The sequence below is a fragment of the Theobroma cacao genome, chromosome 6 (genome assembly GCF_053813885.1).
Source record: "Theobroma cacao isolate CCN51 chromosome 6, ASM5381388v1, whole genome shotgun sequence".
In the NCBI taxonomy this organism is placed as follows: domain Eukaryota; kingdom Viridiplantae; phylum Streptophyta; class Magnoliopsida; order Malvales; family Malvaceae; genus Theobroma; species Theobroma cacao.
In genome coordinates this window covers 27,509,992-27,572,629 of record NC_142644.1, presented here as the reverse complement: position 1 = coordinate 27,572,629, position 62,638 = coordinate 27,509,992, and the positions used below count along the sequence as shown (strand labels likewise).

At 32.8% G+C, this 62,638-nt stretch overlaps 6 protein-coding genes and 1 pseudogene across 10 annotated transcripts; 3 read left to right on the top strand and 4 right to left on the bottom strand.

The window, feature by feature from the left end:
* The first annotated feature begins 15,688 nt into the window (after nt 1–15,688).
* Nucleotides 15,689–17,786, top strand: LOC18596501 (gibberellin 2-beta-dioxygenase-like). 2 transcript variants are annotated; one of them, XM_007025017.3, is made up of 3 exons: nt 15,689–16,283; nt 16,462–16,813; nt 17,216–17,786. In XM_007025017.3, exons 1-3 carry the CDS (start codon nt 15,883–15,885, stop codon nt 17,465–17,467), a joined length of 1,005 nt encoding a protein of 334 aa, XP_007025079.2. In that variant the 5' UTR covers nt 15,689–15,882; the 3' UTR covers nt 17,468–17,786. The 2 variants fall into 2 exon arrangements, with proteins under 2 accessions (XP_007025079.2, XP_007025078.1); XM_007025016.3 differs by having other exon boundaries at nt 15,693–16,283; nt 16,465–16,813.
* An 8,433-nt stretch (nt 17,787–26,219) lies between these two features.
* CCP1 (P-loop containing nucleoside triphosphate hydrolases superfamily protein) lies at nt 26,220–31,167 on the top strand. 2 transcript variants are annotated; one of them, XM_018123610.2, is made up of 11 exons: nt 26,220–26,501; nt 26,894–27,070; nt 27,178–27,233; nt 27,462–27,527; nt 27,672–27,779; nt 28,561–28,627; nt 28,902–28,986; nt 29,217–29,380; nt 29,899–30,000; nt 30,362–30,584; nt 30,758–31,167. In XM_018123610.2, exons 1-11 carry the CDS (start codon nt 26,463–26,465, stop codon nt 30,889–30,891), a joined length of 1,221 nt encoding a protein of 406 aa, XP_017979099.1. In that variant the 5' UTR covers nt 26,220–26,462; the 3' UTR covers nt 30,892–31,167. The 2 variants fall into 2 exon arrangements, with proteins under 2 accessions (XP_017979099.1, XP_007025077.1); XM_007025015.3 differs by having other exon boundaries at nt 26,221–26,501; nt 26,921–27,070.
* A 429-nt stretch (nt 31,168–31,596) lies between these two features.
* LOC18596499 (uncharacterized) lies at nt 31,597–33,496 on the bottom strand. 2 transcript variants are annotated; one of them, XM_007025011.3, is made up of 5 exons: nt 33,187–33,496; nt 32,664–32,816; nt 32,131–32,370; nt 31,982–32,041; nt 31,597–31,875 (listed from the first exon to the last, which is right to left on the bottom strand). In XM_007025011.3, the coding sequence occupies exons 1-5, from the start codon at nt 33,295–33,297 to the stop codon at nt 31,771–31,773; spliced, it is 669 nt and encodes a 222-aa protein (XP_007025073.1). In that variant the 5' UTR covers nt 33,298–33,496; the 3' UTR covers nt 31,597–31,770. The 2 variants fall into 2 exon arrangements, with proteins under 2 accessions (XP_007025073.1, XP_007025072.1); XM_007025010.3 differs by having other exon boundaries at nt 32,664–32,822; nt 33,187–33,492.
* Nucleotides 33,497–35,649: 2,153 nt separating this feature from the next.
* Nucleotides 35,650–41,176, top strand: LOC18596498 (beta-amyrin synthase-like; annotated as a pseudogene). The gene is made up of 18 exons (XR_016027145.1): nt 35,650–35,884; nt 36,013–36,198; nt 36,312–36,401; nt 36,509–36,721; nt 37,314–37,397; nt 37,484–37,650; nt 37,802–37,990; nt 38,203–38,316; nt 38,426–38,548; nt 38,650–38,772; nt 38,881–38,979; nt 39,105–39,161; nt 39,314–39,360; nt 39,450–39,593; nt 39,709–39,886; nt 40,124–40,207; nt 40,510–40,593; nt 40,965–41,176. The product of XR_016027145.1 is annotated as a beta-amyrin synthase-like (transcript).
* Nucleotides 41,177–41,439: 263 nt separating this feature from the next.
* LOC18596497 (cytomegalovirus UL139 protein) lies at nt 41,440–42,641 on the bottom strand. The gene is made up of 4 exons (XM_007025008.3): nt 42,560–42,641; nt 42,283–42,470; nt 42,022–42,184; nt 41,440–41,815 (listed from the first exon to the last, which is right to left on the bottom strand). Exons 1-4 carry the CDS (start codon nt 42,635–42,637, stop codon nt 41,582–41,584), a joined length of 663 nt encoding a protein of 220 aa, XP_007025070.3. The 5' UTR covers nt 42,638–42,641; the 3' UTR covers nt 41,440–41,581.
* A 4,847-nt stretch (nt 42,642–47,488) lies between these two features.
* Nucleotides 47,489–49,356, bottom strand: LOC18596496 (Glycosyl hydrolase superfamily protein). The gene is made up of 3 exons (XM_007025007.3): nt 49,048–49,356; nt 47,845–48,896; nt 47,489–47,580 (listed from the first exon to the last, which is right to left on the bottom strand). Exons 1-3 carry the CDS (start codon nt 49,115–49,117, stop codon nt 47,494–47,496), a joined length of 1,209 nt encoding a protein of 402 aa, XP_007025069.3. The 5' UTR covers nt 49,118–49,356; the 3' UTR covers nt 47,489–47,493.
* Nucleotides 49,357–57,469: 8,113 nt separating this feature from the next.
* LOC18596493 (VQ motif-containing protein 1-like) lies at nt 57,470–58,035 on the bottom strand. Its single transcript, XM_007025004.3, has one exon. The coding sequence runs from the start codon at nt 57,929–57,931 to the stop codon at nt 57,593–57,595; it is 339 nt and encodes a 112-aa protein (XP_007025066.3). The 5' UTR covers nt 57,932–58,035; the 3' UTR covers nt 57,470–57,592.
* Between the last annotated feature and the right edge of the window lie 4,603 nt (nt 58,036–62,638).

The window sequence follows — 62,638 nt, the reverse complement described above, 5'->3', positions numbered from 1 at the left end:
ACAAACCCCCCCACCCAAATAATATAACTATATAGATGTATATATGTATATAGTTTTCAATGACCTTGTCTTCGTGACTTTAGGTTGATTAATTTTCTCATTACATTTATACGCTCCATCTCCCATGGCGTAGTTTCCAATCTTGAATGCTGAAGATCCTCTCTTCCCACTACGTAACATTTTGCTGAATCATTGCAAACTTTTATCTATAGATTAATTATGCTCAATTTCATCCATTTCACTCTTCAAAACTATTGCCATTTTTGCTAAATATGTAGTAAAATCCCAAAATTATTGGTGTTTCCGAGTTTCTTTCTTTGAATCGAGCACAAGTAGTACTATTGGAGGAATCCAACCCATGATTATGATTGAGAATTGATTCATTTTTGAAGCAGCGATTTGATAGCGTTTTTATTCTGAGAACGACAGTCAATAATGTTGCAGCAGTACAATTTTTCTGTTAACATCGAAAGGTGGAGGTCATGGTCCACGCACAGTTCCCACTGGCACTCTCCTAGCGGATAAAAAGTCGCTGAAACTTTGTAAAGAGACGTCTACTTCATAGCCCGTCAGTCTTGCTCTTTGCACAGTTTGTATTGACCACTCAATTATGCGTAATTTCAACTCTCTCTCTCTCCAACCCTCTCTTAGGAACAAAAAACACAATATTAAAGAAATAAAATAGTCGTAGCTGCAGGAGTTGTGCATTGAATTTCCATCTGCATTGAATTTTGCAATGAGAGCGACAATGACAAAGGCACAACCGGGCTTGCAAATTCATTCGTGGGGTGCTTTATTCGTCAATTCATTGAAAAGGATTGAATTGTGATGGAGAGCAATTTTAATTCCTATACATCAGCGCTCGTGACATTGTATTTTCCAAAGTCAAGAAAATAGTATTATTCCTGTTTGAGAAAATATTCCTTTTGCTAGAGTGATTGAGAAGGAAATTGTGTATAAAAATCATTGGTCATGATGCAGAGAGTTAGCGTGAAAATCACCTAACTAAGCTTCTAAGGTTAATAATAAGTATCAAATATTAAAACTTATACTCAAGTTTAAGAGAAAAACTCAATAACGTTATTCGATGATCTTAAAAATTAAGTTTAAAGATCTTATTTATAGTATTATAGACTCAAATTTTAATAAAACTCTACTTCTAGTTATCTAGTACAACTAAAATAGTTAACAAAAAATTTAAATAAAATAAATATTCTATTCTAATTAGAACATCATTATCCTAAAGTCTTAGTACAAGTAAATTAAATAAAAAAATTTTATTATATCTATAATTCCTATGTAGACTTCTAACTAACAAGGAAAATATTAAATTATGAACATACCCATTTATGACTTTTAGGCTTTTCCTTTTGACTTTTAACACTTAGCTTCCTCCAAAAAATTATCTGCTAGATGTTCTACGTCAGTCCCTTCCACTTGAGAAAAACTCAACCACGAGTTAACTTGTATATCTGTATACAAGGGTTCATCATATGAATGAAATGGGTAAATATCTGTCGTATTAAATATTTTGGAAATCCCATTGTGTTTGGCAAATCCACAACATATGCATTATCATTGATCCTCTTCAAAATTTAGTACGGTCCGTACTTCTTAAGTTGTAACTTACTATAAATCCCTACTATAAACCTTTCTTTTCATAGAAACACTATCACATGATCTCCTACATCAAAAATCTGCTTTCGGCGGTGTAGATCTGCATCTTTCTTGTACCTGGCCCTTTGCGTTCTAGGCAATCCAAGCACAAAATCTATAGATAAACCCTTCCAAATATTTTTTGGAAAAGTAAAGGCATGTACAAACCAGTATTTTGGGATTGTCCCTTTGCGGTTTGACATATGTAACAGCGTTGCACAAATCTTACAGCCCTTCTTAAATGTGGCCAATAATATCTTTCTCCAACAGTAGCAATCGTTTTATCATGGCCTAAATGACTAGCAAGACTTTTGCTATGCAAGTCTCTAATCAACTTTTCTCTCAATGAAGATCTAGGAATGCAAAGCTAGTTGCCTCGCATTAAAAAACCATCATGAACGTAAAAATCCTTAATAGGATGATTGGTGGTACACTTCTCCCATGTATCATGAAAATCCTCATCTGTATGATACAATTCCTTGATTGTATCAAAACCCACGACTTCTTGGCTCATTGTCACCAACAAATCTACACATTTACTCAATGCATCTGCTACTTTATTTCGTACTTCAACCTTGTGCTTTAGCTTAAAACGAAATTTCTGCAGAAACTGAGACCACATAGCATGTATGTCTTTACTGATCCATTTCTAACTATTCAAGTACCTCAATGCCTTATGATCTGAGTACAAAACAAATTCTCGTCCAACCAAGTAATGTTCCAAATTTTTCAAAGCACGCATAATAGAATAAAATTCTTTATTATACGTGATTAATTTGCACCTTGCATCATTGAGCTTCTCACTGAAATTAGCTATTGGTTTCTTCTTTTGTGAAATAACAGCTCCTATTCCTACACCATTAGCGTCACATTCAACTTCAAATAATGTATCAAAATCTGATAATGCTAAACCAAGAGTGGTACATAACTTTTCCTTTAGTAAAGCAAAATTGGTTGCAACTTCTTCTCTCCACTATAACTTTCCCTTTTTTCGGCACTTTGCAATAATTGCTGCAATATTATTGAAATTTTTGATAAAACGCCTATAAAAAGTTGCCAACCCATGAAAACTTTTGACTTCTATTCTTGTTTTTAGGATAGGCCATTCTCTAATAGCTCGAATCTTCTCTTCATCCACCTGAATTCTATCTGCACTAACTGCATAGCCTAAGGAATAACAACTTATTTGTGATAAACTTACACTTCTTCAAGTTCACATACAACTTATTTTTCTGTAAGACTGTTAATACTTCACGCAAGTGCAAAAGGTGTTCATCTTCTAATCGACTATAAATCAGGATATCATCAAAATAAATCACCACGAGTTTTGCAATAAAAGGTTTCAGTACTTGATTCATCAATCATATAAAGGTACTAGGTGCGTTGGTCAACTCGAATGGCATTACGAGCCACTCATACAACCCTTCTTTTGTCTTAAAAGTTGTTTTCCACTCATCCTAAGGTCTAATTCAAATTTGGTAATATCCACTACGAAGACAATTTTTGTGAACACCTTATCCCCATGTAACCTATCAAGCATGTCATCTAGCTTAGGACTTGGAAACTTGTATCCAATAGTAATTCTGTTGATGGCCCGGCTATCCACACACATTCTCTAACTCTCATCTTTCTTTGGGGTTAATAAGGCAGGAACTGCACATGGACTCATACTCTCTTAGATATGTCATTTGCGTAATAATTCCTCCACTTTTTCCTTGATAATCTTGCTCTCCTTTGGGGTCATCCTGTAATGAGGCAAGTTTGGAAAACTAGCATCAGGAATCAGGTCAATATGGTGCTAAATATCTCTTATGGGTGGTAAACCATTAGGAAAATCTTTTGGAATCACTTCACTAAATTCTGCTAGTAACGATTTGACTGCTTCTTGATGCTCTACTATTTTCTAATCCTCCTCAATTGACAACACCAGTTTTACAATCAAAGTAGGCACTTCCTTTAACTCCTTGAAAGCAGTCTCTATCTTATTCCCTGAATAAGTAAGAGTAAAGAAAGTCTGCCACTCCGTTTGAGAAGCTTTGGTTTTGACACTTCCTTTCATTGGTAATAAAGTAAACTTTATGCCAACTTTTTCTAATTTATAAGTATTTTCTCCTCCGTCATGTTGTGCTACAACACCAAATTGTCAAGGCCTACCAAATAACAGGTGACAAGCATTCATATCCACAATATCAAAATATACCCCATCCTTATATTTACAACTGAAAAAAGGTACCTTACACCGTTCTATTACATGAATCTGCTCTGTTGCTTTAATCTAGGCAATAGTGTAAGGATTAGGGTGTTTCTCTACTTTAAATCCCAAACTTTTCACAATATCTTTACTAATAATATTCTTGCAACTACCACTATCAATAATCATGTTAAATAAATGGTTAGTGATGGTGCACCTGGTTCGAAATAATTGATGTCGCTAAGTATTATCCTCTTATTTTAGAGACAACATCATTTTTCTCATCACATAGTTCTAACCATCGTCATCATCTTCATACTCGTCATTATCCCCATCTAGACCACAACTAATCAAATCATCATCTTCTTCTCAGTCCACCTCATGGACTACTTTTCTGAGAAGACAATCACTAGATCTATGACCAGGTTGATTGCATTTTAAACACTTCCCTAAATTTGGTTTAGCATAGGGATTTGTAGCTTTGTGTCCATCCTTCATATCTGTCACTTTCTGCTTTCCAGTTGCCTTCTCTTCCTTGTACTAGTCATTGCATGTAGAACTATCATGAACTGATTTATTCTTATCGTTAAATGCTCTATAATTATCCCCGCTGCAACTCTTGCGAGAATAATCAAGTTTATTCTTTTCCCGCAACATCAGTTCAACCTTTAAAGCAATATTTCGTGCTTCAGATAAATTTCGTAATACTTATATCCCTATCTTGTCTCTAATAACTGGCTTCAACCTTTCTAGATACCTAGTAACCCGTTGCCCTTCAATCTCCCTTAGGTCATTTTGCACTGCTAGTTTCATAAATTCTGCAGTATATTCATGTACAGTTTTTTGACCTTGATGACATCTCTGATATTACTGGAATAAAATCTACTCATAATCAGGAGGAAAAAAATCTTTTTGTACCAACTGTTTCATCCTATACCAAGTTTTAACGAGTGCTTTTCCCTCACGATTCCTTATAGATTGCAACTTTTCCAATTATGCAGAAGCCCCACCTTTCAATCTACAAGCAACAAGTCTTACTTTTTTTCCTTATAAAATTTTCATATATTCGAAAAATCTATCTATTTCTGAAATTCAATCCTGAAAATCTTCAATATTCAGACTCCCATTAAAGCAAGGAATATCTACCTTTAATATGAAATCGTGAGTATCTCTGTTACCATAATCATTCCTTCCATATCCAGCATATATTTCTGCAACATAATCATCTTCCTTTTTTGAATCTTCCATGTAGACCTATTGTCTACGTCCGTTTGCATGAACAAGTCTATTAACAAGTTGTCTGCGAGCTACATCATCTCTGGTACGTGGCCTCTCGACATTCCGATTTCTGTTGGCATCTATACCTAGAGCATCAAGTTGATCTGTAATTTTTTCAAAGTGTCATTCTAAACGTTGAAATTTGAGATCCATTCGTTACTCTAAAGCCTTCAACGTCACCCCTCGATCTTGCATTGTAAATCGCAAAGTCTCAGTTCTCCAATTTTCACCATGAGAACGTTTGCCTACCATAACTGGGTCACTTGCCATTAGATTGGGTGAGTTTTTCCTGCTCTGATACCAACTGACGCAATGAGTTAGCGTGAAAATAAAGGCTAACACTTGACTAAGCTTTTAAGGTTAATTACCAAGTTTCAAGTATTAAAACTTAAATTCAAGTTTGAGAGAAAAACTCAATAATGTTATTCAATGATCTTAAAAACTAAGTTTAAGGGTCTTATTTATAGCATTATAGGTCCAAATCTTAATAAAACTCTACTTTTGATTATCTAGTTCAACTAGAGTAGTTAACAAGAGATTTAAATAAAATAAATGTTTTATTTCTAATTAGAGCATCACTATCCTAATGTCCTAGTACAAGTGAATTAAATAAAAAAATTCTATTATATCTATAATTTCTATGTAGACTCTAATCTAACAAGGAAAATATTAAAATTATGAACATATCCATTTATAACTTTTAGACTTTTTATTTTGGCTTTTGATATTCAGCCTACACTGAGAAATTATTACTAGACGTTCTACGTTGAAAACTTTTTCCTACTTTGCTGTCTCATCCTTTCCAACAAAGTTATATATGTAGTTTAAATTTCCCTGTTTTTAAGTAATTTGGAAATTGAAACATAGAAGGTACTTGATTTCAGCATCTAAACTTTTGGGATATAACTTGTAGCCGTACATAGATTTTCCAAATAATAGAAATCCATAAGTGATGGAACCTTTCATCTTGAAAACTTGACGTGTATGACTGAATCTTTTAAATATCAAATATGCTATAAAATAGTACAATACCATCATCAAACATGGAAAGCACAATCAAACCTCAAATTAAGTGTTGGTATTTAAAATCTTTTGCCACAATTATAAGGGTATACATAGATAAAGGGACATTGCATCAAGTACTCCGCTGAAATTAACATCAATGTTTCAAAAACCTTTTTGACCACATTAATGTTTATTCAAACGTGTGACGCATTAATTCCCACAAACCAATTGAAGAACTTCATTTCTAGAGGAGCAAGCAACTGGTGCTCCACCCGGAACTACTTAGCTGTTACATTATGTGATCGGTATGGAATCACTGCTGTTTTTGTTAATTTGCAGGAAAAGAAAAATGGGATCGAGACAGAGACCCAAATTCAGTTCCTTCCTGTTTATCAATGGCTCAATAGGTGACTTCAGCCATGATTGGCATTGTTCATTCCGCACGGGTCTCACTTGATCTCTTTGACCACGAGAACTTATTTGACTGTACTGTGATGACGAAATAGCCATACATTTGATTTATCATTTATCTGCAAAGCAAAGCATTCTCAAGAAAATGACTTCTGAATTCCGCAAAAAGGGCGGGGCCGAGGAAGGCAGACAGGAGAGGCCCAGGGATGGCGGCCGCGTGTTATCTGACATTGATAGGATTTAGTCATCAAATTGGACAAGAACTGCTATACTTAATTTTGATTTTTTTTTCTTTTAAATGTTGTGAAAAATTAAGAAGGGTGTTGATATAATCAACATAGTTAATTCTACATGTTCAAAGTTAGAATTTATTGTTTATATATTTAATTTAATCTTGAATTTATCGAACTACAATTGATGATTTAGTTGATTTATTTTTTGATTTAGTTTATTGAATTTTTTTGTAAAATGTAATAATTGATTATAATCGTAAATTTTTGCTTATAACTTTATTAATAAAATCTGTTATCACTAACCTTACTAAATTGATTATGCATTGTTTGTTTGCTTTTTGGTTTTCTCGAAGGGTGAACATGTAGAGTCTAGATGATCACTAAACTAGCTAGAACGTGTGGGTTACCTGTCAAAACGTGACACCAATATGATCATTACACGTTCTCATGATAGAGAAATGGATCGATTATTGACAGTTTGACACTGCATTTCTATAGCACTTCGGACAAGACACATTGATAATACGGCACTTTCGACGGTTTGCAAAACTAAATCATTGTCCGAGATTAATTAACCACGGAAGACAGAAAAAAACAAAAGAGAAAAAGAAAAGGCAAAAGCGATAAATAAATTGAATGACCTATTGGAATTTAATCCAAAACCAGCTATAGATCTATTTAGTTTTTAAGTTTTAAGATGGTGTTTCAATAAAATTCTGTAGTGTAAAGTTAGTAGAAATAGTTGTTTTTATTTTTTTTATTTAATTCGAGTGTCAAACTCTAATACGTTAAAAGAATTTTATTATCAAATCTAATAACATGATCATCGACAACATTTTATAATTTTAATGATGATTTTTTTTCATACATAATGTGATCATGATAAAACTCAAAATCATGAGAAATGGAAGCTATTGGTTTAATTAACATCAGTTTCTTTGATTTTGTTGATGCCAACTAATAACCTATATAAAAAAAGTTTCCTAGTTTTACTATGTGATTGGATTTAGTGAAAATCTTTGTCGAGAGAATTTCTAGATGTATTGTTCTATTTCATTTTGACCTCTTTGTCTTTATTAATGTGACATTTTGCGAAGCATTTTTTTCGAAGTTTGTTTCTTAGAAAGGTCAGTCTTATTTTGTTCGTAATGATTCCGAGAAATACTTGTCTTGCTTGTTCGACAGTATGCTCTTTCTAAGCTGATTGGAATGTCTATGTTCCATCTATATTTTCGAAAAAAATCTCAATTTAAAAAATTCATTTTTAAAGGTCAAACTTCTATTTTACTAATTTTAATTTAATAATTATCACATTGGTTATGTCCCAGGTCCCACAAAATCTAGTGTGAGGTCTTATTTCTAAACCTTCAAATTAAGTAAATAAAAAATCATAATACTAATTAAAAACACAACCTAGGGATATAACTTGATATCCGAATAGTTTATATCCAATTACGAGAATCTTGAATTGAATACTCTAAGAGGGAAAATTGAAAAGGGCGAGTTTTATAAGTAGGTGTGCAGTAACATTAATAGTAATTTGGGCATTTGGTTCAACGAAGAAAATAATTGTATGATTAGATGGGGCTGTATTTTTTGTGTTTGAGAAATATATGATTGATTGAGAAAAAATCAAAAAATATTATTGACTTGATGGAGCTTACAATGGTTCTGATACTATAAAAAAATTCAATATAAGAGATTAAACATAAAATAAAATTGCCTTTACATTTCCATTCACTTGGAGTATTGAGCTTTTGTTTTAACATCCAAAGAGTTTTAAGACTTATTTGCATGTTGTGCTAACTGTTGATATCTACAACTCTAATACATATTTCATCTGCTTTTTAAGTTGCATCTCTTTGCTAGTGCTTTCCAAGTGACTTTTCGATTCAAAATGGATTAATAAACAATAGGGAAAAAAATTAATGGGGCAAAATTACTCATCTTTTTACGGAAGAGGCAAGTAGTTTTTGTAAAAGATTAGGACTCTTTAATTAAATAATTGTCATTAGGCTTTGTTTGATAAGTAGGACATGAAAATTTTTTTAATCTAATAGATGAAATTCATAACCACATTTGTTATTTGGTAGTTCAGCTTTGGATTAAATTTTTTTTTCCTTTCTATATATTCTTCGTATCAAATGAAGTGTTAAAGACAAAAAAATTCTCAAGTTGAAGATGAGGGAGCTCTGATGGGATGCTCCATTCCCTTTGACGATTACCACAACATATAATCCAACAAAATTCCATCGTGCTTTCCTACTCATATACACTTGATTAAATTTGTAAGGAATGGATTGAGCATGAGTCCATAGAATAAGGTCCACATCACATTCAAAAGCAGTAGCTCCCTCAAGTACATGGAGAATGCAGGAGAAGTTGCCTCTTTAGGGAAATGGGCACTCTCCTAATTCCCAAAAAGGATGATATATTATTGAGTGGATGTTATCCATTCAAGGCTTCAAAACCATGAAGATCGTGGCATAACCAGGAAATGGGAGGACACCGCGATTATTGGTATACATTTGTCAAGCAAACACTTGAGCCTAATCACATTCAATTTAATATAATCAATATAAGAATAATTGATGTTCCTGTATAATAATGGAGATTCTAGATGTGACTCACCATGTGAAACATTTAATACCATTTTAATTACTGCAAAGGATAAAAAATTAGTGAGAAATTTGAATTATTTTTTTTGGTATATATGATGTTAGGATATACCATATTAAATAACTCTCTCCATATTAAAAAAAAAAAAACTCTCTCCAATCCTTCCCACCTTACATTAATTTAAAATTAAGACTTCTTTTATAAACCTTAAAGTTGTGATCAAATGTAAATTGTTTTAAAAATCAAATTCAGACATATGTATTTTCCCCAACACTCTTGAAAGAGGTTGAAAACGACCCTGTAGATTAGAGTCCAGATTACATTTACAAGCAACATGCAATATAGAGTCAGTACCATATGAGATGCCTCTCTAGGGAAATAGGCACTTCCTAACCTATAAAAGCTGAAAGGGTATTTTCCGATTTGGGGCTTTGAAGATGGTGGCATGTCCAACAAAATGGAGACTACTTGGATTTTTGGTACGAACTCTTAAGTGAAGTTTGATATTTTATAATGTAACGTGATTATAGATAATGTGTTTACAAGTAATTTGATTTTAAAGAAAATAATATTATAGTATTTTGTATACAAACAAAGTAACGATTAAAATGTAGAGAAAATAATATTAGAGCGTTTGATTTACAATTATTTTGTTGAGAATGTAATATCAATTTTCATAATTACTCTTATTTATTAAAATACAAGTTAAATATACTTTTTTATTGTTAATTTTTATATAATATCGTATCTTAAATATATTTTATTTTCATTTCTTATTATAATCTTATATATTTTATTTTCATTTCTTTAATACAATTTCTTATACTATTATTTTATTTTAATCTTTTTCCTATATTATATAAATTTTTAATTTCTTATATTTTATTTTATTATTAATTTCAAATTTCTATATTATATATTTTATTTTTAAAATTTTAATTATAACATTACAAATTATAAAGTTGAAAAGTAAAAATATCTTTAAAAATATTGCAAAGTGTAATGTAATGTAATGTGATTGCATTAGTTTTGGACTGTAATCACATTACATCCCTCGGTTGTAATGTCATTATATTGTAATCTTATATTACAGTGGTTTGTTACAAAACAAATATTATAATGTAATTTAATTAGATACATTATAGAGAATGTGCTCCCACTTCTCTCAAACAAACACTACCTTAAAGCATTATGTCAAGAAAGGCTAAAGTCTAAAGCACGTACAAATTAATCATCAAAAAGTTAAAAATAATTGAGATTCTTGTATTATACATAAAAATTGAGATTAGAACTTTTTTGTGACATTTAATATTGGTTTTTAAAAGCATTATTTTAAAATTGAAACAATATGCAAATGATAAAAATGAGTGATTCTTTTCATTATATATTAAAGAAAATGTAAAGGAAAAAAAAGATTAAAAACCTAAGTTTGAATGTCTTAAAAAAATTTATATTATTTAAAAAAATTCATATAAAATTTTATTATTCTATTACGTTCAATCAAATCTTTGCACGTTTATTTTGAACAAAAAAAACTTTATAATTGACAGTTGACTAATTGTCATTAGTTAACTATTACTTTTTATTTTATATTCTTGTGTTATTAAAGTTAAAGATAAAAAATATTATATGATAATGTCATCAACTAATATGATATGTTAATATGACATATCAACATTATATGACATAGAATAATAATTAGCATTTTAACTAATAACAGTTCATCAATTGTTAAGTCATAAATACTTACTTGATTTAAAATAAAAATATAAATAGAATAAAATAGTAAAAGTTTATTTAAATATTTTTGAATAGTTCAAAAACTTTTTTTAAAGTTTTATTCCTATTATTTTTACATAAAAATTTAAAATATAAAATATGAATTAACCTTCTAATGAAATTATGAAACTTCTAATTTAAAATCCTTAATGAATTAGAAATAAAGGTTAGAATAATCCCTTAAAAAATATCTACTTTTGATCTTAAGTCTAAATATGTTTTAGAAATCAAAACTTAGTCACACTTTCACATACTAAACACTCCTGCAAGAGAATGGGAATGAGCTTGTAAAAAAAGGTCACATCACATTAAAAGGCAGTAGCTGCGGTACACTGAGATTCTGAGAATACAGAAATTCCTCTTTAGAAATATTAATGGGCACTTGACAAGATGTTTTCCCATTTAAGGCTAGTTTCAAATGTTACATGAACCTGGTTCATGAAATACAACAAAATAATTATTATATAAAAATAAAATAAAATAATTATAATGTGATTTGATTTATAAAATAAAATAAGATAAGAATTATTATTATAATTCATTTTAATGTTTAATTTAGTTGGTAGAAATAGTTTTGAAATACTTAAAAAATAAATAAAACAATTACTTTTTATTGTAATTTAGTAAATTAAACAAAAGTACTCATTATTATAATTTAATAATATTTTGTTAATCTTTTATTTTTATTTTCATTAAAATTTTAAAATATTAGTAATTTATTATTAAATTATTAATATGATTTTTTATTTCAATTTCTTTTTATTTTTTAGCTATTTGTATTTGCATTTTTTAATGTTTTAGTTTCTATTTTTATTAAAAATTTAAACATTAAAAAATTATTATTAAATTATTAATATAATTTTTTATTTTAATTTCTTTTTACTTTTTCTTTACTTTCATTTTCTATGTGTGTTGTAATTATTTTCAATAAATAGAGATATTTTAGTTTAATAAATTTTTGACTCTATTCCATAGTCATGGAATAACCATTAACGTGGGAAAGTGGAGAATATCAAAATCAAAATTTTGAAGAATAATCATTACTTGGAATGTTTATTCTCCACTTCAAAAACCAACCAAACTTTTAAAGTTTGAAGAATAGAATAATTATTTTCAATAAATAGGAGGAACGGCTAAGCTGCTCCTCATACAAACGTGCCATTAAAGTTTGTACGAGATGATTGGCGGCAACTGTTAAAGCATTTCCTTTTGTCAATAAATCACTTCAAAAGTTTCAAGCACACGCGTACCGACAAGTCATCAAAATAAGAATAGTGAGATTCCTAAATAAAAAATAATAATTAATTGAGATTCTAATTGTTAATCGTTCTATGAGACCATTGATATTATTTGAAAAAAAAAATGTTGTTTTAATTTCAATTTCACATAAAATATATATAAAAAAATACAAATGATTTCTTTATTAACAACAAAAAGAATAAAAGATTCAGACCTTATTTTTTATTTTTGTAAAAAAAAAAAATCGTTGCAAATTTGAAAAAGATCTAAAATAATAATCGATGATTTTAATCACTTTCTCAACATAATGAATTTCATTAATAAAAAAAAATAAAAAGTAAAAAACAATTGAAGATTCATTATCGTGCTGTAGAGTTGTGATCGAGTGTGAGAAAATCGAAGCACTCAAATCTCATATATCAAAGGTCCAAACTGGATAGACAAACCCTGCCGTTTTTTGTACAGTGAAGATTTTATCTCCAGTTTTTCGGGGAGGAGGCACGACGTGACCTTAGGCTCGCCCATTCCCACCGCTTATGGTCTCAATTCTAAGTACCCACGCCAACACTAGAAAGAAATAGATTCTCCTAATTCGATTTTCTTCTCTTTTTTTTTTGGGAGATTCAAATTATATTGTACGTGTAACGCCCCCCATTTATCACGTTTAAAAGGCTAACTATTTTTTGGTGTTATCCACTGAAACCCACTTTTTATCTTTCTTAATTCCTTTCAATAATCAAATTTAGGGTGGGCAACTTGTTGGACATCTTCAAAATCCTTTACCCATATCCCTTAGGCATTCATTTTTTATTTTATTTTATTGTTTTTGAGATTTTAACATGGGCAATTGGCTTTATTCAACTCGACCATAGATCCCCTGCTATGCAACGCGTTTATTATTAACTTTGTGAAATTTAGTTTTTAATCATAGCATTTTTTTAGATTTGTACTTTATAATATAGGCATAATATTTTTAAAAAAATTTAAACTAAATTTTATTCTTTTATTCCGTTTAATCAAATTTTATATTTTTATTTTAAGTCGAATAAATTTTTATATTTTTATTTTGAATCAAATAAGTATTTATGATTAACAGTCAATTTGGTCAAAATGATACTTGTTATTCTATATTACATGACATGTTGATATATCATAGTTAATGGTAGTGCGACATGTTGATATGTTATAATTAATAATGATATGATATAATAATATGACAATATGATATTTTTTATTCTCCACATCAACACTTCATCAATGGCATATAGGTAGAAAATAAAAAATGGTATTTTTACTAATAAAAATTAGTTAATTATTATTCATGAGAATTTATTTGATCCAAATTAAAAATATAAAAATTTATTTGAATGAAACAAAAGAGTAAAGATTTATTTAAAATTTTTTTAAAAATTTAAAACTTTTTTCGAACATTATGTCTTTATTTTATCTCATAAATCTTAACTTTCTTCTCAAATATATTTGTAAAACATTTGACTTATTAGTTGATGCATGATCTTTTTATTTAAAAGAGTATAACTCAAATCTCTTTTTTCTAAATAAAGAAAAAACTTTCTTCTCAAATATTTAATTTTGTGACGTTAAACCATTTCAAATTTTAACTGTTAAAAAGTCCGTTTGTGGACTTGATTATCATTAGTTATTATTCTAGACTTCTAGTAGCTAAAGAATCTACAACAATGGAGTTTGGAGGTTGGATGGGATAATATTGGATTCATGTATTAAATATTTACCAAACAAATTATTTTATTTAATTACTTGAGTAGTTAATTTAGCAATAAATACACATATTAATTATTCCCTTTCTAAAATTGTATCGTTAAATAAAAAAAATTACTAATAATACATTACGAGCAGTAATTGCATTAAACAATTAGAATCAAATTATAGTAATGCAAAGCTACACCTCACCTGTAGTCAATCGTGTTTCCCAATTGTTTTAAACATGTACAATGTACTAGAGCCTTTGATTCAAAATTTAACAGTTAGAGGGGAATCGGGTAAAACAGGGAAAGAGGATTTTCTTAATATAGCACATTTCAAATGTGTCGGGTTCATAAATAGAGTTGTTAAGTTTGTAAAGAAAACGTGATATCGAATCTCACCTAATTACCTTTGACGAACTCTCGTGAACAACGGAACAGTTATGTTATTGCGTAATCGAACTATTTTAACGAGTGACATTCAAACCTTAGATCATAGTATTACGAGAAAAAAAGAGAACAAAATCCAAGGTGTGATCCAACAATTGGAAATTGGCCAAGTCTGCAACGGAACTCACTGGAGATGTTACGACTTAGGACATGTCACTGTCAGAGCAGTGGAGAGACTCCCATTTTTGGATGCCAACGGGGAGAGATCTTGACACGGTTAGCCAACACAGATCCACGATTGCGATATGTATATACATGAAAGTGCAGGGCCTTTCAGCTGAGCTCTGTGGCCACTGAATGGAGCGCCCAATTTAGTTTGCTTCAAAGTTCACAGATAAGAGAGCTTTTCTTTTTTCTTTTTTTCCTACAAATAAATTGAGAAAGAAAACCAACCAACGTTCAATTAATTAAGGAATCTTGGTATTGATGTGGACCATTTTGTTCCCAAACCGAAAATGAAAAATGGAAAAAGAAAATACAGCTGCCGTTTAAATTATATGCCATGAATGCTACTCCCTTGATTTAGAAAGGAAAAATTGTGCTTGGAAGTCTTAGAAAGCGACTGGGTTTTCTAATTTAGATTGCTGAGATTGAATGCACAGGCTAAAGATAGAAAAAATTCACTGTGTTATTTAAGTGCTCTGTCATTGTCCTCTCCATCATGTGAAACATTGAAAAAATTCGCAAAAAGGGGGGTTTGGAGTAATCAAGGATTTGGATATTTTAACATTGTTTTAATAGTATGTTAGTTAAGGGAGAAGATAAGAAGAAACAGAATTTCTCTCCACCAAAGGTAGGTTAAATCAGCAATAGGTGAGGTACTACTTGAAATTAGACTTGGATTTTGACAAAGACCAGATATAGTCTTTTAATTAATCCAATTCAACAGTGGGAAGGCAGAGAAATGAGACCCACCCCAGAAAACACAAATAAGTTTTAATACAATGTTTTAAAGTCATGGTTGATTTGACTTTCCATTTCCTGTAAACATTAAATAAAGGGGAAATGGAAAAGGGCAAAGAAAATTTCATTCTCATTTCTCCCCCTCGATACCATAAAATTGCCAAGCAGACACACAAGGCCAGATGGCACCTCTGTATAGTTAGTAACGCCTCTGCTTTTCTCTTTCTCTGTCATTCATGCATTAGCAAAAGCGTCGCTCGTTTGCCCATTTAAATACCATCAACCCCCCCCCCCCAACAATCTCCCCATTCCCATCCTTCTTTCTCTCGTTTATACTTTCTTTGCTTTCTCTGCTTTCTTTCTCTTCCTTCCTCTTTGTCTGTGCTAGTAACAAACCATGGTTGTCCTGTCACAGCCAGCATTAGACCATTACACTTCGATCAAAACATGCAAGCCTACCAGTGTTTTCACAGGACTTCCAGTGATAAACCTGAGAGACCCTGAGGCAAAGACCCTCATGGTTAAGGCCTGTGAGGAGTATGGCTTCTTCAAGCTGGTCAATCATGGTGTTCCTATGGAATTCATGATCAGATTGGAAACTGAAGCTCTCAGGTTCTTCAATCTGCCCCAGTCTGTGAAAGACAAAGCTGGTCCTCCTGAACCTTTTGGCTATGGCAGCAAGAGAATAGGACCAAATGGTGATGTGGGATGGATTGAATATCTCCTTCTCAATACCAACCCTCAAGTCACCTCCCTCAAAACTCTTACCATATTCCGGCAAAACCCTGAAATTTTCCGGTAAAACTTTTTACAGAGGAATTTTTTTTAAACTCTTTACCGTCCTTTTTGTTTTTCAAAAAAGAAAAAGAAAAAGAAAGAAAGTTAAGCGCTTGCGTAACAGTTTTAAGGATTGAGTAATCGTTTGCTTTAACGTCTTCAATAAAATTGGTAGACTAATTTTGGCATTCTTATGAAGCAGCTCTGCTGTGAATGACTATATCCTGGCGGTAAAGAGAATGGCATTTGAAGTGCTGGACTTGATGGCCGAGGGTCTGAAAATTGAGCCGAGGAATGCGTTGAGTAGGCTGTTAAGGGATGAGAAGAGTGACTCATGTTTCAGGCTAAACTACTACCCACCATGCCCAGAGCTACAGGCATTGAGTGGTAGAAATTTGATTGGGTTTGGGGAGCATACAGACCCGCAGATAATTTCTGTCCTGAGATCCAACAACACGTCAGGCCTGCAAATCTGTCTGAGAGATGGGACTTGGGTTTCAGTCCCACCTGATCAGACCTCCTTTTTCATCAATATTGGTGATGCCTTGCAGGTATATATCATGTCAACCGTCTTTTAAACTTTTTTGGAAAGAGAAATATCAAACTGGGTCTGGGTGAAGAAGTTTTTTTTTTTTTTACTTTCCAATTATCTGTCACTATATTAATGAATTCTCGCTAGAGAAGTTTCCTCAAAAACTCTTTTCTCTCTCTGTACCTCTTTATGCCAAGTTCAAAAGGATTCCTTCAATCTAGCATCATGTGTGGTGCCACTGCCACCTCTTGTCTCATGGGCCTGCCTCTAATTCTAATGTTGACACTTGTCCGTTTAAAAATCAAAATAAAGAAAAAAAAACGCTAACCTTTCCTAAAACCTTGGGTTCTTTTGTTGTCCTTTTTTCTTCTTTATTACAAAATTGTCTGATTAATTTGGGTGTGGATTTGTTATGATCCAGGTAATGACTAATGGAAGGCTTAAGAGTGTGAGGCATAGGGTGTTGGCAGAATCGCTGAAATCAAGAGTTTCCATGATCTATTTTGGAGGACCACCTTTGAGTGAAAAGATAGCGCCTTTACCCTCGCTGGTTGCAAAAGGAGAAGAGAGCTTGTACAAGGAGTTCACCTGGTGGGAATACAAGACCTCTGCCTACAAGTCGAGGTTGGCTGATTATAGGCTTGGGCTGTTTGAGAAAAATGCAGGCCATTGATGTTGTAGTCAAATTCCCCATGTTAGCTAAATTTAGGTTTTTTGTCAAAGTTAAAAACAGGTGCCAGAGAAGTTGACTCGACTTGCCATAGATGGAAACCAAATAGGTTGTTCTTTTCCTTCCCCCATCATCCCATGACTTTTCCCTCTGTTCTTGTTTCTTCTTTCTACAGGTTTATATGTACAAGGGCTGCCCCCTCGACCATCAATGCAAGTTTATCATCATGTCCTAATGTATAGTATTTCTAAGCTTTGTGAAATTCCATCTGTGACCCTAAAAGTTAAATTCATGTTACCATTTGGGTTTCCTTCTTCCTCAATATTAGAGCAAAGCTTTTCTTCTTTCTTTGATGGTATTGGATAAACTACTGCGAATATCGTTTCTATCCCCTTTCTAGGACAAAAAGTGAAAGAAACATTTTCGACAATGTAGGACTTTGAATTTGGCTTCAAAATTTGCCATTGCACAACATTGTGCTAGCTATCACATCATATAGCTCGTAGACAAAGAATTTTGTTTTTGAATAGTAATAAGGTGTCATTAAACCACGGGTGTGAAGAAAACTCACTATCCTGAGAGTAAGTCCAAAAATACAAAAATCTCAAGATGACAGAAGTTTGATTGATATATCCACTTGTTTGCAATATACCTAATCAAAACTCAAAGTCATTTTTCATGGCTGCAAGCCATCCTGTGCAAAAAGAGAAGCAAAACCCATAGACAAAGTATTTATGACCATCGGGATTTTTCCTTTTCATATATATTAATATATATATATATAAATTCAATAATTAAATGTAAAAAAATTAAACAGCCGATCTGTAGCGACAAACCAGGTTTATTTATTTTATTTGTCTTTTACATTTATGGTAAGGAAAAGAAGTGTAACATAAATTCCACATGTTTACACTCAATGTAGAATTATAGATCTTGTTTGTTACATGTGAACAATTAAAACGTCAAGCTTCTTTACGTCGGTAAGAATAGTACCGAAATCCGGTAATAATTCCATTCAATCCTTGTGAAATGGTTGTCTAAATCTATTGGACAACATCAAGCCGACAAGCAGTATTAGCTACCTTTAGCGACTATGACGAACACAGGGCAACTGATGAAAAATTGATTGATTGTCATCCCTTGAGTCGACTAGATCAAACTGGTTCTTTCTTTTGAAATGTCTTTTGAAGGGCACATCTATGTGGAATTAAGAGTTCATGGTTTTTGGGGAGTCCCCCACAGAAATATATATGAGAGAGACTGAAGATTCTGAAAAGGAAATTGAGGGCTTAGCCAAAGTCACTCTCACAAAGAGTCTGTATTGACCATCCAAGTGCTCTCTTCACTATCACAATCCGTCGATCCACCCTTTCAGCTCTGACGTATCATTTCATCACCTCCTTTTAACCAAGGAGATCGACATGCTTGTGAATTGTGATTCGGGCATATAGTAGGGAAAAGGAAGAATGTTTGTGAACGTGGCCTCTTTATTAATATTAGTATAAAATTTTGGTCAGTGGTTTAAATGGCGTAATGGCACAATCTCCTTTGTTAGATTCTAAGGAATATATGTTTGATATCCTCAAATTCTCAAATTAAGGTTTAGCTAAGACTATTGGCGCAAATTTATATTATTAATTAGATGGCGGCAGTATTTATTAATCTAATTTATTACTAATTGTTTTCTTTATTTGCAACATTGTTCAAACAGTAGGTTACACCTACCATTCTTTTAGACTTTTTTTTTGCTAAAAGACGGTAATTCTGGTATAAAATAAGGGCAAGATAAAGAGCGTAAGAATCTTCCACATAGCAAATTAACAAGACTTTATTTACAGAACGTAACATTATTATTATATTATTACAAAGTACATACCCAAGGCAAACTCATAACTAATAACCATTCTAGAAGTTTAATTTTCTAAGTTTATACTAGAATTCCTTCACATGTATATGCTCAATTTGTCAATCGACAAGTTTTCGAGTGGGAGAAGGGCTTGCCCTTCGAATTGGATGCTAAATCCTCCTTCCTCATCTTTGTATTTTTTTAAACCAATAATTCTTGTGTAGTTAGGCAGATTCTTGATTTTGATTATTAATTTATTATTTTAAAAAACCTATTTTACAGCAAGTATAATATTATACAAAAAGTAATAAGCATAATTAAAATAAGTAAAACAATTATATCACACGAATAATAGTAAAACTAACTCGAAATAAGTGATAGAGCTTACGAATTATAAGTTTCACCTTTGAGATATTTAAGAGGATTTGACTAAGTAGCTCAAATATGGAAATAGTTGAGAATTTGACAATTCATTAAGGACAAATTAGAAATTCAATAGATTCTCTCTCTAAGATATTCTTTCTCAAGCTCTCTCTAAGTTCTTCCCTAAATTCTACCTTTACTTATCTTTATTTGCTACAACACTCAATACTCAATACTTTTTTCATCAAGGTTCAGTGATTTGTAAAATCACTTTCGGACAATTTTTCCTTTTTTAAATGTGTGCATAAAAAAAATACCTCCCAAAATTAAAAATAAATTCTTAAGTAGTAAGTTTTTACTTTTTCAAATATTCTTTGAAGCTAACGCAAAGAATATTACATATTTCTCTCCATTTCCCCCCCTTTGATTATGTATATAATCTTTGTTTGGGTAGCAAACTCTTTATTATTTTGATAAATTAGATTCATTTTTTCCCTTTAAAGATTATTTATGCAATTTAAAAGGTTAAAAGTTAGTTATCAAAGATACATATATTTTTCATATTATATATTGCTTTAACTAATTACAATTTTTTGAAGAAATAAGATATTTAATATTTCATAAATTGATATGTTAATGGACTATTAAAGTTTTTTAATTTATGAACTTTTAAAATATGATTATTTTGGAAGTTTAAAATGACATTTAATTTTTATGAGACACCAACCATGCATGGTAATGATCTGCAATTGCTAGTAATTAAAGATAATTGCGTAAAATCATATCAAATATGGTGATCTTAATTCACCAACGATAGTAGTATACTTGTAGTGAGAAGATCACCCCATAACGTTGTAATTAGATCACTATGATGATCTTGAAAAACAAAAAACCAAACAGTACCTTAAAGGCAAAAATAAATAAATAAAGAGAGAAGAATATTGCATGAGACTAGATTCCCTCTAAGAGGGGAAAGGGAGAACGCTGCATGTTCGGTAGAATAATTTGGCAATTTTCAGAGATACCAATATTGTTTTCACATTTTATGATAGTACGCATAACTTTCTTTTCTTGTGGGCAGGACCAAATAAGAGGTCAGGGGAATTGAACGTGGAAGGCTGCGTTTCTTTTAGCTATGGAATCAAAAAGCCATAAACCTAACAAAAAAGACAAAAAAAAGAATTCATTAATTACTGTGTACTACATATTTTTAATCTAAAAGACATCTTTATCGGTTGAGAGAAGATTTTTATTCATAGACCAAGACCCATCGACTTACAAAACAACAAAAGTAAAAGAGATAGAAGAGAAGATAGCACCACAGAAATAAGGGCTTGTTTTTCAAAGTTCATAAATGCATGAAATTAAGTTAAAGTTTCAACACGTGAAAACTGCACCCAACAAAAGACTAATGATAAATATTTTTACGTAATGTGACATTTCGGAAAGCTAATTACCATTACTTTTTTTTTTTTTGAAAGATGTTTTCATTTTTTTCATTAGCAATCAATACCATGACGAGCTTTTCATCTGATTGACAATTACCGTTAGTCTCTATCAATTATAAACTCGATGATTGACTTGAACGGATACGCATAGGCTAAATTTATCCTTACCATGAGATTCCAACAGTTCAATATTAATGCTTTAGTTGATGGCATGAGATCGAATTTGGCAAGAAATTGAAGGTAAGAATTACCTTTGCATAATATAATTAAAGAGTGCAGACCATACGAGTGTAGATGTGGGTGTAAAACAAGTAAGGCATATGCCGTGTGGCAAGAAATTTGATCCTAAAACACTTTGCAGAACAAGAAAGGATATAATTAAGAAGAAGAATTTAGTAAAGGGAGGAGTACCGTTTGACCTTTTTTCATTAAGGTAAAATATCATGAATCTTTTTCTTTATTGACTTTCGGGTATATGTTAGTGGATCCGATTCCATAATCACCTCTTCGGTGCCAGATGTGATGCCTCATTTTAGTACACAAGGTCAAAATGCACAGCTAAACACTAGTATCAAATAGCACATTAACCATTATTTTCGCACAAAAGAAGAGACAGGTAGATGAAGGTAATATAATGGGATACATAACTCATCTAGCAAAAGCCCTCAGAGATGATAAAAGCAGTATTTTTTTTAGCTTTTCCATAAATTTGTATAACTTTTTAGTACAACGAAAAGAAAATATTTGTATAACTTCTTTCCAGATTCATGAGCGTCCAAAGGCCCATTGATTTGGGGCCTTTTGAGCTAAATATTGATGCACTCGACCAGGGTCCAACATTTTACGTATAAGATGCAAAACCCTAAAATTTTGTGTTTGGGGCCCTTTTGGGGCTCAAGGCATAAGAAGATGTAACTTAAAAATTGATACCATATGAATGACAAAAATATAAAAAATCGTCAAAGCTTCCAATTTTGTTTCTTTTGATTTTTTAGGAGATATATATTGCTAATTTGCAATATAGAAGAAGAAGAAGAGGGATAAATCCTACATTAAATTGATATAATAAGAAATTATAAATCATGACAGAATCAAGATATATATTTTTTATTATTATATAAGACGTTTCCATAGATTCAAAAAAATTCATCTTATGTGCATAAGCATCAAATGTACCATTTTTTTACATCAATCCTTAATATTGAAAATTTTTTTTTTTTTGGTCACAAACCCATTAGCAATACTCCAATTTTATAGAAATGATGAAAAATGGATTCTCTATATTATCTACTTCCATAAATTATTTTATACAACTTTTCTGGCCAAAAAAAATTAAGTACCAGCTACCTTCACTAGAAGGGTTAAGGTGATAGTAGAATAATTCATCACATAAATGAATTAGAGGTTGGCTGATTTTCAAGATTTGAAACGGTAATTAATATATAATTTCCTTTCGAATTTAGTGAATATGATGTATCAAATAGAAAAATATTATTTTAAAATAAAATTTTAATAACAAGTGTTATAGGTACCTGTTAATCGACCCTATAGAAATAATTTCCATCGAGCTGCCATCCGAAGGCAAACTCAGCTAAAGACATGGTCCACTCAAATTCTGATGCTGTATATAAATAGAGAGGGAAGTGGAAGGGTTTGGTAGAATTGGATAAGATAGTGTACAGCAGTGCCACTTCAACGCAGCTAGAAGCCGCTTACGTAGGATGGCCTCCCCATCGCGGGTAGCAAAAGCTCTACTGACGACAGCTTGGAGGAAAGCAACTACCAAGCTTTCGTTGGCTAAGGGAGCCTAGCTATTTCAGAATGCTTGTTTTGAATCAATTATTATCCGCTTATGGTGATCGTTTGACTTCAATAGTATCTGGTTCGAAATGCTCTTGGATGACTGGTTCCACAGTCAACGTTCAATCTCACCCACTACTTGAAAGGAAAACCACTATTGCAAGTAGGATACGAAGAATGTAGCCATCCGACTACTTGTTGTTACTTGTGTTAGTGTTACTCAATCTTTTGTTTTTTTTTTTTTAAACCCTACAATGAAGTGTGCCACAAGTTTACATTTTTAATATAAAAATATGATTATTAGATGAGAGAAGACTTTTATTTATACACAAGCTCAAGACTCATATTTTTTACTTATTCTAAATTTGTCATATTCGATTCACTTATTGTGTCACGCTCTCATTGCATCAACTTTTTCAATACAAAAGAGAGATCTACCTTTATCTTGACCTAATTCAATTTTGTTTTTTTTTTTTTAAAGTTACACGTCAATAAAAAGGTTTAGTAAGCATCCGAACATTTGATTCATTGATTGATACATAATCTTTTGTTTAAATAGCAAGTTCAGAATTTTGCTTCCCCAAATTAATTGGCTCATTACTTGGTATATAATACTTTCTTTAAAAAGCAAGTTTAGACTTCTCCTTTCCCTAATTAAAAAATAATAATAAGTTTGATAAATTCTAATATCATTTATCATGAACTCGCATTTATAATTCAAAATATATATCGTGAAAGAAAATTGTTATATATAAGTCAAGACTGATTTCATCTTTTACTAATATGAAATTCATAACATTAACATATGTACGAGTGACTCAATAACTTCAAAGACTTAAAGCTAGATATTCAAATAAGATTATTTTTATAAAAATTAAGAAAAAAATTATTAAAATTTTATTTTTCTAACTTTTTTATATACAAAATTTCTCATTAAACTTTTATATTATAAATTGAAAAAATTTAATTTTATATATAAAAAATAGTTGTTGAAAATTATTAAATACATAATATCATTAAATTGATTAGAAATAAGAGAAATAGTTGAGAATTAATAATGAAAATTGGGAAGTAATAAAAAATTGAAAAGTGAGAAAATATATCATTTTATTAATTATCTTTATTTTATTTTTTTTAATAAAAAATAAGGTAAATAATTGAGAATTAATAGGGATGTGGGAGGTGAGAGAAAATAAATATTTGTTAGGTACTTAATTTAAGAAGTGAGAGAATATATAGATATTTTATTAATTATTTTAATTATTATATATTTTTAATATAATTAATTATATTAGTATACAATTGTAAAAAGTTGAAACCCAAAGTAAGTGATTTGGTGATTTTATCATAGAGCCGAGCAAGAGCAAATGACATCACTTCAAATACTGTTGAAAGTTCAATCACAAGAATGATGGGAAGATTCTCCTTTAAGGCTCGCATCCATGCAAGTTAGCAATTTTACTTTATGATGTAATTTTACATTGATATTTAAAGAACTTTGTTATCGAATAAAATAATCCACTTAACGTGGGTATCAAAGACCAAATAAACTTGCCAATCTTACAGCACACAGAGAGAGAATAAAAAGAAGAAGCGAATATCCCAAGCTTTTGCCTCTCTTCATATGTGTGATGATATCCCTCAATGCAGTGATGGAGCTAGTCAATTTTTATTGAGAAGGTCAAAGGTTAATAAAAATAAAAATTAAAAATTTTTAAAATTAATATATTAAACTTAACCATTAATAATTATAAGATTTATAATAGATAATAGTTTTATATAACATATAAATAAAAAGAAACAAAAAAAAAAACTTATAATAATGCTTTAGGAAAGTTTTATTCGACGATAGTAATATCTTTTTTAATATAAATAATTAAATTATTTATAAGAAACTCATCATCTATTTTTTTTCGAAGTTTTTTCTTTCTTAATATAAATAACTAAAAAATTAATGTAATCAACATCCATTATTCTTACTTTATTATGTTTAAGTTTATAATACTAAATATTAAACCATAATACATAAAATATAAAGAGTTAAATATGATATACAGAATTAATAATTTCTTCTTATACTCAAGATAATTTTTTTTAACTAAATATAAAACGTAAAACACATTAAAAACATATACTTGAGATATTTTTTTAAATAATTAAGATTAATAAAAAATAATATATTAGTAAAATTTTAAACAACAACTAATGATACAACACTAGAATTTATATTTAAAAATTATATATACAGTAATTTTTTAATTTTTAAAAATTAAAATCATTAAAAATAAAATTCACATTATAAAAAAAAATCATGACAAGTAAGAGATATAACCTATATAACAAAAAAAAAAGAATATGGTTGATGATTCGTAGAAATTTAAAAAAAAAATTTATAGAAATTTAAAATATATGAACAAATAGAATATAATTGAAAATAATAAATAAAAAAAATTAAATAAAAATTTTATCTCTTTATAATTTCATAATATAAGAACAGAAAAGAAAAGAGAGAAAGATGGGTAGAGAAATTCAAAAAATTAAAAAAAATTAAGAAATTGAACAAAATTGAATGAAAGATTATTTTATTATTTTTAATTATATTAATTATTTAATAAAAAATTATTTTAAAAAATTATTAAAAAATATAACATATAAAAAATTTCTAAAATGGCCACCCGTTACAAAGGGACGCTCCGCCCCTCCCTCGATGTGTTCCATGTGCCGTTTCTATTGCAGATTTGATTAGATTCCACATTACACTTACTCAATATTATTTCTATTAATTTCCATGACTTTGTACTGCTCTAGTCCACAGTCGTGTTTTGGTTCATAAATTAATCATTCAAATTCAAGTAACTAGGAATGCGAGTGACAACATATAAGACTACCGCTTATGAATTTTGTACAAAGGTAGATCTACAAATTTGTGAATACGATAATAAAATTAGATTAATTAATAATGATCACGTAATCCACGTGAGTGAAAATAGTCAAAATAATGTTGTAGTTACCATTTTTTATTCTCTCCTTTTCTTCTACTCCAAAATATAAAAATTTTTTGTTTCATTTTTAGTTTCACCAACCAAAGACGCAACTGGAAATAACACTCGTCAACGTCACCAGCAGGTAACTTCTTTCCCGCTTACCACCAGGAAACATGATCGGAAGGTAAATCAAAACAGGCAATCGTATTCACCCGTGACGCAGAGCACGGTAACAACCCCATTTTCCCATTTCTCCTTTAAGCACGTTATAATTTAAAAAGAAGAAAATGAAAGAGAAAACTAGATGACAGCTAGAACTTGTTGTTTTATTTATTTTGCTTTCCCTAAGTGGAAAAAAATCTTCAATTGATTGCCCATTTTCTCTCAACAGGATTTAAAGTACTCGCTCCTCTTTGTTGCACTTTACATCAAAACAAACGGACTCAAACACATAGAGAGAAAGGAGGAGAGAGAGATCTGAGTAAATTTTTGCACAGAGAAAAATCTCTCTTTTCTTCTTATTCTATTTTTTCTCTACAAAAAAATTCCATCAAAGAATGGCCGATGAACCTTCTGTCACTCGCTGGTCTTTTCTGGTACTCTCTTTTTCCCTCTCTCCCTTTTCCTGTTTGCTGTTTGGTTGCCGAAATAACAAAAGCAAAGAAAAATAGAGACTTTTTTGTTTTCTTTTTGAAAAATAATCGTTGTTTTGTTCCTGATTTCACTTCAATTAACTGAACTGAATGCAGTTACTTGACTTACTTCGAGTACCTCTCCTTTTTTCTAATAAAATTTTCTACTCATTTATTAGCCTAGATTACATCGGATTCAAGAAATTTTTTATTCTTTCCTTTTTTTTTGGTGGTCTTTAAAATTTTAAGTTGTGATCAAACTGTGTGAAGCAATGTTGGTCACAAAAAAAAAAAAAAAAAAAAGGAAAAAGAAAAGTTTAAGCATTTTCTTGAAGCAATTATGTTATTATCTATAGGATTTTAAAATGTTTTATGATGCTAAGTTTGGGAGGAAGAGATTACCTGAGCCGCAAGATGGTCAAGCTGCTGATACGCCCGTGTCCAACGGCATTTCTTCGAATGTGACCTCAAATGGGAACCATTCTGTCAAGAACACGTCTGATATGGCTATTTATGAGCAGTATCGAAATCGGGTAGCTCATTTTTTTAGCCATTGCGATTTTAAATTTAAATGCTCCATTTTTTTAGCATTTTTGTGTTTCTTGATTGGATGAGTTGTTATTGTTTTGTTTGGCTTCAGGATACCAACTCGGTGAACTCAAATGGTGCGGTTGCTAATGGATTTGATTCGAGACCGTATGTTCATTCTTCCTGTGATTCGTAACTTTAATAAATTTGTTTAGTTACACTATAGAATATAAGATGGATGGATCTAAGTTTGGTTTTTATATGGTATAGTTCTTGACATTGATCACGTGATTAATGTTTTCTGTTTCGAGTTGAATCCTAGTAGTTACTGGGGATCAAGATATGATTCTCCAGTTCTTTGAAAACTGATGATTTTGATGTGTCTTTTTCATTCAGGCAAAAGTCTCTGCTTCCTGATTTTGAAACTGCTGAAATGCGAGCTTTAGGAGAGAGTTTAAGTAGGTAATTATGGATATCAGTATCTTCATTGGTGATAGAAAAGAAGTTTTGTTTCTTGTATTTGAATTGCTTGGGTGGTATATTCTTTTACATTAGAACTTGAAAATTTTGTCTACTTCATATCATCTTACATCATATCTTTTTTAGGGACATTGTTCGTGGGAGTCCAGATGTTAAGTGGGAAAGCATCAAGGGATTAGAGAATGCCAAACGTTTACTTAAAGAGGCAGTTGTTATGCCAATAAAATATCCCAAGTAAGTCTTGCTACACCTTTGACCATGAATGCTGTGCACATGTACATCACTAGCCTTTTAAGTCCTTGAAAAGTCTGACTGGTATGTTGACTGCCATTGCCTCCTTTTTATAACTGGATTGCTAGCTTATGTTACTGGATCTATAAAAATATGACATTTCTTGCATTCTTGCCTTCTGCATTGTATTTAAACCTACCCTTTGTGCTGTTTCCCCTATATTTAAGTTTCATTTTGTGCATATCAAATGAATAAAGTGAGCAGCATGTCTGCCTGAGTAAGTAGAAATTTTTTGTATGAAAATTAGAAAGTAGAGGCTAAAGCATTTTGTACTTGTCCTAAATATCAAAATCAGAATCCTCCATTTGGCTCAGAACTTTCCTTTGGTAGAGCAACAAAGATTAACAAGTGCCTTTCTAGGACAATGTTATCAAGTCAATAAGATTCCAAAGCTAGTACTCTCAGAAGTGCCTGGAATATGGATTCTTGTCAAGAGTTGTTACTTGTGACGGCTTAGGTGCTGTAAAAGCTAGTCCTCTGAAAGTGCATGGATTATATTACAAAGAAAATCAAACTTTTCTTTAGAAAACTTTGGAAGTCACCCTTATAATATTAGTTCATTTGCTGGTTCTCTTTCCCGTACTTGAGATCAATGGGAATATTTTGTCAAGCACCGGCTTTTAATTTTTCTCTATTGATTTAGTGAAATATTAATGAAATATTCCATACTATGTTATGAAGGAATTTGAAGCTTTCATTTCACAGTTGATAAGATTTCGTGTAGGTACTTCACCGGTCTTCTTTCGCCATGGAAGGGTATTCTCCTTTTTGGCCCCCCTGGGACAGGAAAGGTCTGTATGTTGTTAATTGTTTCCAATAAATTAATGTTGTCTTACGCAAGCCATCTCCATAATGTAGTAGATAGGCTTGATTAGTACAGAGGAAGCATGTTCTTCATAGTCACATGGTAAATTCTGATTAACAGTAGGGTACAATCACCTCAATACTGGGAGAAAAAGTTATGCATCGGGGAAAATAATTTGCTATATCTTGGTAGTGCTCATTCTTCTCTTTTGTTTTTCATTTATTTTTTAGCTTATACTTGAATCACTATTCTGGTTGCAGACAATGCTGGCAAAGGCTGTTGCAACAGAATGCAAGACCACATTTTTCAATATTTCAGCATCATCTGTAGTCAGCAAATGGCGTGGTATGTTAAAGACAATCTTTCCAAGATCTTATTTGATTTGTGGAGGGACTTGGTCCTAGGTATGAAAGTTATGAAGAATTGTCTCTAAAATGGAAAGTTGCTAGATATTATTGTAATTTATAAGATCATGAGATGAGCCCATGTACCTGTTGGGACCCGATCCAATAATTTTTATGGTTGTTATAAAAGTAGCAGTTAGTTATCTAACTGTGGAGTTCACAATATTCCAGGTGATTCTGAGAAGTTAATAAAAGTACTGTTTGACCTAGCAAGGCACCATGCACCATCTACCATATTTCTTGATGAAATTGATGCAATTATAAGTCAGCGCGGTGGTGAAGGACGCAGTGAGCATGAAGCAAGTAGGCGTTTGAAAACTGAGCTACTTATACAGGTGATGTTTTGTCGTGTTCTTATTTTTTGGGGCATAAATGTGTTCGTTGTGTGTGTGATATTATTAATATTTGGATTGATAATTCATGCATTAGTATCAGATGCCTTGTAGAACTGCTGCACAGTGTGTAACAACAAACCTGGTGGTATTATAACCTGTTTATTTTAGTTATGTCTTCTGCTCTAAAAATCAAGCGAAATAATCATCATGGGAAATTAAGCTATGTTATCCTTATTAGTGATTTTTAACTTTTTTTTTTTTTGCTCAGCCTAGTGATTTTTAACTAGAATATAGTTGGAATCTTAAACTGATTCTGCAGCAGCTTTATAGGTGCATTCTTGTTTGTTGTTGTTTTAATCATATAATAAATGTCATCTGCAATAATTAAAAGTATTTAAAATCAAACATGTGATCTTACATCTTCCTTACTAGTAGTTAGTCTATGGTAATTTAAAATGAAATCATGGTAGCTTTCAACTATACTATCTCAAAAATTGATCATTAGGATTAGATTGCAGATGGATGGTTTGACACGGTCAGATGAGCTTGTGTTTGTTTTGGCTGCAACAAACCTCCCTTGGGAATTGGATGCAGCCATGCTCCGTCGTCTTGAGAAGCGAGTATCCTTTGACATGTTAATCTATTCTGTATTTTGAACAATATTAAGAATTATGGTAGAAGGTTCTAATATACATATTTACTTTTGCATGGACAAAGAACTTTACTTACAAAGCCGGGACATGATCGAAGCTTAGAAACCAACAGCACTAATTTTTAATCTGACATGATTGTGGTGCAAATAATTTTATAGTTGGCTTATGCTGTCTCCTAATCTTTTTAGCCTTGAATATATTGTTATTCTATCACTTGCTACTTACAATTAAGTTTGATGGAATCTTTTGCACGATGAATGAGAAAATCTTTCAGAAGTTCAAGATATGCTATTAATGAAGCAGTTTGCCTTTAACCAAGTTAAAAAAGATCCTTGTACCTCTCCCAGAGCCAGAAGCAAGAAGAGCCATGTTTGAAGAACTCCTGCCTGAACAGCATGGTGAGGAGACTCTTCCTTATGATATATTAGTGGAAAAGTCAGAAGGTTACTCAGGTTCAGATATTCGATTGCTCTGCAAAGAAGCAGCAATGCAGCCTTTGAGACGCTTAATGACAGTCCTTGAAGATAGGCATGAACTGGTGCCTGACGATGGTATGTGTTTCACTTAAAGGTTTTATTTCCTCTGATTTTCCATTTTGTTTTCCTTACTGTATATTAATAGGCAAGAACGATCACCGGAAGAAAAGAGCTCTTTTTGTCTCATAAATTTCTGCCTGCAGCATTTAGTTTAGTCATGAACTCAAAATGTAATATTTGGTTTGCAGAGCTGCCGAAGGTTGGGCCTATTACGCCGGATGATATAGAAACTGCTTTGAAGAACACAAGACCATCAGCTCATTTACATGCTCATCGCTATGAGAAGTTCAACACAGACTATGGCAGCCAAATTCTCCAATGACGGCACACTGCTGTGAAGATGTAAACTTTCTAGATCTTATTAATCAGTTACTCAGTTTACTTATGGCAGACTAGAATATATTTTTGCCCCCTTTTAAGTGTTTTCCGCAAGTCCGATATGGGCCTGGAATGTTTTTCATTGGTTTGCCCAGGTCTAGGACCCTTTCGCTGTAGGGGACCATTTTTCTCAGTTGAGATAAAATGGTTGAATCAATCATAGACGACTATGATATAACATTATATTTAAGTATCTTAATAAAAATTTCACTTCCAAGGAGATTGTTATTTTAGGAAATTGTTAAAAAAAATAAAAATAAAAATTTAAGATTGTTTTATTAGTACTTTTTAAAACAATTTCAGATTTCACTCAATTCAACTTCTCTTTGCTTTAAGATCCTAACATCTCTTCAAATTTCATTTAAGTCTTGAACACAGGCCTCTCAAGTATGGGCAAACCAGAGACGTAAAACCCTAAAAATAAGCTTCTAATAATCGTGATAATGATAGCAATATTTCCAAAACTTTATATGGTTAATGGCACCAAGGAAAATTGTCGAGGTCAAGAGTTTAACCTATTTTCGGCCTGCGACATAAGCATCATGCCGTAATTTTAAAGCATGAGAATTTCGGCCAAAATTGCATGTCTTGTTAAAGCAACCGCTAATCAGCAAAGGCTCTAATTAAGATCTCATAAAGAAACATTGGATAACATGAAGAGAGCACCAACCTATTTGCAATGATACTTCATAGCAAGAACAAAATGTCCAGACTAAACTTAAACACGAGATGACTAGCTCCACAAAACACAAAAGTAGGCCAATGCAGGAAAAACATCTGAATAAAAAAAATCATTTCTGGTCAATCTCCTTTGGCACTGGATTCACCGGTAACCTTTCAGAGGGTCTGCTGTTTTGCCAGACCTTGCATCAGTCCATGCTTTGGCAATTGTTCTCTTCATGTCATCATCACCGTCCTCATACATATTCTGTAATTCGCACAATTCAATGTCAAGGGAAAAAGTCGTAGGAATTAGCCACTGAAATTTGTTGTCGAACACATTCAACATGCAATAATTCTGGAAGTAAACTTACCTTCATTAAGTCCATGATTCCAGCCATGGGATCTCGTTCTTTATCCAAATTTGGCTTCAGCTGCGTGAACAGAAAAAAGTATTTTAGATTAACTGCAAAGGATGGAAATTAAAAGTAACTCTTATTCATCCTATATTGTTGGCAATTACCTTGTCCTCCTTGTAGTGCAGATCAGACCAGTTCCCTTTGGAAGCTTTGAACAATGTGATGACGACTCTTGTAGGCTTGACTAACACCTTGCACTTTTCTGGTACAATGTCTTTATTCAATTTCGGAATGGCACATCGATAGTTCTTTCCTTGGACGTCATGAAATTTAACATCAAATGACATTGGCTTGAACTCTGTCTGAATTTTTTCCTGGTTAACTCCTTCTAGAGAGACATATATCTGTCGGACAAACACCAAGTAAGCCAAAAAAAAAAAAAAAGCAGTGTAACCATAATGCAGAATATGTAGTGCTCATAATTTCAGAGGACTCTAAGAAGCTCCTGCTCTGTCGTAGGGAACATTATTTATGATGATGAAACTACTGATAACCACATCATGTACTCCAACAAGTCAATGAATTATTTTTCTCTTTCAGGTTGCAATGATGGGACTTGGGAATTTGATATTTGTATTGGAAATGACAGACACAACAAGGAAAAAAACTTATATCTCTAAGAACATAAATTTCTTACCTTGACTTTATCATTATCCTGATCCCAGCTGAACGAGGCGAGCGTTACATAACTCAATGCTGGGTTAACAGGAACCTTACCTGAAGTTGATATGGGAGTTGGAATTTGTGAAACAGTAGCAGGAGTAGGTGCCTTTGCAACCTCGTTTGATGTCTGCAACTGAAGAATCCATAGTTTAGAATCATGAAAAGATACCAAACACTTTCTCCAATAACCAATCTCAAATTAAATTGCAGAACCATGATATCTTTGAACCGATACAGACTGTTTTGTTGAAATGGTTTTCACATTTCAACCATTCCCATTAAATTTCAACTTTGGACAAATAAAAAAAAAAATTAAATCTTCAGATTCCATTGGAAAAGAACTCCAAAATGGACAGGGCCCACGAGAACTCAGAAACTAAAGTAAAAAACTCAGACTTAGAACTCCTAAAATCAAAATATATGGAACCCAATTCATTCGAAATATAAAAATTTCAATACCCAGAAAAAATAGTACTAGTAAGAGGAAAGATTGGAACCTTTTCCAAGTTGCGAATTTCGGAGGAAAGAAGAGATAGAATACGTGGCCTCTTTGCGATGCTTTGGAGTTGCCTAAGCTCCTCTAAATCAAGCGCCAATTCCTCCGCCATTTTCTAAATTCAGCTTCTTTAGGGTGTCTAGTTTTTCATCAGAGAGAATGAGAGGGATGGTTAAGCGTAGCTTATTTATAGGACAGGCTTGTTTTTCTGTAGAAGATACTAGAACCTCGAAAAGGAAGCAGTTGGCAAGTTCAGGATTTTTTTTCCAAAAATATGATTTTCATAATTAATAAAAGGAAATATGATTTAGCCGATTAGGGTTTTGGAAGAAGCAAAGAAAGTTCTAGTCTTTTTGATTAATGAAAAAGAAAATGAGAAAGTGACAAGTGTCAGTCGAAAATTGGGTCTAGTACGTTGGCCTGAGTCAGGGGATATCAGGCCTCAACGGTACTGAAAATTGGGCATTCTAACCCAACCTGGAAATGAATCAGGCCTTATTTTCTATTTAAGCCCATAGGATATGTCGGTGTTGCGCCCCCTATCTTTAATAAAAGAATCAGATTTTAATTTTTTTAATATAATTATAATAATTAAATAATTGCACAACGGATTCCACAGGCATTGTAAACAAAAAAATAATGCCAAAAAAAAAAAAAGGAAAGAAAATAGGGACTCATTCGTGACGTTGGGGCAGGCTTATGCTAAATGCACATTGAAAGCATGGATATATTTTTGAGTTCTTTTTTTAAATAGGCTTCATGTATAAGGTCTTTTTGATAATAGGTTTTGATACACGAAGAAAATCTGTGAGTTTTTTGAGTATTTTTAAAGATTTTGGAGTAATTTTTTATATATGAAGAAAATTTTTTAAACATTTTGAGCATTCTTTGTCAAGTAGGTATATTCATTAATTATGTTGTTAAATGAAATATGGTGTATCGTTTGAAATTGTTGATCTTGTTAAATAAAATTCAGTAGTTTTTGTAATTTTTGAGAATTATGTTATTAGTTTTTAAGTATTGCGTAACTGATTTTGAACATTACTTGATTGACTTTGAGTATTGCTTGACTAGTTTTTGATAAAGTATTACGTGACTAGTTTTTGATAAGGCCTTGCATGTCTGACTTTGGGTATTACGTGATTAGTTTTTGATAAGGCATTACGTGACTAATTGATAGACATTGCATGACTAGTTGTAAGGTATTGTGTGACTTAGGTATTACTTAAATATCAGTCACGCAATGTCTAAAAATCAGTCACACAATGCCTAAAACCAATCACATAATACATAAAAACCAATCATATAGTAATTGAGTCACGTAATGTCTAAAATTAGTCTCGTAATACTTAAAAACCAGTCTAATCAATTTTAACTCCTTAATTTTGGGGTTTCATGAGTAAACCAATATAGTCAAGAACTTAAAACACATACTTTTTTTTTTGCTAAGCCATAAAATTGTGCATTTCATAAAAAATAAGTTACAAAACTCCATAACCCTCCAAAGTAAGACTAAATAAATCCTTATCGGGAGGGCCTTGCTCACTCCCCTTATGCAACAACAAAATATACTCCATTTACTAAATATTCCTTAAACAATTTTAATTCAAAATTTCATAAAAAAAATCAAAATCCATAGCAAACATACTTAATAATCATCCCAATCACAGATGCAATAAAACCGTGAACCACCATAAAACTCATCAAACATACTTTAGCTATTTTTTCTCTCTGACCCCATCATTTTAACCAATCTGATCCAACTCATCAACACAGACATCTCCATTGCAGCACAAGTTTCAAAGCAAGTCATCAATAGAAAGCATCCAATTACCAAACTCATCATGCTACCTGCAATCACCATAGAAGAGCAAAATCATTTTTCATCGTCCTTGAAAACTCCAAAATCCATCATCTAAAAAAATAAAACAAAATAAGAAAAAACTTGATGTCATCTCTGAAGGACGAGATAGACAGTATTTGATTAGAGAGAAAAATTGAGATTTAATTTTAAAATTTTTATATGAATGGTAAAATAGAGAAAATTGAAACTATTTTAACTTATCTGAAATTGTTTAAAGATTATTATTATTTAATCATGTCAAAAATTGACTAAAAATAATTAAAATTATAAAAAATAATATTTTTAAATTAAACTTACGAAAAAAATTATTTTTCACGATTTTCTCTATATTTTTCTAATTTTTCTTCCTTCGCGAGACAGTCGACCTTTGCATAAGAAAATATGTATTGTTAAGAGTATTTTTATAGTCCCAATTGGAAAGGTAACCGAATCACGTGAATCAACACATGTAAAACAAATGTAACAATTTTGAGGGCATTGGGTATCGGGAGAAAGAAATTAATTAATTTGTTGTCTGTTGATCTAGGCATTTTCGTCTATATATGCGATTGCTTAAGAGGGGTCCAAGGGAAGGGAAGGGAAGGAATTCAATTACTGGTATAAGACCAAGAGTGCAGCAACAAAGGGAGGAAGAAATATGTGGAAGCTGGAGATAGCGGAAGGCGTTGGTCCGTGGCTCTTTACTACAAACAAATTTATGGGCAGACAGGTTTGGAAATTCGACGCTGCTTCCTGGACGTCAGAGGAACGAGCTCTAATTGAAAACTTCCGACAAAATTTCTCCTTACATCGGCATCATGTTAAAGCAAGTAGCGACATGCTTAAGAATTTTCAGGTAGTTAAAGTTTTAGTTTCTTTGAAAAGTTTCTACTTGCAAAGAAATTGGCACTCTTGCATGAACTTCACTGTCGTAATATTTTGAGTCAACTATATATGTTGAACTGTTTTTGGTCCAAATTACAGCTCATCCAAGATAACCAGGTAGATCTAAGCATAGCACCAGTGAGATTGGAAGACAATGAAGAAGTGACTCGTGAAAAAGTCACGACTGCTTTGAGGAAAGCTGTTCGATTCACTTCAGCTACACAAGCATGGGATGGACATTGGCTCTCGGAAAATTCAGGGCCATTGTTTTCCTTACGCCCTCTGGTACATATGCTTTCTATGCTCAATTCTTCCCTTCAAAGACGAAGAAAGAGATCCTGGAAAAAGTGTCTAAAATGTAAGTTTTACCTCATGGTTGCGGCTTTTACAACTTGCAGGTTATGGTCTTATACCTTACTGGAACACTTGATACCGTTCTATCTTCTGAACACAAAAGGGAAGTTCTTCGTTACATTTACAATCATCAAGTAGTAACCTCAACTCTTTGACACATTTACATGGATGAAAGTTCTCTTTAGTACAGTATGAGATACTTAATAGTACCAGTACTTTAATTTTTTTTTCCCCTGGCTAGAATAGAGATGGAGGATGGGGCTTCCACGTAGAGGGGCACAGCACCATGTTGACCATGATTCTAAATTACATTGCCCTTCGTTTGCTTGGAGAAGGAACTGAAGGTGGCAAAGATGGGGCTGTCGAGAAGGCTAGAAATTGGATAGTTAATCACGGGGGTGCAACGATGATACCCTCATTGGGAAAGGCTTATCTTTGGTATGAAATTTTTTCTGCTACTAGCCTTTTCTTTTCTTGGTCAAAGAGGATAGCACTATGACTTGACTAGTTGAATTTGAAATCTTAATTCAAACCCTACATTTTCAACCACCTAAGCTAAGCTGAAGTGAACTCAGTTGGTGCTATTCATGTTAGACATTCTCCTTAAAAATCAATTTTATTATTTATTTATTAAATAAATAACTTATTACATTAATTACTGTTTCATGTATATATATATATATATATATTATGTTCTGTTGAAATATATATTCTGTTGAAATATGGATCTAGTCAAGTGAATCCAAATTCATTAATACATTTACATAGACATTATCCAACTACCAATTAGAAATGAATTATAATCATATTCCTAGGATTTGTACATGTCTTATATAAATTTGTAAGTATTGCTATTTAGTTGACTATCATAATCTCAATATATATATATATATATATGAATGGTTAATCTATATGATTTTTATCTTAAATAACAATTATTATTATTAGTTTAAAACTTAAAATTTCACATATTGAGATATCTTTCAATTCCCTCCTCAACTTTACTGCTAGATACACTTTAATCTATTGAAAATTTTAATGTAAAGGTACTAGGATTATATGTATGGTCAGGGTGCAATCCATTCCCCCAGAATTATAGCTTCTCCCTTCATATTTTCGTTTCAGTCCAGGTAAATCTAAAATTTCTTTTATAGTAAAACCTAACTTTTTCTTTTATTCGCTGACACTAACTATATATCTTCCCGTATGCACCCAGCGAGGCTATGGTCTTTCATGCGCAACTTTTATGCACCTATGTCTTACTTGTATGGAAAGAAATTTGTCGGGCCAATCACTGAGCTTATTTTATCATTGAGAGAAGAAATTTACATCCAACCGTATGAAAAGATAGATTGGAATAAAGCACGCCATTCCTGTTTAAAGGTTTGTCATATTTATGCTCATGCTTGTTGATTCTGTTAATCTATACTGCCAAGAATTTTGCAGTGCAGATGACATGAATTGGGGATACACAGGTGAAGGTGTTTTTGAACTTTCCAAAGCCTGGCAAGCTTATGATTTGGTTTCACTGCAGGAAGATGTATATCACCCTTATCCCATGGTGCAAATTCTGCTTTGGGACAGTCTTTATTACATTGCCGAGCCAGTTTTAAAATGCTGGCCCTTCTCCAATCTAAGAGAGAAAGCTCTACAGATAGCAACAAAGCTCATCCATTATGAGGATGAGAACACTCGATACATAACGCAAGGAAGTATACAGAACGTATCCTCCATAAAACATTGATGAATTGAGCATGGATATTTGGTATTAAAATGCTCCAGAGCGCCACCATCATCATTTTAATCTAGTCGTCCTAAGTTGCTTCAGACTCAAAGCTCAGTTAGCAATCTATGAGTTTACCAGAGTACAACATATTATTGACATTGGGCAGCCAAGTGGTATCAGAATGCTTACTGCAAATGCTTCAATTGCAGGTTTTGCATATGATGGCCTGTTGGGCAGAGGATCCAACTTCAGATTCAATAAAATTTCACCTCGCCAGAGTTCCTGATTACTTGTGGGTAGCTGAAGATGGAATGAAAATGCAGGTTTGGTGATAATAATCCACCTTACCACTGCACATGTCCAACTTTACCATGCTTGTATTACATTTCTAATTGTAGCTGATTAAATTTGCTAATTCGTTTGTATTGGAAGTTAAACGGTGGTAGCCAATTGTGGGATACCGTTTTAACTACCCAAGCAATCATCTCAAGTAATCTAACGGATGAATATGGCTCTACTCTCAGAAAAGCGCATGAGTTCATAAAACAGTGTCAGGTTTCTTCCTATTCCCCCAATCTTTGTTTCTTAAACTAATCTGTATTAATTCTATTATCTCAATCAGCTCACTTTATTTCTCGCATCAACAAATCTCTCAGCTTCAAGAAAATGCGTCAGGAGACTTCCAAAGTATGCATCGCCACATGTCTAAAGGAGCTTGGACTTTCTCCGTTCAAGATGATGGATGGCAAACCATAGACGGCATAGCTGAAGCTCTGAAGGTGACTTTGCTCCTCTGTATTAATTTATTTTGTCTCTCTAAGTTAAAAAAAACAATTAGCAAATTTAATTTGCTAGCAGACGTTTATTAATTACTCTTTTCTTTGCAGGCAATACTGTTACTCTCAAAATTACCTCCAGAAATTGTAGGTGAAACAGTTGAAGTAGAGCGACTATATGATGCTGTGAATGTCCTCTTGTCGTTGCAGGTATGAAGACATCTTTATCTTTGGTTTGTTGAAAACTCTCTCTGTTTTCTTGCATATTGGATATCTATGGAAAACTGTAATTCTCGTATCCTTGGCCTTGATTTTCCATTTTCTCTTTTTATTAGAGCAAAAATGGTGGTTTTACTGCTTGGGAGCCAGTAAGAGGACCACAATGGCTGGAGGTAAAACTTATCAAAAGTGCACGTGTTCTCCAGTTCATGCTCAAATGTTCAAAGTTTTGCCAAGCAAGTCATACTTTGCTGCAATTTTGCTGCTTAATTCTAACGCAGCGTCAACTTTTTAGTTTAAATTGTGGGATTCTTTTCTTTTTCAGAAGCTAAATCCAACAGAACTTTTTGCTGCAGCAGCGATTGAGCGGGAGCATGTTCCTATTATCAGTAATTGCATTATGTTATCATTAAAGCATCATATAAAAATTTTCTTTAACATTAGTAATTTGGTGGTCTTAGGTATGCTGAATGCACTTCGTCGGCCATCCAAGCTCTTGTGTTGTTCTCCCAGTTATATCCTGGATATCGAAAGAAAGACATAGAAACTTGTGTGACTAATGCAGTGCAATTTCTAGAAGGTTCACAGATGGAAGATGGTTCTTGGTGATTCTGAATTCCTTTCTGTAGTTTAACTTAACTTGAGCAAAATCATGAATGGATAATGGGAACAAAAGTTATAATAGAAGTTTAAGCTAAGATTATCACTTAATATTTGCAGGTATGGCAGCTGGGGAGTTTGCTATACATATGGCACATGTTTTGCTTTAGCAGGGCTGACTGCTGTTGGGAAGACCTGTCACAGCAGCCAAATTGTCCGTAAAGCTTGTCAATTTTTGCTTTCAAAACAGCAAGAGTCTGGTGGATGGGGAGAAAGCTATCTGACATGCCCCAATTTGGTAATTGCCATTCTTATGTTACTTAATCAGTTTATCACTGAGCTAGGGAGCATGAATTAAGTGAATCCAAGCAAAAACATGTATAGCCGTAATTATTGCCTTACTGGACATACAGTAATCGGCTATTTTCCAGAAGAAACCCTGGCGTTTCACAAAGAAATCGATCACTCTGTCTTCTGAAACTCAGTAGAGGAGACTATACAATATTCCTAATATTTTCCCACAATTTTTGAACAGGAATATGAACATCTAGCAGAAGGAGACTGCTCAAATCTAGTGCAAACTTCATGGGCAATGATGGGTCTGATTCATGCTGGACAGGTTAGATTTTAAATATGTGTGTTTTCTTTTTGGATAAGCAAATATAAATTTAGGTATTGAATATTACTATATAGTGTAATATTATCAAGTAATTGGATTATTGGAAGCTAAGACTGGGTTGTATATTTACTATATGCTAAGGAAAATGATCCATTCAAATCATGGTGATGTGTATGATAAATCGTATTAATTATAGAAAACAAATTCTGCTGATATTAGTGGTAAAAACATGATATCAACCTTTAACTTTGCAAATTCAACACAAACGTCAATTCCTGGTCTAAATGTTTCTTGCTAACTAGGCTGAGTTGGATCCGCAACCTTTGCACAAAGCAGCAAGACTATTGATCAACTCACAGATGGAAAGTGGTAAATTTCCTCAACAGGTATGTAAGACCTATGTTAGATCCTTCTAGCAAGTCAAATGCTTCAGCAAAGCAATTCACCCACTGCTGATAATATATAGCATCCTTGACAGCCTGATTTTCTTAAGAAAATGGAAAGAGAAAAAAAAAATTCAGTCTTGAAATTCAGATTAACAATTGACAATTTGCTTTGTGCTTTAAAAAAGGAGAATATGGCTTAATGAGATGATGGTCATCATTCTCTTGAAGCAAAAGAACTATCAAAAAGATTATATCTATTAAAAACTTACAAACGTTCTCTTGTTCAAGGTTTTAATTTGTATAGATTGCTTAAGATCTAGATGGAACCCTCATTAATAGTGTTATCCTGAACTACATATTGGTTTTCACAGGAACTCACCGGGGTCTGCTTGAGGACTTGTATGATACATTATGCTGCATATAGAAATATATTTCCATTATGGGCCCTGGGAGAATATTGTAAACATGTGCTCTCGACTTCACAAGAATATTAGGCTCCCTTAGGATCTTGGAATCCTCAGTACTGTTGAATTGTTCCTTAAATTAGCATTCTTTCCTGATCAATTCGAAAAAGTTTCATCCTTGCTGGTGTTGATATGTTTTGTCCCATAAACTTGTAAATGTTATGCTGATCTCAGGTCTCAGTACTGCAGGCTTATAAATCAAAAGGGGCATCAAATGGTCCAATGTTTACTTAAAAGTAGAATAAAAAAGAAGTAAATGATCCAATATCCAGGCAGAAGGAAACCCAAAAATTATTTCCGTCCAAAACAACAGTAGGAGTATGATGCAATCAAGCAAGCAGACATGTAAGACAAGCAACCAAATTCTGACAAGAAAAACCGAAAATTCATATTCGCTCTTCATTATGGTTCATAGATCCACAACATAAATCGAAGTTCCAAATTATTGTTCATTCCTACCAAACCTACAAAGAGCTCAAACCTATTATAAGAAGGGTTAATATTTGGATAACATTGCTTGGCTTCTATGCAAACTTCATGAACCTGTTATCTTGTTTCCACCTCTCTTGATTTTGTGCAGCCAACATATTCTCAACCTGCTTTTGCAACTCTGCTCTTATTTGGTAATTTGAAGCCAAACTTTTTGTTAAATTCTCTTTCATGGCCAACAGTTCAGCCTTTTTCATCTCTGCCTCATCTATCTCATAGTTACTCGTATACCCATTGTTGCCTTGAAGTTCCATAAAAGTTGACTTCATCTGCAAGAGAGATCATCAAATTGACAAATTCCATAAACCTAAGTTAGGAAATTGAATTCACAGATAAAATATAATGCCCAAAGGGGCCAACCAACATTGCTCTTACTTAGTCAATTAAAAATGAGATTGCATCCTCAGCAAACATCTGAACAGTTTAACTTTTAGATTCTTCATTTGAAAGTCTCAATTTCTAATCGTCAATTTACCTCATTCACAGAGTTCCTCAACTCTTGCACTCGAATTCGAGATTCCATCAAAAACCTCCCCACATTTTCCCTAAATTCATTGATTTCTGAACTCTTCGATTCGTAAAACTTATCCTTTTCCTTCTCCACCTCTTCAAGCTCCTCGATCTCACTTTTCAAAACCCTGAGATTCAACGCAGTGCATCTCATCTCAGAAATGAACGCTAAATCTACATTACCAGATGCAAATGTAAAATTATACTAATGAAATTAAATTTTCACTTCAATTGTTCAGAGCTGGAATTATATTTGGCGTCGAGGTTTTCAATTCCAGATTGGAGAGAAGAGATTTTAAAGTTTTGTGAAGCGATCTTTTGATCAAGCAACAAGCGTCTCTGTTCCCTGGACCGAATATGAGCCAGCTTCGATTCCAAAACCTGAGATTTGTTCGCTTGAAGCTCTTTCTCCGCCTGTGGAAATAAACATGGAGACACAAAATTAGGACTTTCTGGCCTCGTTTTTCTCGGGAATCAAACAGAAAGTTGAGTTTAGATTTGACCTGGAGGAGAGCTAGGCGTTGGTTTCTAGAATGCTCCATGGTTTCAAGTCTTTCTCGAAACGCAGAGGAAAGCGCCATGGCCAATGGCTAAGTTCTTCTTAAAATGTTCGAAGTTTGAATTTTTGAATTTATATAAGGGACGAAAGTTGGGTCGCCACGGCTACGGGTCCGGCCCGGTTTGACGAGTTAAATGACTGGCCCAAGACATAAGCTTGAGCGTTTTTTTTCTTTTTCAACATTAGATTTCTTTTTAAACAACAAACATAATTACAGAATGCTTGATTTTTTTGGTAACACTTAAGGTAGAAAAGAAAGAATTTGAATTTAAAATATTTTTAATGAAATATTATTATAAATTTATATTATATATATTCACGTATTCAATATAAAGTGAGGAAGACAATCATTATTTTGTATGAAATTCTTAAAAACAATGCATATGATTTTGACACATTTATCACAATTTTGGAACTTAAAAATTATTAATAAGTCTTTTTGTGTGGATAGTAATGATAATTAGTCTATTAAATAGTATTGAAATGGAAAAGCATTGGAGGGGATGCCTCCCCGGAAAATGAGAGGATTCGATTGAGACATATCAAGAGACAAGAATCCCACCTAGCAGTTAGTGCCCCTTTAGGTCCAAGTACAAGCAAAAACCTAACCTAACTGTAGAGAGAGAAAAAAAAGCGAAAACCTTCCAAGTAAAAAGGGGATCTTACTTTATAAGAGCATCTTCCTCAAATTATGCTAAAAAATAAAGGTGATGTTTAAGAAAAGCCTAATGATGACTCCTTAACAAGGCGAGGAGTTAAACAAAAAATTTATAAACCCGACAATGCCGGGTACACTCTTTGACTGATTTTGGAAATGAAAAAGAGAGTATGAAACCTTTGCCATTGTTTATGAAAGTTATGTCCTAGCTATATTGCCTTTATCATTTCATTTTTAGGATTTAGTACTATAAAGGGAGCGCATATGGGATTCCACCAGCAAGGGGGGGTGGTTGATGATGCGGTTATATGTCAGAAAGGTGCTACAAAAAAAAAAAAAAAAAACAAAGGACTTCATGAGTAAGGGAAAAGGTTTGATCAGAGATAATTAAATGAACCTTTTTTTTTTTGTTTTCTTTTAATGAAAAACCTCTGTGCAAAGTTAGAAATGGAGTTCTACGTTCCTGCAGTTAGAAAGTCTACTAACAGCATCAAGCCACAAACAAGTTATTTCTGTTTATTTTCATTTTGGAAGAGAGTATGTACATACAATGATAAAATTCTTTAAAGATATTCTAAAGGAAAACACAATTAATGGTATCACTAAACATATCAATTAGTTGAAAAATTCTTCAAAACTTCAATGACTTTTTGCATGAGTTGAGAACCCAAAAAAGCATCAATCTTCGAGTCTGATTTAATGATTAAAGATATCTTTCCAAGTCACGGTGAATTACAAAAATTTCAAAAATCAATTTAATAACAAATCGCTCAACATAATTAAAATAATCAGACATAGCAATAAGTTTGAAAATAATACAAGAATAATAACTTTAGAGTTTCTTAGTACATTTCTGATACTTGAGGGACCAGGCTTTCCTCTAACAGAACCATTAGTATTAAAATTCAAGGAATTAGATTGTGGAGGTTTCCACTAGGCATTCCTTGAGAAGATGCTTTGAGACATATATATGACTTGGAAGCAGACCTCGGATCAGTCCACCAAACAGTTTCTAGGATACTGTCATCCCCCTGCACTGCCTTCATCCAGAAAACAGATCAAAGTTTGACTAAAGAAACCAAATCATTCAAATCCCATTTTTTTCCCTTCAAAATTAGCTTCATTTTCAGCACCTCAAAGAGACCATAAAACTACTTTTCACAAATAAAAAAAAAAATCATTTTTTGCACATCAGTTATCCACCCAAATAATCACATTAATATTGTTGTAAAAAGAGAGGGATTAAATTCGGCAGACAACAGGCCACATCCCACCATTTCAAAATGAATAAGCAGATGAGTACAATCTTCCAAGAAAGAAAGGCATGCACCAGGGGCAAACTGCAAAACACCTCCGGGATCTAAATCCTCCCCTGGATAAAAGAAATTTCTTTGTAAGGATGCACCCCAAGGAAGCTAATTATAAAAATATTGTAACAGACTTTTAAAATCCTTTGAGCAACTGCAAATAATAGAAGAAAATTTTTTAATCAAGAATATATTATGTTCGTCAAACTTCCAAATCAATTTATCTTTTCTATTACCGATCCAATAAACGTCACTTAATATGAAAATAAGTTGACGAAGAACTCTATTTTCCCATTTGTTCTACACCTAAATTTGCCAATTTGAACTCAAAGTGCAATTATCCTGAAAATAATCCATCACCTTTACATCTCTATCGACAGATAGCCGAAACAGTATTGAGAAAAGCACTTTCAGGGGCCTATCTTCCACCGAATCTTTTCATCATTCCTGACCCCTAGCAACAGTCCTCGTTTCCAGTGAAACTAAGAAGCCCTTCCACAAGGCTTGGAATAATGTTTCAAAACTTTGACATCCTACCCAGAATCTCTAAAGTCACCACCTATTTACTAATAAATGCCAAATTCTTATTAATTAGATTTACAATACCCAAACCACCCAAATTTTTTGAATGTAATAATGACAATAGAGGCTCTCCTTTGCTTAAAAATTCCAATTCTATTTACCTAACATCATTCGGAAGATGAGAGAAATTCTTCTTGTCATGATTAAATTCTTCCTTTTTGTTCCAAGTACGATACCAATGTGGCAAATTATGTTTAATACAATGATTCCTGCCAATAGTTAAGGATAATATACAAAAGAAGGAGCTATTGATTCATTGTTATTTGAGTGCGCCGACACACAAGCATAAAATAAGGACAAGTGATCAACAACAGGATTTTTCTTTTTGCCCTTTTTGACTTTGGCTTGTTCGTAATTAACCTATGGTACCCAAATATCCTCCTGTCAACATCTAAAAGCTCAATCACTGATGGATTAAAATGATTTAAACTTAGCGAATTGATTAAGAAGGGCTTAATCTTTTTGCAATCACGTGCTAAAAGACAATATTATTTTGACTTTAGGGTTTTTAATCCCCTGGCCTGTTTTGTTCATTAACGCATCAAAATTTCTTTCAACTATTTTAACTCTTAGCTTCTTTTGTAATTAAAGTCGTATAGTATTTTAGTTATTGTTCATGTCTCGAGCTTTGCCTTAATAGTTGATAGTCTACTCGGCAAAATGATGGATGAATAGGATATGCCGTGGTACCAAGATAGTATACGTACCCAATTTTCATTATTTATTTATTTATTGCTTAATAATTTGATTTCTAATAATTTAACACTCATTAAAATGAAAAAAGAAATGAGGTTCTGAGAGATAAAATAACAGGCCATATTTTAAAGATGATTTAATTTATCACCTTAATTAACTCAAAATACTTGGTGCTGTAAAATTCTGATGAATTGAGTTTTGTAAAGCTATAACTTCCTGAAATAAAGAGGCCAAGGAGTTCTGCGTTCATAATATTTAGATTATTTTGAAGGTTTATTCAATGAAAGTGAGTAAATTGAATCGAGGCTAAGAAAAAATGCATTTAGCTATAGATTCAAGATTATTTCATGAAGCTCTTAGGGAGCAAAGAGATAGGAGAGAGAAAAAACAAAAAGACCACCTATTTGCCAACATTCCCTCCTCTCTTCGAGGCAAAGGCACATGCTATATTACGTGCACATGGGACCTCAAATAAATGATCCGTTCCACTAGAGTGTAGAAACATGTCATTAGCTAAAAGCCCAAAGAAACCAAACAAAACAAAACACCTTCAATTCTATAGAATAGCCCTTTTTTTGTTTGGAAGGTTCACAGACATATATATATATCGACTACACCCACAAAATCTCCTAATCCTTTATGGGGTCCTTTAAATTTGTTTGCTTAATAGAGAGTTAAAAAAAGAAAAGAAGGGAAAAGTGGGGGGCCTCTAAAAATTGTTGGGGTGCATGTGCATCACGTTAGCTGATGCAGGATGAGAAGACCATCCCCATCAAGATTAACTAAGGCTGAGTTTACATTGTCTCCCTATATCCCTATAGAGAAAAAGAAAAGAGATGATCACCAAAACAAAAGCTCCTTTGCGAAAAGGATGGCATATGACCGATGCTGACGGTTATGTGGCCACAGGGAATAAAGCTGGGCCACCCGATTTCAGGTCGAGGATAAAGAAAGAACCAAACAAAGCTTAAAACTTTTCATTATCCCATATATTCTTTTATAAACTTTTTTCATTTTAATATAATCTTTTATTTATCGTATTTGGGGAATGAGAGAGAGAGAGAAGGGGAAGGCAAAGTCTTGAGAAATCTTTATATATATCTAAGAACAGTTATGGATTCCACGTCCAAAAGTGAAAGAAAGCTTTCTTTGCAACCAATAGCATTAATTTATCATTCTTTCTCTCTAACATTAATAATACTTCTTTTTACATGAATTGAGAAATTAATAATTCTTCTACAACATCTTGCATAGGGCTACAATGAAACGAAATAAAATGCTATGTTTACTCTAAGAAACAAATTAATAAGCTAGTTTTTTTTTTTTTTTATCTGCTCCATTCTTCAACACGATCAACAAATAATCAACACAATTCACAAAGGGTATGTTATGTAATTATACCCGTTTGATCATGATGGTTACTTTGATCCTTTGTTGAACATGTATGTTGAAAGGATGCTCATGAAACAATCATCGGGTTTGGGAGAAAGGTTCTTTGGTGGTTAACTTGTGCAAAATTGGGATACCTTTGGCCTTGTCATTGTTGTTTTCTTCAGGAAGGACAAAAGACCTAAAAAAGGAAAGCCCCAATTTTTCTCTTACCAATATATAAAATTTACGTTCACTCCCATTTGCTTAATGTAGTCTTCTCATAAAAACGTGGAAAGTCAGCAAATACACAAACATCCAGTACACCAAGCTTTGATATTCCATATTTGCGGCCTGTTTCACAATGAATGCCATTTCAAAGAGGAAGGCAAAACAAAGAGAATAAAAGAAAATGATTAGATTATCGCTCATCAACTCTTTACTGAAGAAACAATATAATTTTCTCCTATATATAATTTTACAACAGCAATATTGCTCCGGTGCATACATTCATGTGCACATTTTTCTATCCTCTACTGTACAATTCTCCTTTTTTTTTATTGATCAATTTTGTTTAAGCTAAAATGGATTACAAGAAAACAAAACCTATGTTTTTACCTTGGTCGCAGAGGAAGTAAGAGAAATGGAAGCTGAGGATGTTGATGAAGTAGTGGCCAAGGCTGACAGCCCCACATTGTAAGCTATGGTTCCATCAGGTTGAAAAAGACCGTAGTTCCTTTCTGAAGTCGGCCCAGGCTTCATGTCCTCATTGAACAGAGCAAACAAATACACTTCTAACCTCATGTTTGGTCTCAGAGGTGTCCCTTCATTGCTCATTTGCCTTCTCAACAAATTCCTGTTGTAAACAGCTGCATTCTGGACGGTTGCTCCAATTTCATCAGAGTCCCCTTTGGATGGCCACCCCGTCTCAGAAACTCTAACCTCGATCCCACCATAACCCATCCTAAACATGGCACAAACAACAGCATCTACCTGTGCATATAACATGTTGTCATAGTGTAGTTTGGTGTACGGATCGACCATTCCTGGATTTCTGTTGAAAAGAACATAGTCCAGGGAAATCTTGTTTGGGGCATCTTTGTAAGCAAAATATGGGTAGGCATTGATCCAAAATGGAGAACCGGTGCTCGACAAAAACTGCAAAAGTTGTGACATGACTCCGGAGACCTCACTCTTGAAACTACCAGCTGAAGGAGGGTAAGATTGTTCAAGAACTGCTAATGAATTGGGTGTCGAAACCTGAATGTACTTATCTAGGCCTAATTGAACTAAAGCACCATGAATGCTCACTATGGCAGGGACGAGGTATCCTATTAATGATGTGTCATCGTCAGTGAAGACTTCATTTCCCACAGCGATTCCGGTGATCTTTGTGGCCGGAAAATATGGCATGATGTGGGTACTCACCCATTGAAGTGCTTGTTGGGGATCCATTACGACTGGTAGCATTTGGTTTTCGACTGTGACAATAAGCTCAATGTTAGAGTGGGCAAATGTTGTTAAAATTTGAGGATTGGTGTCGTAGATTCTTGCTTTTGTGAGCTTAAGGGAGCTTAAGAGATCAAGAACCCTGTCGGGTGGAGGCAAATTGTTGCCAACTTGACCATAGTTGATGCCTAGAGAAGTAACTCCGTGTAGAAAACCATAATCTGTAAAGCAACAAGAAACACATTAGATATTTACAACATTCGCAAACAGAACTGAACTGGAATATCTAAGCTTATGCAACAAAGAAATCACTATTGAGATGCAAATGGAATATCAAAGGAAGGAAACCAAAACAAAGAAGGGGTCGAGTACCTGAAAACCAGAGAGAAAGTAGAACGAAAACATGAATCATCACAACAATTCTTCTTAAAAACGTTGCCATGAAGAGAGAAAGAAAGAGAGGGGAGACAGACGGAGAGAGTCTTAAGAATTTCGGAATGAGATAGAGAGGGAGGAAATATACGGAGAAGATGAATTCTTTTCTTTGCTTGTTTGAGCTTAATTTTCAAGGGCTCAGAGGTTTTAGCTTGCCTTGACCATGTTGCCTTCGTTTTCCATCCTCTTAACTTGTTTTTAAACGACTTGGTTTTCTCAGTTTCTTCGACTCCATTTCTTTCTTTTGGACTGGCTTGTCTCTTTCCATCACACGCCAACTTCTCGCAATTTCTTATGCGTTATGACCCAATTGCCCCGCCCACTTTCTTCAGACAAAAGGAAACGGAAAATCCCACTCATGGTTAAATATATTAATTGCTACAATTTCTGTTAAGAGACTAATAGTTAAATACCTCGAGGCAAGGAATTAGGTCAGAATTTAGGTAAGGTTTCTTAGATCAAGTTTGTAAGGCTCTCTCTTTAAAATAAGTAGATAAAATTTAAATTTAATTAAAAATCTAAAGGACAGACTAAACAACCTTATTATATATCTAAAGTATATAAAATTTGAAATAATTTGAATTTATTTTGATATCTGTTTTAAATAGAAATTCTTATTAAAAATTTTGACAAGATTTTTACCATTTAATAAATATTTATCCAATTTTATCCATAAATGTTATTTTTTATTGACTTTATATGCATTATTAATCTTTTCATCAAGTTCTATAAATATATTCGTTTAGATTTTCAAATTTAATTTTGATTTGATAATTTTTAAAGAAGAATTTCAAGAATTTGACCAAGAATTGGAGGACATATCCTATATTCAAAGTAGGGTGAAAAATTTAGCTATCAATGAAATAATAATAACCCATACTCTAATTAATTTAAACTATCTATTACCCTTAGATTCCTATAGCTTTTAGGGCAGAGGTTCTTCTAAGACAGTCACTTTTATCTAAGAGGACAACAGAAGCTGATTATATGTATGACCCATTCTATCCAACTGAAGCCTTCTTTGAGTGAAAATTGCACAAACAAGTAGTACTAGTATCACTTTTTTTTTTCTTTGCATGTGCGCCAGTTAGATCAATGGGAAGGAAGGCAGAAAATGAACATTGTAAAGCCACTTTTTTAAGCATTGCAGATTAAATTAGATGCACAAGGCAGAAATCAAATAGTGAGACCTTAGTCCTAACCTTAAAATGAATTAAATTACATTTGGGTATTAATTTCTTCTGTATCAAAAAAGGAATCATATATTCCTCCTTAGTTTTTAGGGATAAATGAATAATTATTAGGCTACTACAATTAAAGTTATAACTCTTTTGCATTCATTGACTAATGCATGTACTTATTTATTTTATTACATTCGATTTGGTAGGAGGTTTTAAATTTACGGCTGCACCATGAGTCACTTTAATGATAAGTTAATTGACAGTTGTGGTTCTCCTTGAAAGAAAAAAAAAGAAGCTGAAATCCAACTCAACTATTTAGTTTGGATTACCAACTTATGAAAGGTAACAGAAGAGCTAGCTAGCGATTGTGGTCAAGTTGAATAAAGTTGTAACTCTGCTTTTTCGAGAAGGGGACAAACAAGGTGTGTATAACACAATGGTTTTAGTACATTATTTTTTGTTGGGAAAATTGTTGGAAAGATCACCAAAACTAAGTAATTGGGCCAAAGAGAAACCCAATTGAAAAGTAAGGTTTGGTGAGTGGATAAGGAATGGTATACGTAGAAATTTCCAAAGATAAGTATCCTTATCTTAAGTCATGGTTCTTTTCAATCTTTTTCTTAAAGTAATTAAAGATGATGCACCCACAAAAAAAAAAAAAAAAACAAAGACCCTGAAAGCACTTGTTCCATTTTCCAGGGGCAGGCGCAGAGCAGAACATCAAGAACAGGTCCGGTTTCATTTCATGTACACGCAGGCAACCTGTTAACAGTCAAAAAGGGAGACCTTTCTTTCTATATTACGGCACATGCACAAATTACTACTACCTAGTTTACGGCTGCCATATTCCAATGGCAGCAGCCACCGCGAGACTCTTCAATGCCTCGTCAGTTCTTGTCATCTTCCATTAAGGTTTGGATTTTTGTTTATTAGGTGTAGGGTTTGGGCGGTCGTGGCAGAATCTAAAGAGTCGTTGTCGAGGTTGAAAGGTATATCTTAAGATTTGAAATAGGTAATCCTGAATACGAACCCTTCGCCTGCGCCCTTCCTCTTTACAATTTTGGTTGACACATGTAAATGGTGGATATAAAGGTCGGCTTTTGATGATTTAGTGCAGTTTTCAAGTTAAACCGAGTAATATACATACAAGCCCTCCAATTGAGCTGGAACGTACTTTTGATCCTTCTCATTTAAGTGAACTCATCAATCTAGGCGGCTACCAGTCTGGCAGTCGTCAAATAAAAGCTTGCACTTATCTGAGAAACTATATTTTATTTTTTCAAAGGCAAAATGAGATTCATTGCATAAAAGCTTTACAATTAACAGCTCCTAACTGGTTACAAAAATATACCAGCATGGCTGCAAGGGGAAGAACGAAAAACTGGTTGCTTATGGGATCCCACTGAGAGTACAAAAACATTTCCATAAGGAACCACAAGCCCATCCAATTCTGTTTTAGGTCCATTTGAGGCATGCAGGAACTTACCGGTTATAATTTTTCTTAGTGTGGGTATTGTTAGGCTTTGTGTGGTTGCCGTTAATGGTCGGGAAGAACGCTTTTTGAAACAGATATAGGAACTAATTTTTGTATAAGGGAGGGATCTGGCACTGCGTGCTTGGATGCTGTCAATGGCTTATTGAGCAGCTTACACATTTGTAATTGTACAGGACTTTGGTGTACAAAAGCTAGTTTTCTTATGTCATTAGAAGTCTTTTACTAAAGGTTTAAGACTTGTTATGGCATTCTAGCTTACAGGCAAATAATAAAAACCGCTGTTTAATTTATTTGATTGGGAGGCAAAAAAATGAGTCAGATTCTATGAACTTCAAGGCATGATTTCAATTGCACTTATATGTAATGAGCAGCCAATTTACAGTCCAAGTATGTGAAAATACTGGTTATTCCACTCTCCAAAAACTAAGCCATCAGGTGATGATTGAGAAACATTCAATTTTGTCCATTATTCTTACATTGCCATACTTTATTACAGAAGAATGAATAAAATTAATAATTATCCGAAATCATGGATTTGTAGTTTAGTATAGCGATTGTCAGAGATATGACATCTGATTAAACACAAATGTCGACCGACTAATATATTAAATGCAAAACTAAATGTTCTTTAGCAGTTGTATTACTGTAATGGAGTAACGGTGTAAGGTAAAGGAAGGTTATCATCTTAGTACGCACCAGATTCATCATATATACAAAAGTTGAAGCCCTTTTGTGAATGTTTCATCTCGGACGGTTGTAAGCTTCTGGTTTATTGGCAATTCGTAATTAATTAGCTGCCTGATTCAATGGGGAGTAGTGCATGTACGGTGGCACCAGAATCTGTTTATACGTACTCAACTTTGACAAAGACCTTTATACTATATCTGATCGGCAAGAGAGACAAGTTGTACCCAAGCGCTCCCATTAGGCCTTGTGAACTAAGTGGCATAACCCCGGCCATGCATGTGATCTGACTGGTAAAAGAGATCAAAAAAGAAAAGGAAGCTTCATGTTAAAAAAGAGGCCTTTGATTAAAAGGAGACACATTTTCATCAATTCTATATGGATACGATTGTAGAATATTTCTATCTCATTTTCGGTGCTTTAAGAAACCAACTTCTCTCTCTCTCTCTCTCTCTCTCTAGATCTCTCTATGCTAAAAAAAGTAGAGGGCAAAAGAAAGATACATATCTCTAAATTCCACCGATATAAATCAATACAAAATAGAAGACCAACATGTCCTTTGTTAGCTGGTCAATGCCATCTTTTTTCTCTTTCTCTTTCTCTTTCTCTTTCATATCCAAGAGAACTGAGAGATATCAGAAAGAAGATTACCAAAGAGACATACTTTTGTTAAAGACATTTTGGTACAAAAGAGGAAGCACCTATTCATGGAAGAAAAAAGGGGTTATTGAAGGTTCAATGCATGAAAGGTTTGATCAATAGTACTTATACATGAATATGTTTGCCCAAAGACATGCTTCTTTCCAGGGATTCCAGACCCATCTAGCAGGAATTGGTTTAAAAATGTAAGAAATTATCACCCAATTAATTTCCCGAGAAGTGGACTGTTGAATGGATTTTACTTTGAAAAGGAAGGGCAGACAAACAATGGCTAATATTAGTTTTGCAACAAAGGTTATCATGATAAGATAAGCTGATTGAAAAGAATTGAAAAGCAAGAATGGTTATTGGTTATAGGCTGAATTTCTTGCAGGCAAAAGGATCTTACCTCATTGCATACACGGTGGCGCCCATCTAAGATGTAGAACCCAATATTATTCGGGGGGCCAATTATCTCATATAACTTCAAAATTTTTAGGTTAGTGGTGACTTGATGTAGGATCAAATCAAAAGCTCTTTGATATAATTCAATTAATGAGCTAGAATTTTAGTTTGATAACTCTTATATTCTCTATTAATTAATTTTTAATACAAAATATATATGTGATGAGAATGCATTTTAAATCCATACTTTTTTTTTTTAAAAAAAAAAGCTCTTTGTATTGATCTCAATAATATATACAGAATACAAAAAAAGAGTGGCCTAGATGGCCTTCTGTTGGTGTCAAAAAAATCTCCAGCTGAAACAAGATGGGACTTGACTAATCACCACCTTCACTATCAACATTAACATCTTCCCCACTATACCACATCAACTTACTTTGCCTACCTATACTTGTCTTTCCAAGGTTGTCAGCCACCTCGTTTGCCGTGTGCGGAACATGGCACTTGCCTCACACTCCAGCTTACAATCTTTAATTTAAGCCCCTCAGTCTTCATTATAGTGCTTCTCATTCTCCATGAAACTTGATGTGGGTTTAAAACCCATATTATAGCATTATGGGAGTTGCTCTCGAAAATAATATTGTGTGACCTTGCCCAATCTGAAGCAACTATGATCTGGAATCCTTCCCACAGTGCCATCAGTTCAGCAGCGTTCGAGTCCATCACTCCCACTACTTTAGAAAAGATAAGTAACATGCTGCCCTTATCATCCTTGAGAACACCCCTTATTCCGGCCTCTCCCATACATCCCTTACAAGCTGCATCAATGTTGAATTTCAAACTCCCTAGCGGTGGTTCTTCCCACATTATAATCTGTTTAGCTTTCTTAGTCTTGGAGAGTGTTTAAATCACATCTAGGATCTCTAACTAAATGAATTACACAGAGATTAAGCTTAGGCCATTTGGCTTTCACCCACCATGCTAATCTCAATTTAATAAGATCAAATGTCTCAACACTGTTCCCTTTTCCTTTGAAATCAACTTCATTACGGAAAAGCCAAATAGACCAAGCAATGGCATAAAAAACCATCTTCCACACCTTCCCATTTCTCATGCCATGCCCTAACTCATACCAAGATTGGAAGCATATCATTGGGTCTTCATGCACTACCCATTTAACATTCCAAAACCCAGAGCACCAATACCACAATTTCCAAGTCTTAGTGCACGAAAAAAATAAGTGGTTAATGGATTCCATACCTGATTTACACAAAAGACCATAAACATAATTTTGGTTAATGAAGTTCTTTGTCTGACCGCCAGCCTCCCTTTCAACAATCGCCAATAGAAGCATTCCACTTTGTGAGGTGCCGATCCTTCCCGCAACTCCTTCCAAATCAGAGATCCATGCTTCATTTAAAAGGAAAGATATTGAGATGAGACCACTAGATGAAGTTAATTAATTAGTACTTGTAGTAGCTAGGCAAGACCCAGTTAAATCATCATCATCATCAGAATTGAAAATTCTTCAATATATATATTGCCCAAAGGGAAATTCTTCAAAGGAAAATTTCTCCAGCCCGGCGTTGTACATCTTGGCACTATGATGGTGATGGTGCATGAATTGCCCCATCAATAAATGTTAGCATAACCCTTTGAAGAAAAAGAATTAGTAAAAGGTAATTATGCGAAAGTGCCTGCTAGTCGTCCGTGCTTACCTGGTAAAATCCTTTTATGATGGTTAATTGTATCAAGAAAGATGAAATCAGATTGGGTATTCATCAACAATTGAGAGATTATTGAAAGGTGAGGACGGTTACTGTTATGTAATCCGAGTTTCCAGATTATATCGTCCTAACAATTCAAGTTTTGATTTAATGTAAGTGTTTAAAATAAATTAAATTAAATTGAATGGGATATTGAAATTTGATGATTTTTCCAAAAGAAAAATTGATGATTAAATAATATATTTTGCAGGAAGGAACTTGAGGGGTTAATTGAATAAATTGACAATATTTAATTAAGGCCTGGTCGGTACAGCTTAATCATATACTAATTTTCTCGCTAAAACGTATCTCAGGCAATGATGGAAGGGAAATGGCAGACTGAACTCGACTAAATGGGGTAAAGAAGCCCAAAGGTAGTAGGGTAGCCCATGGGACGAGCCTGTTTGTCAGCATTAAATGGCCCAGCTTAATGGGCTAATTTGCATTGAAGTTTTGGGTTTATCCATCTAAAAAATATTACGATTTTCTGTTTATTTGAGGTCACTGAGCTACCTTGCTCTCTTTACAGTGCCATTTTGTTTTTTTTTTTTTCCATTTTTGCGATGGAAGTTGCTTCTGTTTTAATGGATTATAGATGCCATTGACCACCTAATTGAGTGCCTTTTGTTGTCCTAGCTTGTAAAGAGTTGGCTTCTCTACTGCAAAAGTTGTTAATGTAATTGGGTCAAATTAACAAGATTTTGAAAAGACGTTTTTTAGTTAATTTCTACAAAAATAATTAACTAGCTATAAGCTGAAATTCCATATTAAAAGTTCTATAATGCATAGACAAGTCGAATATAAATTTTAAATAGAATAAAAAATATTCTTAAATTTTGCTTGGTTGATATTTTTATTATTTTAGTAAAAAATAAAAATATCAATTAAAATGAAACTTTAATTTTTTTTTAAATAATTGTAATGTTGACAGTACACTTGCAATCATATTTAACCGTATCTTTTCAAGTAGCTCCAATTAACCGATTTTATCTTATCTATATATGTTTGTGTTATCTATTTTAGTATTCTTATTCGATTAAGTTGATTTTCAGTTTTCTCTTCTTTTGGATAATTTTTTTTTTTAAAAGCCATTTTTATTAAATCCAGCAATCAATCCTGGCATTTCAAGTCTTAAGCCCAAGGTGGAGAGAGACTTGTTATGGCATGAAATATTGATTTAGGCTGGATAAGATTTGTACAGTTTCATCCAAAATTTGCAGCCACCCATAAAGATATTGTCAGCCCTTCACCAGAAACGGCATCATAGAACACATTGCAGCAAAACTAAAAACCTATCCAAAAGTAGGACCAGTTGTGGGTTTGCTGAACAAAAAATGAAAGCTAATTTGATTCAATTCCCTCGCAAGACCAAATCTCTACCGGTTTAGCATTGTTGCCTCAATAAAACCAAACCAGTACGTCGGTTCTTCATGATAACGCAACGCCGTGATGCTTCCCAGCCCTTCCACGAAACAGTGGTCTTCCGCCCTTATCAACAAATTGACTGTGGCTTAATTCAAAAGAAGAGAAGGATAGTCCTACAGAGATATTTGTTCTCCTAAATCCCATTGCCTTTCCTTCTCTTTTTGCATTGCGAACCCCTCTAGCCCCAGATGAAAATCCCAGCACCCTAGCCTCACCTCCCGCTCTCTCCCCCCTCCCCAAGGCCCCTACTTCATGATGATTTTAATGTGTTTCTTTGTCTTTAAAGGAATTTGTTACTCCAATAAAACAAGAAAAAAGAAAACTCCTTAGCAATATTTACCATGGGTTATTATATACTTTTTCTCTATTGGTGAAACCAGTCTAGCTTTTTTTTTTTGGATGTGTGTGCACTATAGCTGGTGTTATTATTTTACTATAAAAATTAATTCACTAATTGTTTTCCAATAATAGAAATTTTTTTTCTTCCAAATATAATCGCATTTGTATTTTTAATTAATTTTATGGATAAAATATTTTTGAACGCGGAATCTTGCTTGCTATTTGCTTATGCATGCCGTGGAGGCGTGGGGTCTTGAACCACCACTCATTCTACGACCCTAGAGCTATGTCGACTACACTCCAAAATAAAAAAAAAGCTCCTAATATTGATATGCATTTAGTACTACTTTTGTACTGTTAACCCAGTTTGATTAGAATCCAAGAGGGTAAAAACCATTCCTCTAACCTCCAGGAACTACTCTAAATTGAACAAAAACTTCATTATTAATTTAAAGAATCAAAATTAATTGATACAGAAATCATAAAAAAGAAAAATGAATATATATATATATACATACACATCTGAAAATAATGCAGATTAATTCTAGCTAGTTAGCCCACAACCAGTTCAACTCGTCCACAGGCGGCGCCTCCAAGATCATTCTATCCAAGTCCTTGAAGGATAAACCCTTAGTTAACATCGAAACACCACCACCAAAGCAGCCTCCGAGAGGGCCGCATGATCTCTCAGGCGCTGCACCTTTTAGGGCAACCCTTGTTTCGGTCTTTCCACCGGAAAACGAGCTCTCCTCTATCCATGCAACGCAAGAATCCTTGCCTGTAAGCCTTTGAACTACAGACTTGAAGCTGACGGGGTCAGTTTCAACGTACTGAGTATCGATAAGCACCACTTTAACATCTTCTTGAGATGTAGCAGTAGCCGCCATCGAGGAAATTGAACAAAAAAGAATACAGAAAAACTGGAGTTAACAGCTAATTCTTTGCTTGAAAGTTTGGTATTGCGCTAGAGATATGTCATGCAAGTTGCAATGTGGTTGGAGGGTTTGGGGGGAAATGGTTTTATATAGGGAAAAGGTGAGGGGACCAATACCAAAAAGGTGGGGTTGGGGGCTTTGTACACTTATTGGAGAAACCGTAGCATGTTGACTGTTAAAAGGCAGATTTGCAGTCTGGTCGGACCGAAGTCTTCGTCAAAGCAAAACCCTTTGGTATGTAAACAGGGAAAAACAAAAGAATTCTTCGTCAAAGCACGCATATAAGGAATAGGAGAAAGTCTTTCCTCTTGCATGGGTTTTTATTCATTCACGTGCTGGAACCAGAGACAAGATTACAGCCGGGTTTTGATTCCGCTCAACTCACTCATCATTGACGACTGTATTTTATTAGACCACTTGAGAAAATTTATGCATTTTCTTTTTGCAAGTTACGCTTTATACAATAATACTATAAATTAATATATACTAACACTTTGACAGCGCTCAATGATTGAATATTTGACTAATAGGGTACTGAATTAGTAGTAGATCAATTCTTTTTTTATATATTATACTATATATAAACCATTTAATTAAGTAATTGTTTTTCTTCCACTTGTTGTAAGATCGAGCTCCACATATTTAGGAGAAACATAGAACATGGTCCTTGGATGAGTTGCTGTTTGACGTAAGTTTAAGGGAACAATTGATCATGATCAATATGTATGTATATTCATGCATGTTCCCTTAAAATCAAATACATTCACGGTGGTTTTTTTTTTTGGCAGTATGAGTTTTTCCGTAGATTTCGATGAGTGAAGATTCTTGGTGTCAAATTATTTGAAACCTTTGTCAGCCCAGTCAAAGTGATGAACAACTTGTCAAGTTGTTCCGCAGCGCCAAGTTTCTTGAAACCAGCAGCAGTAATTATATGCCAGTTGTTGCTTAGAACAAACATTTTCATATCTTCCAATACTATACTACTGTGTAATTTCTGAAACAGTGCTCACGGGAGATAAAGGAGAACATAATCCACATATTAGTGGCATGGAATCTATGCCCATGTTTTTATTTTGCATCCTTTGCTGAAATTGGGAAATTAGAGTTTTTATCTCATATATGGCTGCATTTAATTAGTATTGGGAAGAAATGAAAAAAAAATATCAATTTAGCTTTATTTCCTGAACCCTTTTTCTCGTAGATAAAAAGTAATTTTCAAATGAGAGAGAGGCGGGGAGAATGAGTTTTCCTTCCTCCATTAAGACAGCTAGTGGTTCGGTACTGATCATTTGTTAGAGGGAGAATTCCAACCAGCTGTATGGTAGTACTTTTCTGATATCAATAACAGTAAGAATTTAACCATTCTATATATGAACATTGAATATATGTTAGTCACTAAAACCTTCCAATTTTCTACATACTACTTTATGATAAAAAAAAAATCTGTATTCAAATTGTACGTATACCTTCTATAATGTTTTTTTTGGAGGAAGGGTGAAAAGTAATTAAGGACTACTAAAAAGGAAGGAGAGGAGATTTAAACCCCTACCGAAGATTGAATGAAAATCTCCTGCTACGAATGGGTGCCCCTTCTCTTGCCCTTTCAATAATATTATACTATGTGTACTCTCACTAGTAATGATATTAAGACTCATTGGTTTCAAAACTCATTCTTTCTCATTCATTAAATTTTTTTTCGTTACTTTTTCTCTCATAAAACATTTCTCATTCATTAATTTTTTTTTCTTCCCTCTCTTAATTCCTCTTTCTCTCACAAATTGTTCCAGCAAGAAAAGCAGATGAATCATGGTTTCGGGTTCGTAGATAAATCAAAACGAGGAGAAAAATAGATGAATCTTTTTGCTCGTTGTTGTTCCAACAAGAAAAGCAAATGAATCTGTCCTTGGGTTGAGATCTGATGGAAATAAGATTTTACTTTGATTTCCTCCTAGAAAAAAAAAAAAACAAAAAACCCAAACAAAAGCCAAAGAAACCAAACGGAAAGACAAAGAGATGATCTTTTGAGAAAAAGGATCAAATTTTGCTATGAGACCAATAAAAGATACAAGAAAACAAAAAAAAGGACAAAACACAAATACTTCAATAACACCATGTATTATTAACCAGAAATGTTTTGTGAGAGAGAAAAGGAAATATGAGAGACAAATAAAGGAAAAAAATTAGGTAGCGTTTGGTATATAGGAAGTGAGAGCACACTCTTTACAACGTGTCTAATTAAATTACATTACAATATTTATTTTATAATAAACCATTGCAATGTAATATTGTAATGCAATTACATTACAGTTAATGGATGTAATGTGATTGTAGTTTAAAACCAATGTAATCAGATTACATTGCATTTTTCAATATTAGTAATGATATTTTTACCTTTCAACTTTGTTACTTTATTAAAAATATTTTATAATTTATTTTTTATATAGATTTCAAGAATGTCTTTTTATTATTCTTAGTTGCCTTAGTGCCTATTAATAAATTTATATTATCTTTTAAAGGAAAAAGAAATTAAAATAAAATATATAGTACAGAAAATTATATTAAGAAATGAAAATAAAATATATAAAATTATAATAAAAATAAAACATATGACATTAAAAATATATCTAAGAGATGATATTATATAAAAATTAACAAGAAAAAAATACAAGTATATTAAACTTGCATTTTAATAAATAGGGATAATTTTGAAAATTGACATTACAATCTCATTAAAATACTTGTAAACCAAAAACTGTAATGTTATTTTTTTTTACATTTTAATTATTGCTTTACTTATATACTAAACACTGTAATGTTATTTTCTCTATAATCACATTACTTGCAATCATATTATATTGTAAAGTACCAAACGTCATTTTAATGAATGAGAAATCATTTTGTAAGAGAGAAAGTAAGGAAAAAAGAAATTAATGAATGAGAAAGAATGAGTTTTGGAAACAAATGAGTTTTAAGGTCAATTTGTTTAGACGTAAAATACTTTTTGAAAAATATTTTCAGAACTTATACTTATTTGGAAGATGAAAAATTAATTCTAAATATAAAATATTTTACAAGTCAATGGGAAAAACACTTATTGATGATGGAAAATATCTTACACTTCTTAATGGTATAAGACATTTTTCAAAGAAAAAAAAAAAACTCTTATTCTTAACATAGGGATATAGGTTTGATAAATATTAATATTTAATTTAAAATATTAAAAAAATATTAATTGAAAATAATTTTTAATTTAAAATATTAATATTTAAATTATTTGATATTATTAAAATTTAAAAATAAATTTTTTAATAAAATCATTCAATGCAATTAAATTTTTCATTTATAAATTGAATAAATCTTACTAATAATTATAATAAAAAATCTTTCAATGATCATCATTTAATAATTACACAAAAATATAAGTTTTAAATATTTTACACAATTGATGAATATTGATATTTTTATAGTGTTATAGTAAAAAAGTGATGAGATAGAATTTTTTTTTAAAATTAAAACTTACTTTAATTATAAGTATGTGGTTAAATGTTTTAAAAAATATCATTATTGATTTTGTCGAGTTTCATATCCATTTTTAATTTGATTCTAAATTAAAGAAACCAAATGATACCATTATTTTATAATCAATTCCTATTTATCATCTTTAACACCCAAATAACTCTACTAGTGGAAAATATTTTGTACAGGATGATACAAACGATAAAAAATGTTTTGACAGTTTATCCAAATAACAGAAAAAATAAAACTTCTTTATAAAATATTTTATATTGAAAAAATTTTCCTAACATATGTTATTACTAGTGAGAATACACAAGACGTAATATTAAGACAAGAAAAGGGGCACTCATTAAGGGCAGATTTTCATTCCCGAAGATTTTAGTTGTTCAAAGGATTTATCATGAAAACAATGACATGGAAAAGATCAAGTAGCACACCTCCAAAGAAAGGTAAAGGGCATATCCAAGATATGTACCAAGAAGTGTATCCCGCACACAAAATCTTGGTACTTGACTCTAAGGGAACAAATTAGTCGTCCGGGCGCTAGAAATTTCTCTTTGATTTTGAGCTCTGTTCAAACATTTTATTTTAGGATTATATATTTATCTTTATCCTTTAATTTGTCAACCTTAAATTAATTCTTTCTACAAGTAGAAAACCGAAAAGGAAGGTGCTAAACATGTTCCTTATTATTGCACATGCAAAGACTCAAGCCCGATATCATGGAAGAATGGAACCTTCGTGCTCATGTGTGAAAGGAAAAGTGAGAGAAGTTGAAAATCGAGATTATTTGGTCATCACGTACATGCATGCGGCAGCCAGAGGTCCTTGGCTTTCAAGTTCCCCAGTACATAGCGTTCGAACAGGAACTTTCTTCTTAATAACTTTCAACTTACTCTCCATTCTCCTCCTCAAGCTATATGTGAAAGCTCTCATGGTTGATGACGTAGTAGGTGATGATTTCATCCGGGAAATTTCATCAAGAGCCTGGTTGAATTAGCCAAGGCTACCTTGACTAGTAATGTCATAATATCCATGATTGAGGGGAAAAAAAAAAAACATTGCGGCACCTTTTAGAATTTTTACATATACAAACAACATATATGAACAACATTGAGAAACAACGACCAGGATTATCAATTT

Coding starts and splice junctions, on each gene's coding strand:
- LOC18596501 (XM_007025017.3), top strand. CDS start 15,883: ATGGTTGTCCTGTCACAGCCAGCATTAGACCATTACACTTCGATCAAA. Junction 16,284..16,461: donor CAAAACCCTGAAATTTTCCG/GTAAAACTTTTT, acceptor ATTCTTATGAAG/CAGCTCTGCTGTGAATGACT. Junction 16,814..17,215: donor ATATTGGTGATGCCTTGCAG/GTATATATCATG, acceptor GTTATGATCCAG/GTAATGACTAATGGAAGGCT.
- CCP1 (XM_018123610.2), top strand. CDS start 26,463: ATGGCCGATGAACCTTCTGTCACTCGCTGGTCTTTTCTG. Junction 27,071..27,177: donor ATGAGCAGTATCGAAATCGG/GTAGCTCATTTT, acceptor GTTTGGCTTCAG/GATACCAACTCGGTGAACTC. Junction 27,780..28,560: donor ATGCCAATAAAATATCCCAA/GTAAGTCTTGCT, acceptor GATTTCGTGTAG/GTACTTCACCGGTCTTCTTT.
- LOC18596499 (XM_007025010.3), bottom strand. CDS start 33,297: ATGGCGGAGGAATTGGCGCTTGATTTAGAGGAGCTTAGGCAACTCCAA. Junction 32,823..33,186: donor AAATTCGCAACTTGGAAAAG/GTTCCAATCTTT, acceptor TGGATTCTTCAG/TTGCAGACATCAAACGAGGT. Junction 32,042..32,130: donor TGCACTACAAGGAGGACAAG/GTAATTGCCAAC, acceptor CTGTTCACGCAG/CTGAAGCCAAATTTGGATAA.
- LOC18596497 (XM_007025008.3), bottom strand. CDS start 42,637: ATGGCGCTTTCCTCTGCGTTTCGAGAAAGACTTGAAACCATGGAGCAT. Junction 42,471..42,559: donor AACGCCTAGCTCTCCTCCAG/GTCAAATCTAAA, acceptor TTATTTCCACAG/GCGGAGAAAGAGCTTCAAGC. Junction 42,185..42,282: donor TCCAGCTCTGAACAATTGAA/GTGAAAATTTAA, acceptor GTTGAATCTCAG/GGTTTTGAAAAGTGAGATCG.
- LOC18596496 (XM_007025007.3), bottom strand. CDS start 49,117: ATGGCAACGTTTTTAAGAAGAATTGTTGTGATGATTCATGTTTTCGTT. Junction 48,897..49,047: donor ACTTTCTCTCTGGTTTTCAG/GTACTCGACCCC, acceptor GTTGCTTTACAG/ATTATGGTTTTCTACACGGA. Junction 47,581..47,844: donor TTACTTCCTCTGCGACCAAG/GTAAAAACATAG, acceptor ATTGTGAAACAG/GCCGCAAATATGGAATATCA.
- LOC18596493 (XM_007025004.3), bottom strand. CDS start 57,931: ATGGCGGCTACTGCTACATCTCAAGAAGATGTTAAAGTGGTGCTTATC.